This window comes from Lepisosteus platostomus, chromosome 5 (genome assembly GCF_059453375.1).
Source record: "Lepisosteus platostomus isolate fLepPlt1 chromosome 5, fLepPlt1.hap1, whole genome shotgun sequence".
NCBI lineage: Eukaryota > Metazoa > Chordata > Actinopteri > Semionotiformes > Lepisosteidae > Lepisosteus > Lepisosteus platostomus.
In genome coordinates, this window is record NC_142615.1 from 25,139,635 (window position 1) to 25,211,723 (window position 72,089).

A 72,089-nucleotide genomic window follows, 5' to 3' on the forward strand; every position below is an offset into this window, starting at 1 on the left:
TCGCCCTGATTGCTGGCGTTCTGGGGATGGTGAATTACTGATCAAGAAAGGGGTTTTTCGAGGTCTCGTTTCTTACCTGTGAACAGTGCGGTGTAAATCCTCTCTAAAGTCTCTGAGAGGTATTTAGATCCGGAGGTAACAGACGCCCTTGGCTGAATGAGTGCAGTAATGCACAGGTTTTTCCAAGTGAAAACATCCCCCTACTGAATGAGCTGTTACCTCACACACGACAAAAGTAAATCTTAAAGAGACCGAACATGCGCGCTAACTGATGGTTTGAGAAAGTGGTGGAAGGGTCCGTTTAAATATCGGAAAAGTGTAAGTTTACGGAAAAGAAGGAGAAAAATATGGAAAAAGCTGAGTTTGTCAGAGGGAATTTGGGGCGAAGACGCCTGTAAAGAAAGCATATGAGTATTGATTGGCAAAAGCACAAGCATGTAGCTCCCACCCTGGTGCACGGCCGGCACCAGTAGTGGCAGATACATGACGAAAAAGAAAGAAATTGGGATGTGACTTAAAAGTGTGTTTACGGGGAAAATAAAAACCCGGAAGAAAATATACTTTACTCGCTACGAAAGAGTATAGGAAAAAAAGCTAAAAGAGGCAGTACAGGAGAATGAGAAACGAATTAGGAATTAACTCTTGGTCACGCTGCACTGGTTAATGTGCTGCAGCCAGCGACTAAGTTATATCCTGCTCTCCCACAGGGGAACAAACAGGCAGGAAACAAAAATAATTGGGATCAATTCCCTCAGTGGCCATATGGAGAAGGGGGGGTCTGATTGGGATAACACTTGGTATGAGTGTGATAAAGATGGATCAGGGTCTCCCCTGTTAGAGGGAGGGCGCCCGCAGATCTGTACTCTCACTCGAAGTGGGAAAGGACTTGATGTAGCAGGGGCTGGCGCCGTTGATGACAGCGCCACTCTAACACTGTCTCGCACCCCGTCGAGGGGGTCTGCAATCGCACCTACCTTCCCTGATTTCCCCCATACGATCAAATCCAAAACCGTAAGATATTGACCGGTGGGCTAAAGTACCGCACCCGAAATTAGAAATGCAGCGAACCTGGAGTGCGCTTCAGGAATTAAAAGGATTCATGTAGAAGTAAAACAAGAATACAGCACATTGTATTACGAAGAGAAAAATATATTCTCGATGTGTATGTGTGTTTTATGAATTTGTGTGCCGGCATGTATGTGTGTAACTGTGAGTTGTGGTCTACTAAATGACGGTGTGAGTGTGTTTAGCCAGTCATTTAACAATGACATGGCAATACATACCTGTTCGCCAAGAAAGGAAAGATCTGCCCTGACATTGTATGTATAAAAATAGGCTACACTGACGTATGCCATATTTTATAAGGGGGGAATGAAGAAAGATGTGAAGACGGGGGTTTGAATTTAATCCTTTCTGTAGGGGGTTTAGACTTCTAAGTCACAAGCTGGGGTTTATGGCAGGAAAGGGGGTTAACTGATAAGGATTGCAGATGCAAGCTAGGAACCCCCCTGGGTGTAATGTTAAACTGACCATTTGCCCAGAACATCGTAAACTGGCCAAATACCATGAACCCCCCTCTTTACCATCAGACCGAGTGACGTCAGAAACGGAGAAGAAAACACTATATAACCCAAAAGTTTGTAACAGTACGTTGAACAATACTTCGGTTTTGTTGTTTCTTGCGGGAAACAAGACTTCGGCTTTATTGTTCCTTGCATGCAATAAACTCATCTGTTTTACTTCATCTCGGGATCAAGAACCTTATTTCTTCTGTTACAACAAATTTGGCGTAGTCGGCGGATGCTCCAGAAGGCGCAGAACTTCCCATCGGCAGGAGAGACGGTCAGCGTGCACATAACTAAGAGGTAAGGACTCCTCTTTTATTTAAAAGTCCCGACTCTCTCTGACCGATTGGGAAATCTCTGCTCCCTGCGAGAATCGCCCGAGATGACGGAGTAAACGTGAGTTTCTGAATTCCTCTGGCCCGGGGAAGGCACCGGTGTATGTAATGGGTTGGTTGCTGTAAGCCCAGAATTTGGTCTGGCAGGGGTTCCGCGGTATTGTGTACAGGCGTTCGAAGCTGGTGTATGCCTTAATTGCGCGTGGAGTTTTGAACGGGTTTTGGACCCTTACCGTGAAGTTCAGGACTGGTGTGGGTCTTAATTGCACCCGGAGTTCTGAAGGTCAGAACTGGTTTGGGTCTTAATTGCACCCGGAGTTCTGAGGCTCAGAATCGGTGTGGGCCTTAATTGCGCCCGGGGTTCTAGAGCAAGTGGTGCATTAAATGCACGTAGTTCAGGACTGGTGTGGGTCTTAATTGCACCCGGAGTTCTGTGGCTCGGGATCGGTGTGGGCCTTAATTGCGCCCGGGGTTCTGGAGCTGAGTGGTGCATTAAATGCACGTATAATCCAGGATTGGTGTGGGCTTTAATTACGCCCGGGGTCCTGAGATTAGCTACGCCTTGATCGTGCACAGATTGGAGTGGCGTGGTTTCTGGCGTGGCGTGGTTTTTGTTTTGTTTTAAAGGAAACAGGAGTAGAAGAGATATATGTATGTATGTTTTTGGTGTTTTCCTTGTTTGTGAAATACATATACACACGCACGACACTAACATAAACACACCTCATAATAAAAGAGCAAAGCATTAAGTAGCAGGATTTAAAGGACGTTGAGACCCGAGAATCGCCCTGATTGCTGGCGTTCTGGGGATGGTGAATTACTGATCAAGAAAGGGGTTTTTCGAGGTCTCGTTTCTTACCTGTGAACAGTGCGGTGTAAATCCTCTCTAAAGTCTCTGAGAGGTATTTAGATCCGGAGGTAACAGACGCCCTTGGCTGAATGAGTGCAGTAATGCACAGGTTTTTCCAAGTGAAAACATCCCCCTACTGAATGAGCTGTTACCTCACACACGACAAAAGTAAATCTTAAAGAGACCGAACATGCGCGCTAACTGATGGTTTGAGAAAGTGGTGGAAGGGTCCGTTTAAATATCGGAAAAGTGTAAGTTTACGGAAAAGAAGGAGAAAAATATGGAAAAAGCTGAGTTTGTCAGAGGGAATTTGGGGCGAAGACGCCTGTAAAGAAAGCATATGAGTATTGATTGGCAAAAGCACAAGCATGTAGCTCCCACCCTGGTGCACGGCCGGCACCAGTAGTGGCAGATACATGACGAAAAAGAAAGAAATTGGGATGTGACTTAAAAGTGTGTTTACGGGGAAAATAAAAACCCGGAAGAAAATATACTTTACTCGCTACGAAAGAGTATAGGAAAAAAAGCTAAAAGAGGCAGTACAGGAGAATGAGAAACGAATTAGGAATTAACTCTTGGTCACGCTGCACTGGTTAATGTGCTGCAGCCAGCGACTAAGTTATATCCTGCTCTCCCACAGGGGAACAAACAGGCAGGAAACAAAAATAATTGGGATCAATTCCCTCAGTGGCCATATGGAGAAGGGGGGTCTGATTGGGATAACACTTGGTATGAGTGTGATAAAGATGGATCAGGGTCTCCCCTGTTAGAGGGAGGGCGCCCGCAGATCTGTACTCTCACTCGAAGTGGGAAAGGACTTGATGTAGCAGGGGCTGGCGCCGTTGATGACAGCGCCACTCTAACACTGTCTCGCACCCCGTCGAGGGGGTCTGCAATCGCACCTACCTTCCCTGATTTCCCCCATACGATCAAATCCAAAACCGTAAGATATTGACCGGTGGGCTAAAGTACCGCACCCGAAATTAGAAATGCAGCGAACCTGGAGTGCGCTTCAGGAATTAAAAGGATTCATGTAGAAGTAAAACAAGAATACAGCACATTGTATTACGAAGAGAAAAATATATTCTCGATGTGTATGTGTGTTTTATGAATTTGTGTGCCGGCATGTATGTGTGTAACTGTGAGTTGTGGTCTACTAAATGACGGTGTGAGTGTGTTTAGCCAGTCATTTAACAATGACATGGCAATACATACCTGTTCGCCAAGAAAGGAAAGATCTGCCCTGACATTGTATGTATAAAAATAGGCTACACTGACGTATGCCATATTTTATAAGGGGGGAATGAAGAAAGATGTGAAGACGGGGGTTTGAATTTAATCCTTTCTGTAGGGGGTTTAGACTTCTAAGTCACAAGCTGGGGTTTATGGCAGGAAAGGGGGTTAACTGATAAGGATTGCAGATGCAAGCTAGGAACCCCCCTGGGTGTAATGTTAAACTGACCATTTGCCCAGAACATCGTAAACTGGCCAAATACCATGAACCCCCCTCTTTACCATCAGACCGAGTGACGTCAGAAACGGAGAAGAAAACACTATATAACCCAAAAGTTTGTAACAGTACGTTGAACAATACTTCGGTTTTGTTGTTTCTTGCGGGAAACAAGACTTCGGCTTTATTGTTCCTTGCATGCAATAAACTCATCTGTTTTACTTCATCTCGGGATCAAGAACCTTATTTCTTCTGTTACAACAAATTTGGCGTAGTCGGCGGATGCTCCAGAAGGCGCAGAACTTCCCATCGGCAGGAGAGACGGTCAGCGTGCACATAACTAAGAGGTAAGGACTCCTCTTTTATTTAAAAGTCCCGACTCTCTCTGACCGATTGGGAAATCTCTGCTCCCTGCGAGAATCGCCCGAGATGACGGAGTAAACGTGAGTTTCTGAATTCCTCTGGCCCGGGGAAGGCACCGGTGTATGTAATGGGTTGGTTGCTGTAAGCCCAGAATTTGGTCTGGCAGGGGTTCCGCGGTATTGTGTACAGGCGTTCGAAGCTGGTGTATGCCTTAATTGCGCGTGGAGTTTTGAACGGGTTTTGGACCCTTACCGTGAAGTTCAGGACTGGTGTGGGTCTTAATTGCACCCGGAGTTCTGAAGGTCAGAACTGGTTTGGGTCTTAATTGCACCCGGAGTTCTGAGGCTCAGAATCGGTGTGGGCCTTAATTGCGCCCGGGGTTCTAGAGCAAGTGGTGCATTAAATGCACGTAGTTCAGGACTGGTGTGGGTCTTAATTGCACCCGGAGTTCTGTGGCTCGGGATCGGTGTGGGCCTTAATTGCGCCCGGGGTTCTGGAGCTGAGTGGTGCATTAAATGCACGTATAATCCAGGATTGGTGTGGGCTTTAATTACGCCCGGGGTCCTGAGATTAGCTACGCCTTGATTGTGCACAGTGGAGTTATAATTCAAACCTTCCCTGGAGCATTAAGTCTTTTGAACGTTTTCCACCCATAAAACGTTCATTCGCCGTGGTAGTTTCACTGTGACTTTGCAGGTAAAATATTCTTAATGAGAATAATATTTCATATGCGATAAATAACTGAACTAGAAAATATTGGAGAGAAATGGCTAGTCACACTATTTGCAGCAGGCACTCAGACAGAGAAATGTCCTGTCATTAAAGAAAATTCATGAAGAAGAGGAGTGACATCATTGCAAAGGCGATATTTTCTGATGTCTGTCTTCGTTAATAATCATTTGCGTGGGAATTACTTCTGTCATTATTACTAATACTGATAAAAACAGAGAACTCACAGCTCTCTGGAAGTTGGCCTGGACTCTAGAAAGTGTTTTTATTTGCAAGCGGCTCTGGAACACACACTAATCTCAGCTCTATAGGTAGTCTGATGATTTAAATTAACTGTATAACTGTTACAAGACTTCATCTAATTGTACATTTATAAGACTGTCTGTGAGACACTTGTGAGAGCAGCTGAATTCCAGGACTGCTGTAGAATCACACACAGACAGGTCTTCTTCTGTGTGATCTAAGTCCCACTGCTCAGAGCTACAGACTGGTCAACTAGTCACTATTGTAGTCACGACCATCAGACCATCGGCTACTAATAATCAATATACTGATCAGAGTGTCAATACTGGTGTTTATTACATAAATACTAAGATAATTTCACACTTGTGTTATAGAACACTTAAAAAACATGTTTGGAGGGTGATATACAGTAAAGAAAGTAATACTGAAGGGCTGGAAGTCCTGGAAAGGGTTAATAGAAGCTTCTTGCTTCTGACCTGGAACAGAGCCCACAGCTGACAGATCAGTGACCCCTGAGCCCAGTTCACAGAGAGGAGAACCAGGAGCTCTTTTATGTCTCTAAGAGGGCTGGGAGAAAGGAGAAAAGGGGGGAGATGTGACTTGAGTCCAGGTTGTTCTGTCTGATATTGTTCATGTAGCAGCACTGATTGTCTGAATATGTTCTGGTTCTGGATTGTGAGGATAGAGAGCAGTACGGAGTTCAGCTTCTGTCTGAGTGTGAGTCTAAGCTGTGAATCTGACTGAAAAGAGAATTATGTTTTTTTTTTATTCTGGCTCAGAATTTTTCTTCTTTTCCAAGGGGTGTTACATCCCCTTCAGATACTCTGCACAGACTGCCAGAGAGAAGAGGAGAGAGAGATGGACAGATTAGAACAAACGCAGCGAGAGAGATATACGTCTTGATTTACTTTGAAGCAAGTGTTCATTTCTTTTCTGGAACAAGTTGTTTCTGAACTTCAAGAAATTCATACAACTTCTGAAAGATAAAATACAAATCTTGCTTCTCAGGACAGAAGAAATGCTGCTAAAAAATGCATGTGATTTGTGAAAAGCAACGGGAATGTGTCCCTGTGCAGCTGTTAAACAAAGGGCTGGTGGGTCAAACGCACTCAGGGATGTGCTTCAGATTGTGATGATGTAAACATAATCTCTGCTAAAAATTGAAGGGATTTCTTCGCAAACCCTCTTGAATGTTGTAGGAAATCTTCATGTTTTACTCGTGTGGAACTACAACAAGTAAACAATTAAGTACCTAAGTCAATGTCCAAGAAACCATTTTCACGTGTGGAATTTTTCTTTAACTGGCTGTTGGGAGAATTCATTTATACACCCGTTGTATCCTTAGCAAAAAGATTTTAAAATTAGAACACAGATTTGTTGGAGAACTTGACAATCCTTGACAATCATTATTAAATGAGCATTATACAAATGTGCGTTGATATTTTTAATATGTACCTTAATTGTAATATATATATACATAATTGCTTTGATATGGATGTTCATTTGAAGAAATTGAGGAAACTATGAAGGATCGCAGAACAACCAAAGATACATTTGGGCATCTGCTATTGGTAAAGATGAAAGAGTACCTTAAGTGTGAAGCTTTCATACACACGAGAGAAAAAAAAACAGTTTTAATGCACTTCATTAAATTGATGGTGTGCTTATCAATCGTGCATAAAGTGTAGATAGCAGAGGATGGTTTTGAGCCATCGACCGCTGGGTTATGGGCTCAGCACGCTTCCGCTGCACCACTCTGCTGACAGCTGTCATAGTGTGATACAACACAACTGCTCTATCTTTGCTTTCTAAAAGTGCGCCCGAGATGAAAAGTCGAAACAGTAAACGCAGACGTCACTTTGAGCACTTGGTCTTTTATAGTACGAATCATCACATGCTGCTCTACATGGGCGTGTCTTCAATATCGTTGAGAACCAAACCTTCTGCTTTCTGAGGCAACTGATTCTTTCGTCGTTAATTCCCAAATCTTCAATGAGAATCAGTGAAACGAAAATCAAACACATGTACACACTCGCGTCCTAACCTGAAAGAAAAATCTACACCCACTTTATAATACTGAAAATGATTCAGGAAGTACAGCAAAGTTCTAAAACCAGTGAATACATCACATAAAATGTCAATTTTTCAAAAGTAAAATCTTCAGCTTTGAAAGATTACCATCCATATATTTTCGTTTTTCTCTTATTTTACATAACACGCTTTCGAGAAACAAACTGTCTTTTAATTAAGGCTTCATTAGAAAACGTGTATCTTGGTTTGCCAAGTTAAAATCGGCACATCCCAGTGGGTAAAAGATGTAGAATATACGACTATTAAACGCATACCAGACGTGTAAATGTGCTCTGTAACTGGTCTAGAATGAAATTCTAATATACGTATATCGTTATACGTCAATTAGACATCTATGATTATATGTTTATTATACATAAATGGTTGGAGTTCTATTATACAGATAAATTTAGAAGACTATTATCCATATATAGTTAAAGGTCTATTATACATCAAAGAAAGATTTTTATAGGTGTAGGAACTAGTAAATAAAGCCAATGATTTATTTTAGAAATTTATTCTTAAAATATACAATTATTTACACCTGAAAAATATGTATTTCGAATTATACATTATATACAATATTGTAATCAACAAATGTCTAACCATCATAAAAAAACACAACTAGTAAACTTCAGTTACAAATTCTAGTAACATGGCACTATATATAGTAATGACAAACACAAACTAATTACATGAACACGCTAATATTTAACTCAAAACCACATTTCGATTCAAATATAAATTTTAAAATTTACAACTTCTTTATTTCCACGAAAATATTATTAATGTAGCACAAACACTACTTTCTAATAAAGACAGAAGGAAACTGTTTTGTGTCTCATGATGATCCTCCTCTCAATACTAATGAAATGTTTAATATGATCCCTCGAGAAAAAAAAAGGAGTCAATTTCCGCCTGGAATGATTGATGCCCCATCAAACATTTTGTAATATCCCTGGAAGTTTATACAGTAGAATTCTGGTTCGTGGCTTAAATTCAAGGTAAACAAGACTAAGGAAACGAGTTGGAAACTTGATGTCGAAGTGGGATTTAAATCACCCGGAACACTTCACTACATTGGGCAGTATGTGCCAGAAAGCCTACTGCCATCCCTTCAATAGATCAGTTGGTCGAGCGGAGGAGTGTAGTGGAATCAGCAGGGAGTCCTTAGGTCGCTGGTTCGATTCCGGTTCGAAAGAAGGTGCGTTTTGTGTACTTTAATCAAAGAGTTAAAAAACCAAATCTGTTTCATTCAGACATTGATCAAAAGCTCAATAAACGACGAAGTAGAGGTTCCTGTTCCGAATTCAGCCCACGTCTGATTGTCTTGTTTTGGCCAAGATCTGATCTTTGAATTAAGGGACTACTCTGTCTGCTTTGTAATTCAAAAATACATACAATGTCAAGTTTTTTGTAGATATAAAGGTGTTCTCTGTTTTCAAAGGATAGGTACTTAATTGGAATAATGATTTGGTATTGATTTTGTATCGTTGTATTATAAAGTTTGTGCTTTCTGTGTTTTTATCGTATTGTGAACTTATTTTACAAAGGCAAACACGGCACACATCTGTTTATACCAGTGGTGAATTGTACATTTTTATTAAGTACAGGCTACTGTGCACTTCTGGGAGTATAACAGGTTCGATATAAAGTGGCAAAAATATAAAAGGGGAAAATACCCCAGACTGCGTGTAAAACCCTCGTTGTGACTGTTTTAGATTAAAATGGCGTACTGTGCACGCAATGTTGCAGAAACACAATCTGATATTTTGATAATTATTATTTTAATAATTTGATCAAATTGAGGCCCAGGATCCAAATCTTCAGTTCTGACTTTTTTAAGTGATATCTTTCCTTCCTGTCGTGGAAGTCACACGATGTGAGCAATTGTTTTTTTTACGTTGCGATCCAAAGAGCCTCAGACGCACTGTAACCAAACCAGGATGGATTCTGCTGGGAGCCGGACTGAGCTCATTCTCACTCCCTGTGCTAAAAACAGAATTAGCTCTTCCCCGAACATCGTCTACAGCTGCTGGATGGTGCTCTGCGTCCTACTGCTCCGGCAATTACTTTGACGAAAGACAGATCACTTGTGCGCTTTTAACCTTCTCGCAGCTACGGGCGAGACTGACGCTCGCGATATGAAGGCACCCGCTGGTACACCTTCTCGAACTTTCACAATCGCGGCAGACTTCGTTTTTTTTAAAAAAAAGTAGATATAGCCCTGAAAAAAGCATTAGCTTTATCAGTTTTTATATTAATCTATTTTGAATCAAAGTTTGATATATATTTTTTTATTTTTTATTGCATTTTACATAATAATAATAATAATAATAATAATTATTATTATTATTATTATTATTGCTTACACTTATATAGCGCTGTTCTGGATACTCCTCGGTTTTACGTCTCAGCCGAAGGACGGCACCTGTTTACAGTTTAGTGTCCCCGTTATTGTACTGGGGTATCAGGTTCCGCACCGGGTTAAACTTACAAGTAGCTCGAAGTTCGAAAACGCTTTCACGAAACCTCTTAAAGTTGCGAGAATGCTTGTTTTGTGTATAAAATACATTGTGGATGCTTTCTCAGCCTTTACTTTTTCGTTTTTATGACATTTTTTTGACCAAGCACGAATATTCTTTTGTCCATATCTTCGCAATGGAAGCACAGAACGCCGTCAAACCAAATGCATTTTAAAGACCACGACTTGTGGATATTTCCACACCCTTTACATCAAACTATCAGTGAGCTAATTATCTTTTTTCATCGATGCATAATTACGCACGAACTGGAACCCGGGGGACTGCTGTGTGCACACGTTCACAACGTGAGAAATACTGTTCAATACGGCTTCATGCGAAAAACCCGTATATGACCATAGGAAGCAGAACAGCGCAGTCTCCCATTACCAAGACTGTAAGCCCGTAAGCAGGGTTTGTGTTTTGGGTTGTGCTTTTTGTGTTTTTAACATATTGTGAACTTATTTTTGAAACAAATGCTTACAAAGGCAGACATGGCACACATCTGTTTATACCAGCGGTGAATTGTATATTTTTATTAAGTAGAAGCTACTGTGCACTTCTGGGAGTATAACAGGTTCGATATAAAGTGGCAAAAATATAAAAGGGGAAAATACCCCAGACTGGGTGTAAACGCCTCGTTGTGACTGTTGTTTTATTGTTGAATACGGCATACTGTGCACGAAATGTTGCAGAAACACAATCTGATAGTTAAATAATTCTTATTTTAATAATTTGATAAGTATGAGGCCCCGTATCCAAATATTCAGTTCTGATTTTTTTTAAGTTATATCTTCCCTTCCTCTGGTGGAAGTAACACGATGTGAGCAATTGTTTTTTGTTCTTTTTTTTCACGTTGCGATCCAAAAAGCCATAGATGCACAGTCTGACAGCAACCAAACCAGAATGGATTCTGCTGGGAGCCGGACTGAGCTCATTCTTGCTCCCTGTGCTGAAAACAGAATTAGCTCTTACCCGAGCACCATCTACAGCTGCTGGATGGTACTCTACGCCCTGCTGCTCCAGCAATTATTTTGACGAAAGACAGATCACTTGTACGCTTTTAACCTTCTCGCAGCTACAGGCATATATATAAAGGCATGCGCTGGTACACCTTCTCTAACTTTCACAATCGCGATAAACATTTTTTTAAGACCTTTGAAAAACTAGATATAGATATAGATGTAGATAAAACTAGATAAAAACATGAGCTTTATCGGTTTTTACATTAATCGGTTTTGAATCAAATTTGATCTTTTTACACTGCATTTTACGTTGAAATGTAGCATGCATACCTAATCCACCAACGGACAGAGCAATATTTTACGTTGCCTTCCAGAGCTTCCAACGTGTGATGGATTTGTATGGGTGTCTGTATGATACCACTACAGCACTGGCGCAGGTGCAAAATCCACTTTCACAAGACTTTTTCAGTGTCTTCTCTCTCAAATGGATCGAAGCACAGGAGCCAATATTAGAGAAAACGACAGGTGTTTAAACAGAGAATGTCCCAATGTCTGGGACAACACATTGTGATTTTGTATAAACACAAATGGTTTCTCATTTAAAAGCCAACAATATTCTTTTTCTCCCTGGCGCTAATAAGCTACCACACACAAAATTCCAATGTCCATAGGAAGGCAGAATAAAATCCAGAACTGTGTTGGTGATATCGATAAACAGGGCTCATGTTCACAACAAAACTTTACTGTATAAAAAGTTAAAATTCGTAAATATATATTTTTTTTATTATGCAAAGTGTCTGTTAAACCATTCATGAAGGATTTTTAGACAAAAAAACACACCATTATATGAGAAAATATATTTACTATATCTGCATTTAACTCACTTTTTAACAATTTCAATTTCAAGGCCGATATAAATTGTTGCCCTGCTTTTTTGTCATAAATACACAAGCTTGTTATGTTTTGTGTCAGAAATAAAGTGCATGAAATTTGCTAAAGCAACAAAAAGTAAGCGCCACAAAGAAGACAGACATCTGCGTTTATAGTGCAATGTTATCTCGAGCCTTTAATATTACTTTAAATGCAATTTGTTTTTCTCTGTGGCTCTAAGGCCTTGTCATTTACTGTAGTTATTCAGGAGAACATTATGTTAATCATATAGATGAAACATTTAATATATTCAGGTGGGTAGCTACGTCAGCATGCGTATCTGCAAAGGAACAAGTAATATTGTAGGTTTATTCCATGCTGAAAAGAGAAGAGAGAAAACAAACCTGAAGAAGGTTTCACAGCTGAAACGTTGTGTTTTCTCTCTTCTCTTTTCAGCATGGAATAAACCTATTACTTGTTCCTTTAATATATTGTTCGGTTTGACTCAAAATGCTTTACTACTACAAGAGAGAATTATAATATGGAGGATGAGACAAATTTATGATTTCTTGGAAGAAAATGTTTTTTCTTTGCATTCGAAATGAATCGAAACTTTAGCGCGACACACAAACCCTTTGTCATTTTTAAAGATATAATATTTTTAAAAAGACAGTATAGAAAACGTTTTTTTTTACTAAGCAATTTTGGCTGGGGGCGACGCATTACTAGTAGTGGCGCTGAGGTCACTATGGTGCAGTTGAGCACCGTAAGATTAGGGCCAGTGACGTAATGTATAACGCATCTGACTGTCTGAAGATCAGCTCCTCCTCTGAGCTCAATAGCAATGCAAAACTGTGCGAAACAAAGCTGGAGAGCAGCTGATCTTGTGCTCAGTAGTCAGTACGGTGCTGAGGGTTCAGTTCTGGCGTTGTTCTAATTAGCACGAACTGCAATGGCTCTGAATCTGACCATTTCTATGGAAGCCCGTTTCAGCCAGGGAGTAAAAATAAAAACGCGCTGGGGTATCTCAGAATTCCGACTTAGTAACTGAGAATTGCGACTTAAAAACTCAGAATTCCGACTTTATATCTCGTAGTTGCGACTATCTCACATTTGGGACTTCAAAATAACCCATATTTCATTGTCTGTCCTTTTGTTATTGTAACGGATTCGGGTTCCAGGGCTTGTGCCCTCGCCGCTCCCACCCTAGTTCGTGCCTCACTGCATTGGCTCGAACCCAGGCCTTGCCAGCTGAGCTAAAGAAGAGTTTCTTTTTTAAGTAAAAAAGGACATACAATAGAAATATTTAAAAAGTATAAGTTTCAGCTTTTATAATTGTGAATTATTCTGGATGTGAAGTGTCTATTTCTGTATCTTATTTCATATTCTGTCTTTGTTTTTGTATTTCTGGTGTTTAAATAAAAAAAGAATTTAAAAGCAAAAGGAAATGGGATTCCATAAAAATTAGTGGAATTAATTTGATTTTTATCAGGGCACTGTACAAGACAAGTCTTCAGGCTTATAGATCCTATGATCTTGTAAGATTCATCAATATAGTGTAACGGAACGGCCAACATACAATTTGTAGTTCAGGTGGGTAGCTGCGTCAGCATGCGTGGGCTGCAAAGGAACAAGTAATAGGTTTATTCCATGCTGAAAAAAAAGAAGAAAGAAAATATGTTTTGGCCGAAACGTACCAGTAAACTTTACATTAACAATACCAGCCAACGATACATTATCATTTCACACCGGTTCTACAGGAATCTACAGCAGAGCCCTGAGTTGACTCCCGGAGTCCCACTGAGCCCATAGAATTCCACATCACCCATCACTCCTGCGCACAGTACGCTGAGAGCGCCTGTCCATAAACTACTGGATTGAGAATGGGATCAAATAATTCCCCATTTTCTTAATTCTAAATCAAAGGACTGTTAAAGGTCTATTTGAAGGCATCGATTTGTATTCTTAAACCAGATGAACGCCTGGAATAAGTTAATATTACTTTAAAAAATAAACAGTCGTGCTACAGTACTCCAGTTGAAGGCACGCTTCTAGCTTTGCGGTACTCTGGTGCGTCACAAATTTATGTTTGAATTTCTGTGGATGAACTACAATAGGTGTACCCTCGCTCACTTTCTTTAGCGACAGTCGTTGCTCCTCATCTGAGTGATGTATTTGCCTTGTTTACAGTTCACTTCCCTGCAAGGAATATTCACCTCAGAGCTCTCTTTCACAGACTGCAGGCGCTATGTTTGTTAACAGGTATTATAGTGATGACATCTTTCTGTATGATCAGGACAGGAGCTGCAAGTCCACTGTGTTGTGGCTGCAGTACAATTTTAGCTTATTATTATAATACTTTTTAACAGCGACAGATTCTTAAGATCACGAGGTGTTTACGATATTATTTCAGTATTAAGCTGTTACTACATTCGGAACTGTCCCATAGGATTCAGTGTTCCATTAGTTTGGCACTAAACTGCTTAGTCTATTGCAGGAATTGTACTTAGTCCTGTCCTGTAGTGTCCTCTAGAGAGCAGCAGCTGTTTCCTTGGGCTCATTGCAATTGGGAACATTGTGATTACTGAGCAGGGGACTAAAATCAGCAGACGAGCGAGTTGCAAATCGGTATTAATCTGGCATACAGAGCTGCATGCTAATCTCTGGATCATCTCCAGTTAATGCGATGCTGTTCTTACCTTGCAATTGACCCAATCTGACTACTGGCACCAACAACCCTGTTATTACAAATAAACTTCTTGTGTACCTACCGTGATACATAAGTTTGGTGGAGAGGTTTGGCAGCCTATATTCAGTCAAAGGTGTGTGTGCAGATCACTGTGATATACAGGCATCAACAAACTGACATACAATATTAAATGTTTAACTGATAAAACCCAAATGAACCAAACCTGAATAAATTAGTGGTGGAAAGGAGTCTTTTTATATAGCAAAACGTCTCTCAGCCTTTGGTAATAACGATGGGTATATAACCCATTGTCCTCAATATTAGAAATGAATCCTTGAGCACTGCTGTTGTACCAACAGTCCTCAAAAGTGCTGCCATTACCCCCGTCCCATAAAAGCCTAACATTACCCTTTCTTGCATAAACTGTAGAACGTGCCTTCACATTTCAGTGGCAGTTTAATCTATTATCACCCTACTCCCCACTTCATAACCTTCACTCTAATTCTGGTCTCCTAACTGTCCCCCAAGCCCGTCTACACTGTATGGGTGACAGGGCCTTCTCCCGTTATGCCCCCAGGCTCTGGAACTCTCTGCCCAAGGATAGCAGAGTCAGCTTCCCTAAACTCCTTCAAATTCAGACTCAACACCTTCTTCTGTAGAAGAGCCTTTACTGAACTGGTTCCATTCTTTACCCCTCTGCTTCTACTTTCCTTAGTACCACCATCCATGGTCTCCTCTGTCTATTGGAATTGTTTTATCCTGTGTATTCTTATTGTAATTCTGTCAAGTGCTTTGAGAAGCCACCTTCAGAACCATTATATAAAATAGTTTATCCTAAATCCTTGAAGCTTTAATAGGGCACTGCAGTAGGGCTAAGAATTGACAGTGTTAGTGGGCCAGCAGGATTTGTGCAAATTATAGGTAGGCACAAAGGAAGACTAGGATTCACTTGAAATTCATGACATGGGACACTGAAACAGTGGAGAGGCTTTGTGTAGTAAGCGTTCAGTCTCAATCTACACAGTCTGTGCTGCTGGTAGAGGTAGTTGTGAACACCTGTCTTCCGGATCAAGTGATGGGATCTCTAGTCTCAATCCTAGTACTTCTCACGACTGTCCACTACCACTGCTGTGAAACCAACACCCATAAGACAAGACCTCAGAGATTCTAACTGCACCATTATTCACTGATGTTTGTGCACCAGTATTGTTCCTCTGCTAAGGAAGGGAAGGCCTACTTTACACCAAGCCCCTGTTGACAATTCCTTCCTTGCGTTTCTTTTAGTCAGTTTGTGCAGCCTAGAATAGGACACCAGATCTCACTCTTACTGGGCACTACAGTAGCAACTCACACTCCATAAGCACTACCCATCTCGGAAACAGGAGGATTTCCAGTATATTGAACACCTCCGTGTCTCTCACAGTAAAAAAGTCACAATGCAGCCATCTTCCCCCACTACAACGCTTTATTACTCCAGCCATTTTCAGTCCTCATTGGCAGCAATACGGGAAGCATTCTTGAAAGGGGAACCCCCACAAATACTTCCCTTGAATTCCTCCACCCCATTCAAACCTATAAACCATAAAGAAACAAGGGCAGGCAGAAGGGTCTTTCACAGCTTTGAGATGTTGCCATTACAAGGCAAGTGGAGGCAGGAGAGTCACAAGGGCCAGGCTGGTGCCTTCATTCAGGCACCTGGGGAGAAAGAAGGAGAACAATCCAGCTGAACTGCAGGACACCACCCCTACAGGAGCTCCTCCTGCCAGACCCTACCTGTCCACTGGCCAACATCTCCAAAGTCCTCTGCTCCCTCCACATCCTCACTGGAGCTCTGAGGGTCTCCCTCCTCATCCTCAGTCCAGTCAGCTCCCACATCCAGAGGAGCTTCTACTGGTGCCACAGCCACCCGACTGCTGGTCACCAGGCTCCTAGTACCTGTGGACAAGCAACACCCAGGAGTAAGGGATCTGCTATACCCAGAGTCCCACAGTGATGCTGCAAGAGGGAAGGTCACAGCATTAAGGGATCAAGGCCAATAGAGGGACAGAGAAAGACCTTCTGCCATCAGTGAAGGCAAGATGGCAGCTCTAGGCACTACAGCTGCCACAGTCTGGTTCACATCTAGATCATGGATGGAAAAGCAGACAATGGATCAGTAGAGCAAGAAGGCTGAGCAGCCTTTGAGAGCAGTACCTTCCTGGACAGCTTCTTCTGGAAGAGGAAGGCATCAATTGTGAAGCGGAGCACATCCTTCTGCTTGGAGGGGACAAACCTGGACAGGCAGCCATCTGCCTTGCTGTCCACCATGCACCTGGGGACAAGGACAAGGATGAACCCCTGCAGGCTCTCAGGGCTCCTGCCCACCTCCCCTCCCAGAAGGGGCCGTACCCCAAGTTGTCGATCACAGGGAAACGGGGCTGGGAGTGCTGGTCCGGTTTCTCCGTTACGTAACACGAGTGGATGTACAGCCTCTGCTCTGCTGTGGCAAAGTAGGCAGTGGCCTGGAAGTACATGGGCTGACCCAGGAAGTACTCATCCTTAGGAGAGAGCCGGACCCAGCGGGCTGGAGAGAGAGAGGCAGCATTACACCTGCACACAGCACCCCCTGCAGGCAGGAGGAGCCACTCACTCAAGGAGCTTACAGTTGGTGGTGAGCAGCACAAAGCCGTGTTTGTTCTTCAGGTCCTTGAAGAAGGTCCTTCTCCTGGCCCACGTGGGGACATAGCCAACCTTGTAGGAGTAGTGGAACCTGCAGGACAGAGGGGATGAGGGGCATCTGGACACTTTCCTAGCGGCTTCTGAGCAGCAGCAGAGCCCTGCCTACCTGTTGTAGGAGCACTTAACAGGCACAGAGAAGGGAATGAAGCGATGCACAGGTGCACTGGAGGAGGGCGGGGCATAGCGGAGAGTGTTGGAGTACACCAGGCGGCCCTGGACAACCTGCAGGGTCACAGAGGAAGGGATATTCCCAGGAAAGGCAACCCCGACACTGGCCCTACAGCTCACATGGATACACTGCATGTAGATGAAAACCCGCTTACCGATCGCTCGGTGCCGCACTCGTGAAGCCCGTAGATGAAGTAGAAGGAACTGCGTGTGGTTCGGCTGACGCTGCAGTTGCCCAAGGTCACCTCCGATGGCCGACAGCTGAAGCTGAACAGGAGCCGACTGACCCTCACATACATCCTGCTGGAGTCGCACTACACGGCAACTCCTCGGGTGCCCCCGATGGCCGGGCGAGCCGGCTGCCGCCCTCGCTGGGGAGGAAACAGGACGCTCTTGATGTAGGCGGGTAAGGGGCGGCTGCCGGCTTCGGGCTTCATCTTCTCCTTGTCGAAGTAGTGCGAGTACGCGTCTCTGGACACGGGAAGGCGGCGAAAGTCGGGAGCCAAGGACTGCGAGTCGTTCTCGCTTGCAGACAGGTCTTCGGAGGGCGCATCTGCCAGGTTCAAGTCCTCCAACTGGGCTGCGTCTTCAGGAGCCGGGAGGTCGGCCTGGAGCGCCAATTCCCGAGAGTCCCAGCCAGCCGGCCCGGCGGAAACCAGTGCGGGGAGCCCGGCCCCTGTGCACAGGCACAGCATAAAGAGAAACGAGCGCATCGCCAAATTAACGTCCCGCTCAATTGCTACAGGAGTAAAATAAGTAAACCACAAAACTGTTGAAGCAAGAAAGCATAAAGTGTGAACGCGGTGACTAGGTTTTTATACTGGCAGGACCTGCTACCGCACACCTGGTCACACTACCCCTCAATCAACACAATCAATTACATACAGAGACACGGATTGTTCTCAGCGTCTAATTAGAACCTGATTTCAGTCTGAGGCGGGACTCCGTGAAGCCGCCTGAACATTTTCCCGTGTGTATCTGACCTCAGCGGAGGAGTTCAACGCAATTTCGACAGAATTAAATCACCCACACGTGTAAAATTTGCTCAGATTAATTTATTTTTCAATTAGTTTCTAATTTCCGAGGAAAGTGTGTTAAACTCGCTGTCAGACAGAGTACGGAACATGCGACACGTCCGTCCACACTTTCTTTTATCGAGGGGGCTGTTCTATCAACACGTACCGCAATGAAAATAATTTTACTATTTTTCATGTGTAATTGCATGTCATATTAAAATGTGTAATACAAGCATTTCTTTGATTCCCAGTAAAGAAATACTGATCAGCTTTTGACATGATCTGATAATAATTTGTCTGATTTTCCAGAGATTGCTTTTGCTTCGCAGCACTGAGAACCTATGGAAGCCCGTTTCCGCCAGGGAGTAAAAAAAAACGCACTATGGTATCTCTGAATTGTGACTTAGAATCATAGAATTGCGACCTAAAAACTCCGAATTTTGACTTTATCTCTCACATTTGCGACTTCGAAAAGCCCATATTTCATTGTCTGACCTTTTGTTATTGTAACGAATTCGGGTTCTAGGGCTTGTGCCCTCGCCGCTCCCACCCTACTTCGTGCCTCACTCTATTGGCTCAAACCCAGGTCTTGCTAGCTAGAACCCGAATCCGTTACAATAACAAAAGGACAGACAATGAAATATGGGCTATTTCGAAGTTGCAAATGTGAGATATAAAGTCGGAGTTGTGAGTTACTAAGTCGCAATTCTGAGTTACTTAGTCGGAATTCTGCGATACCATAGCGCGTTTTTTTGTAACTCCCTGGCGGAAACGGGCTTTCATACATTTCAATTAGTCTGATCAGTGCAGGACAAGTTAATGTAGAATCATTACTATGTCTGTCTCTTGTTTGTATATAAATGAATGTCTTTGACAACTTAATGTAAGTTTTTAATTTAGTTTTACGATGTAGGTCATGTGTTAACATATGCACGAGCATACGAAATGTCTCACTCCTGATTCAGCTCATGCTCCATAGGAGAGAAGTGATTCCTCCTGCTTCTCGTACAATCATATCAGAACAGAAGCCCGTGTCGCCCAGCTCTGATTCAAGAGCGACTCGCATCTTCAGCCCTTTTTTTATTCGTGATCCTAATTTTCTTTAGTTATGATCAATATTGAACTTTTTCTAAATAAAACGACAATAATCAAACATGCAGGCAGACTTTTAAAAAGTATTAGGAGCTAACAGGGTGCCCCTTTGGAATAGTTGTCAGAAAATGTGAGAAAGGGAAAGGTACGTAAGCTCTCACACACAGCAAAACAAATCCTGAGTTTACAGGAGTAAAAGAGGAAACAAATGCAAACACCGTTTAGAAAAAACACACACGTCTCAGGCCTTAACCATGACAAGGATGGGATTTGAACCTAGACGAGCAGAGCACAATGAATTAGCAATCCAAAAAGTGACTCCTGTTTAATTTTCTTTTCGCTTGCTCGATTTGTAGTACGCTCCTAAATCCTTACAACCGATAAACAAAACGGCTTCATGTGCCACAGCATTCTGCTGCAGGTACCGTGTATTAGGCGAACCCGAATTAAATATTTCAAATATGTGAAGGATTTCATGAAACTTGAAAAAAGATCACAGCCAACGTCAGCAATTCAGAGCCTGTAGGCAGCTTTAACAGAACAAAACGATCTGAAGCCGTAATAATTTCATAGAGTGTATTGTGACACTCTAACCACGTTGTTGCTATTACTGCTACTTCTGCTGCCGTTGCTTTAAACTCTACTCAGCGGGCAAGTAAAGTTGTCCAAAGAATAGACTACTTTGAGCCGTCCAAATTCCATTATGTGAATTTAAGCTTTTTGTTTATTAATAACAGCATTAGTAATACAATGCGTGCTCAGAAACCTTACTTATTAGCTCATGAAGCAATAGTGTTTCAACAATTTGAGGTCTTCAAAAAGTAAACGCTGAAGTTTTTATACTTCATTATACTTCATTATACATTATATAATTTTTTATACTTCACCTGAAGAAGGCTCCACGGCCGAAACGTTGTGTTCTCTTTCTTCTTTTTTTCAGCATGGAATAAACCTATAACTTGTTCCTTTGAAGTTTTTATACTTCCTTGTGAGCAGATCACCTTTGATTTAGAAAAGGAAAACTTACTCCCCTGTTGCTTTTATTGCGATATCTGAATCGAGACCCAAGCGCTAAGAAAGCTGAATAACGCAAAAGTCATAAACCCGATTTTAATGTAGATACACGTTCTAATGCAGCCTTCATTACAAGACAGTCTATTTCTCGAAAGCGTGTTATGTAAAAAAGAGAAAAACGAAAATATATGGATGACAATATTTAAAAGCTGAAGATTTTACTTTTGAGAAATTGTCATTTTATGTATCTAGACGCTTTTCAAGCGCTGCTTTTAGAACTTTGCTGTGCTTCCTGAATCATTTTCAGTGTTATAAACTGGGTGTGGAAGTAGCGATCACTTTGTAGAGCAGTTGATAGACTGGAGCTGTTCAGACTACTCTTGTTATTCCTCAAATGCTTCCATCATTTTTCTTTCAGGCTAGGACGCGAGTGTGTACATGTGTTTGGTTTTCGTTTCACTGATTCTCATTGAAGATTTGTGAATTAACAAGGAAAGAATCAGTTGCCTCGGAAAGCAGAAGGTTTGGTTCTCAACGATCTTGAAGACACGCCCATGTAGTGCAGCGTGTGATATTTGTACTATAAAAGACCAAGTGCTCAAAGTGACGTCTGCGTTTGCCGTTGAAACTTTTAATCTCGGGCGCACTTTTAGAAAGCAAAGATAGAGCAGTTGTGTTGAATCACACTATGACAGCTGTCAGCAGAGTGGCGCAGCGGACGCGTGCTGGGCCCATAACCCAGAGGTCGATAGATCGAAACCATCCTCTGCTATGTATTTTTCATGCACGATTGATAAGCACACCATCAGTTTAATGAAGTGCATTAAAACTGATTTTTTCTCTCGTGTGTATGCAAGCTTCACACTTACGGTACTCTTTCATCTTTACCAATAGCAGAGACCCAAATGTATCTTTGGTTGTTCTGCGATCCTTGATATCCTCAAATCCTTCAAATTAACATCCATATCAAACCAATTGTGTTTATATATATTACAATTAAGGTACATATTAAAAATATCAACGCACATTTGTATAATGCTCATTTAATAATAATTGTCAAAGATTATCAAGTTCTCCAACAAATGAACAAATGATCGACAAATGATGATTAATCTCTTCTTGAATATAATCTCAAAAAAGAACCATTAAGGTTTACTAAGATCAAAGCTTAATCAGTGTATTAAGTTTAGCTTGCATCATAGTAATTGAGCAATAAAGTCTGTCCTAATTAAAGAGTACCCAAAGTTTGAAAGTACAACATAGAATAAAAGTACCTTTAATTGCTCTAAAAAGATTTGTGTCTCCCAGGCACCTCTTTTGTCTTTGATCTTTCTGGTTTGTGCCAGCAAAGTTGAATTCCATCATCAGTTAATTTGTCTTAAGTCTGAAAACCAAATTATGACTGAGCTTAGACATTTCTCAAGCGAGTTTTCACTCAACGTTTATTTACTCAAATATTTAGTATCAAATGTACTACTGTAATCCTTAGATTTTAAAAGACAATTTAGCAGTTTTACACCTTGCAAATTCAGTGGTTAACAAGGTATCTTTAAGCTACATTTTGTGGATATTTTAACTTGATCAAAGTAAAAATGTAATGTAAAAACATTAAAAAAATCTATAAGCAATACCTTAACAACACTGTGAACACACTTTCTTTGAAATCACTGTTGCCTACTCTCCAAAGTTGGTTTATCTGGAAATAATGTTATATTAGAAATAATATTAGAAGCTATTTTTACTACTGGATCTTCACTAATCAACTAATCAGACATACCCATTACACATTTTCACATTTTAACTCCACTTTTCTGCAGTATTTGCTAAGTCCTAGAATACAAAGTGGCAATATTTCAAAGTTCAAAAGTTGTAGTAATTTCTTAGAACATGAAGCTTTTTATAAAACACTTTATTTTGGCATTAAAAAATTAGCAAGATTATACATTATAAACTAAAAATAAGAATGTATGCCAGAGATGGATCCTATTAATCAGATGTAAGCTGTCATATAATGACCTATCTGTAACCTATAATACTAGTAGTGAATATTTTCTACACCACAGAGAGAATATAATATCATACCAGTAGGTTTTGATTGTCCATGTTGTCAAGGACTCACTTGTGTGTACAGGACTCTTCCATTGTGCTCAGCCTCTTGATGTGGAATTGGTACACCAGTTCTGTACACTTTCCCACATGCCTCAGTTCATCTCTGATCTCTATCAGGAGACCCAATCCCCGAAACTCTGAAATCATTCCCATTTTGTATCAGCATTTGTAAGGAATTAGGTCAGGATTTTTTTTACACTATTGTTATATTAGCATTACTGTAGTGTTGCTAATGTGCTACATGCAATTTATAATCCTAAAAATGTATAATTCCCACATTTGTAGTTGATTTTGTGTGATCTTCACCTTCACACTATTTTATATGCCATTTATTGCTTATTAACGTACTATTTTTAATCAAAATAATATTAAGACCTGTATGCATTCAAATAGTATTATCATTATTTATACTTACGCATCAAAAGAAGATTGCTGAGAAAAACATGACAGTATTTAACCTAAATGGCAAACAACAAATATCAGCAATGCATTGTGGTATATAACCAGAAAAGATGCTGTGTTAGATATGTTTTTAATTTCAATTATATATGCATTTATTAATGTTGTCAATATTATTACAGTTGCAATTTAACCATGGTGAGAATCCCTGCCTGTCATACAGGAGAATGGGGTTTGATTCCTGACAGGGAGCTAAGGAGCTTTAAAGCATCAAAGTGACATAAGAAAAGTCATTGTCAGAAGTGGGATATGAAAACAAGCCACCAGGGGAGACCGATGTAATAACTTCACCAGAAATATATTGAAAACAAATGGGCTGTCACTAAGGAAATTCATAGAGAAATACAGGTCCCACCATAAAACACCATAAGGAGTGCAAAATATGTTAAGTTATTTCTGTACTTCATCAGTGTCGGTAAAAGAGGGACTCAAGGACACAAAGACTCTAGTTTGGGATTCAGGCTGAGAAAGGGAAGTGTGACTTTGGACACAGGGCATTGCATAGAGGAACAAATGGCGCAACGAAACAAAATGCCAAAACCCCAGATTGAACCAGGGACCTTTAGAGCATCAGTCTAAGGCTTTCTCAGCTGAGCTATTTCAACCTCTGTTTACGATCTAACCTCTGCTGTCTGCAGTAGCCTCCCAAAGTTCCAGCATGAGTGCACGAAGAGGAGTGGTAGAGTGTTACGTAATCCAGCTCAGCTCTCTGAAGTTTGGTAGATACATCTTCTTCCTGAGTAATGTAGGATCAACTTCTTCAGGCTGGAGGAAGGGCTTGCATTTCGGCAGTAGTAACTGACTGAGTAGTGACTTCTAGGACCTGGTCTTATCAGGTTGCTTTGCCACATTTGTCAGTTCTGCTGAAAAGACCTGTCTCTAGGAAATTTAGGAAGCAGAAGAACGACTATCTGAAAGGTGACATGATCTGCTGCCTGTTTGATGTGATCATGAATGACACAGGAAATTCGAATTATTGCAATAAGACAAAACAAGATCCATAAAACACTGGCAGAAGTGCAAAATGTGAGAAGATAAAAAGACACCTGTTTCTGCCCGCTTTCAAAAAGGGGATCTTGCCCATGTGTGATGAACGTGATAATCACAATATTACAGAAATGACAGCAGCATTGAACATGGCGAGACGTGAAAGATTGTTAATTCCCTTCAAATACTCACAGTGTGTTTATTCTGCTGTATTAATTTACTGTGCTCATCAGGCAGTTACAAACCTGTTATCTACACACTGCTCCCAGAGCTGGATAGGTGACTCCACATTCTACAGCTCTCTAGCAAAAGAGGAAGTCAGACTATAGAAATGGAGAAAATCTCCTCTTCAGAATGTGGAAATATATTCCTGAGAGAAGTCCTTTCTCGACGTTCAACACTCTCTGCAAGTCACCCATTCCCACCTTGCGCAGTGTAGTGGTTATCACATTCTCTTAACACACCAAAGGGTTTCAGTTTGAAAGCGGGCGAAAACAAGTGATCACTTTTCGCACATTTGTCACTGCTGAGGTTGCTTTATGGGTCTATTTTCTATACTGTGCTGATCAATTGGAAATCAAATGGCAAAAAAGACCCGTTCCCGCACCTAAGGTCAAATATTAGGAATCAAAACTGCTTGAGTGTATGGAAGCACACAGCTTTATCAAGATTTCCAAGTGCAAGATCTTTTTATTCATAAAAGACCCTATTTATGTTGTATGAGAAATATTAATACAGAATCCTTTTTCACCAAATAAATGGGGTTCCTGACTTCAGAAAGCCTTCTAGACAAATACTAAAAGAGCAAAAATTCAATTTGGTAAATGAAATGAAAACACATACCCTACCAAACCTTGAGTACAGGCCATTCAGGATGATAATACAAAACCATTTATAATTCAACAAATAAAACCTGTCAACTGGTAATCACCACTTATCATAAAAAAATAAGTAGCAATACACAGTAGGGGACTCTTGGGTGCAAGTTAAATCCATGCAAGAAGGGGTTTAGTGTTATATTTCCAAATCAGATATGCAAATGAGAGATCTGGCCCAGCCAATCTCAAAGCTCCCATGGTATGGAATGGAGCTGCTCCCCTCTTCTAGTTATTCACACTGGAGTTAGGTTACATATTAGCACATTTCATCTAACAGTTGCTCCAGAAACAAAAACGTAAACAAATGATCTGGAATGTGACCACACCTATGAGAATGTAGTTCAACAGATAACTTGTAAACCTTGTCATAAGATGTTTTTTGTTCTACAAAATATACTTTATTCTGCAAAAAAAACATCTCAAAAGGAACATCTCACACATATTAACACTCCATGTTATAAAAAACAACGGCGGAACGGAGATTGATTGTCCGTTATCAATCTTTGCGAGTGGGGGCGGATTTGCGCAATTAAGAGAGTCCCTCCAAATCTACCACTTGCTATTGTCCTTTAATCTCTGTATAGGTCCCAAAGTCCATTCCAGCGCTCCCTCGCCGTGGGGAGACCCCATTTGGCGACGTGGTGCTTCGTCCTCCTCCTGAGGTCCGCCAGGATCCTCTCCTCCAGCTCCCTCACCCCCCACTTTATGTTGTGCCGGATGAGAGTGTTCCTCGCCTTCCACAGTCCTTGTTTTGTGAGGGACAGTAGCAGCCCCCACAGGTCCTGTGTCCCCTTGTCCAGTCTGGTGGGTGCCAGCCCCCAGCAGAATGTACTGGTAACTGAGCACTGCATCCTTTCCCAGGAGTTGCATAATGTTGTCCATTCTGCCCCACACCACCTTGGCGAAGAGGCAGCTCCAGAACACATGCTCCTGAGTCTCCTCGACAAAACACGTGTCCCGGGGGCAATGCGGATTCCTGGTTAGCGAGTGTCTGTAGAGGACCTCTCTGGTAGCCAGTCTCTGGTGCACAGCCATCCAGTTGAGGTCCTTCAGTTGGTTGTCAAGTTCTTTGGGCTGTGTCCTTTCCCAGACTTGTCTGGGAACCTGCAGCCTTTCGTCAGCGACCAAATGCCCCCTCACCTCTTTGTACAGGGCTCTGTGGTTGGTGCAGAGCTCTGGCTGTCTCGTGGCCTCGTACCTCCTGCTCCACTTGACAGCGTGGGTGTAGAACTTCGGTCGCCTCTCTGCCTTGGGCCCAGTGTTTGACCACTGGACCAAGTGCCTCATCGGGACGGAGAGCCACAGCCTGACAAAGTACTGGTACTTGTGGCCAATGGGCTCCTGCAGCGCCCGACAGAGGTTGCAGTAGAAGATGCAGTCGAGTTTCAGGGGGAAATGTGGGACATCTCGAACCCCTTCCTCGACCGGCTGACACATCCGGTTTTCGAGTGATGTACTCGTACTTGCCACCCCAGACGAGGCCGAAGATAATCCCTTGCAGCGCTCGTCTGAGTCTGGCCGGCAGCGGGTACACCACCGCCAGGTAAACCAAAGCCGCCAGGATGTCTGCTTTCAACACCATCACTTTCCCTGTGTAGGACAGCGACCGCGTTTTCCACAGACCCAGCTTCGCGTTCACCTTGGCGATCCTCTCGGTCCAGTTGTTGGTCTCGTTGTCCTGGCTCTGGAAGGAAACCCCCAGTATTTTGAGGGGCTCCGTGCAGAGCTCGAGACCCTCTGGCGCCGTCGTCCTGTGCTTCCAGGGCCCGAAGAACTTCAGTTTGCTCTTTCGGCGGTTGAGCTTCGACCCCGAGGCTCTGGAGTATTGCTCCATGACCTGCAGGGCCCTCCTCAACCCCCTGTCCGACCTCAGGAACAGCGTCATGTCGTCAGCGAACTGGGAGATCTTCAGGGTTTCCCCCGCGCCTCCCGGTATCTCCAGGCCGTCGATGACAGGGTCCCGTCTCACCGTCTCTGCTAAGGGCTCTTGCCGAGCTGTACTCCTCCTCTAGTTGTCTCTGGAGTCGTGCAGCTTCCTTCCTCTCCCTGGCAGCCTTCCGTCTGCAGAACATCTGCGCCAGGGTTCAGGTCCTGTCCTTCACCGACTCCCACCATTCCACCATGGAGCTGTAGCCGTCTCTCAGATCGACCCAGCTTGCGTAGTCTTTACGGAACAGTGCCCTGAAGTCGTCTTCCTCCAGTATCTCCCGGTTCAGCTTCCAGTACCCAAGACCGAATGCCGGCAGGTTGGTGTTAGCCATCATCGACAAGCGCTCGTGGCTGGAATACCACTCCGGGGACACCGTCGCCGACTCCAGGGAGCAGGTCGTGTGCAGAAAGATGTAGTCCAGGCGGCTGCACACTCACCGGGAGTTTTTCCATGTCGTTCTGGCGTCATTAGGGCGGCACCGTCTGAAACCGTCTACCAGGGAGAACTGCTTGAGTAGCGACTCCAGCTCTGCCGAGCTAGCGTCGCTCCCCTTCTCCCGGTCGACGTTGAAGTCCCCACCAAGCACCACCTGTCTGTTGGTGGTGCAGCAGCTGGCCAGGTCAGCAAACACTTCCTTCCGGATAGAGGGTTCCGCCGGAGCATAGACGTTAATTGCTCTCAACTTCTGCCCCCTCCAGTCGATCTCTGCGACCACGATCCTGCCCTGCACCACCGAGAAGGAGGAAACCAGCGTCAACTCTTGGTTTCCAAGGAGGATTCCCACTCCGGAAGAGTGGACCCCTCCTACGCTCCAGCATGATTCTCCCTTCGTCCATTCCATGGTGAATGTCAGCTTGTCACTTTCATCCTTCAGGTGGACCTTCTGTAAGAAACAAACTGAGAAAGACTTTGAGGCCAGATCATGAAAGACTCTTAGCCCTCTCACGTTAGTTGTTAGAAAGGTAAGTTTCACAATCATGATTAAACAAGTGAAAGTTGAACCTCCTCTCTTTGTGCTTACAGTGGAAAACTTGGGAGTCTACATCTGGGCACTGTTTAGCCTAGATGTAACTCCTCTCCTTGGGTGCTGGGGGGAATATGCTGGGCTCCCTCCAGGTCTCACTGGGGACTGAAAGGTAAACATGCTGGACAGGTCCAGCCCTACCATCAGTCCCGGCTCCAGGGCGGCTTCAAAGTAATCCTCATCTTCCTCGAGGAAATTCTCCGCCACCGCTTCGGGAAGGCTTTTTTCTTTCCTTTCTCCAGGAGTTTCGGGGACCTCCAGTTGCTACTGGGCCTTGGGTGAGGGGGGCTCCACTTCCTGGGCTGCCTCTTCCTGTTGTTCCTGAGCCTCGGGGGAGGGGGGCTCCACTTCCTGGGCTGCCTCTTTCTGTTGTTCCTGGGCATCGGGGGAGGGGGTTCCGACTTCCTGGGCTGCCTCCTCCTGTTGTCCATGGGACTCGGGGGAGGGGGGTTCTGTTTCCTGGGCTGTCACTTCCTGTCATCTTTGGGCCTCAGAGGGGAGGGTTTCCTTTTCCTGGGCTGCCTCCTCCGGTTGTTCCTGGGCCTCGGGGGAAGAAAGTTCCGTTTCCTCTAGGACGAGGAAACGGTTCTCCCTTACCACTCTTTTCTTTTGTCCTTCCGAAGGTGGATCTGCCCTGCATCTCTTCTCCCGCTTTCTCTTTCCCTTCTTGCTGGGAGTTATGAGGGCCCTTCCTCCGGTCAGCCATTTTGTCCGTCGTCCTGGCGGCCATCTTGTGGCACTGGTGAGGCTGGGGGTGTGGCCTCGGCAGTTTCAGTTCTCTGCGGGGGAGGTGTTACCAGTTCCATTGGTACGTAAGGGTTGTATGTGAGGACTGTGATGGTCCTCTGGTTTGTCTTCCTCATAGGCTCAGGCCTGAAATCAGAGAAACCGGGGTGCTTACCTTTTTCTCTGATCATTTTCGTTGCCTTTTCATATGAGGCGTCCGTGGCCATGTAGGCCTCCATGCATCTCTCTGCCTTGTTGTCTTGCAGGCAGTAGAGATCTCCGGCCACCAACTGCAGGATCCTTCTCAGGAAGGTAATGAAAAAGGATTTCACAGTTGGCATCGTCTCTGTTTTCTTAGTCCAGTGGAACCGGATCAATGTCTTCTTGTCTGCCATCTGGAAAGGAGAAAAAAGAAAAAAGGAGAGAAAGAGAGAGAGCAAGGTCCTGTGGAGAGGAGGGTTTAGCTGCCCTCCTAAAGGAGCAGCAAGGGAGCCCTGGCCTTTGCCCTTGTGGGCAAAGCCCAGCTAGGTGCAGGCGCAGGAGGAGAGAGAGAGGGAGCGGATAGTGCTTCCGAGTCTCGAGGAAGAAAGTAAGCACCACGGGCAGGCCACGAGTATCTATTCCCAGCCAAGAGGCCAAGGAGGCAGAGAGAGAGAGAGGGAGAGGGAGCGGATAGCGCTTCCGAGTCTCGAGGAAGAAAGCAAGCACCGGGGGCAGGCCACGAGTATCTACTCCCAGCCAAGAGGCCAAGGAGGCGGAGCAAGAGAAAGGGGGAGGGGAGAGGAGAGAGCAGAGAGAGAGAACGTTGCTGCCGGATCCCACCCAGCTCAGCTGCTGCTTGGCCTTAACCCCCTAGTCTCAACCTAGGGCGATACCAGCTCAAGCACTCTTCAGGATCTTCGATCACCTTCTAGAACTTTGGAAAGACAGGAACTACGGGCATGCCACTTGAACTTGATCTTAGCCAAAAGCCCGATAAAATTGGATTCCAGCTCACTGGCCCTGCAAAACTTAGTTCAAGACTTTAAACTCTCAGACACATATAGATGTATATATCCCACAACAGCAGGATATACATGGTCAGGGAGGAATAGCAGCTCCAGAATTGACTATTGCTTTGTCTCAGAGAGAGTGAAAGTTGTTGGGGTCACTCTTCAGCCTGTCTTCTTCTCAGATCACCAGGCTTTAGGGTGTAGAGTGGAACTCAAGGGTGGGACTGTCTTTGGCCCAGGCCTCTGGAAACTCAACACAAAGCTGCTAGAGAACGAGGGGGTAGTATCCCGCTACAAGGAGAAACTATCACAGTGGCTGTCCTTGCAGTGTCTGTATGGGTCAGTAGGAGAATGGTGGGAGGAGGTGAAGGTGAGGACAAGGGCCTTTTTCATGGCTGAGGGAAGGAAGGCTGCTGCCAGACGGAGAGGAGTGCTAGCCAGAAAACAGAGGCAGCTGCAGCGTCTCTACACGATGCTGCACAGTGGCTTCAATGTGCTTGAGGATATCGCCCTTTTAAAAAAGGACATCCGAAGCATAGCGGAAGAAAGTAGTCGAGGAGTGCTGTTAAGAAGCTGAGTGCAGTTCTTGGAAGAAAATGAGAAGTGTACTCGCTTCTTTTTCAGGAAAGTGGTAGGCTCCAAGTCTGTCATGGAAAGTGTAGTTGATGAGGAGGGAAGAGAGAGAACAGAGCCGAGTGCTATCCTCTCCTGCATCGAGGCCTTCTACTCAAGACTGTACAGAGGTAAAGGATGAAGAAATTCATTTTTTTACCTCAAAGCTAGAAAACGTTTTGAGTGAAGAAGATAGGGAAGTACTTGAGAGGGATTTGACAGTAGAAGAGCTGAGACAGGCTATGGAGAGCATACAGAAGGGGAAAACTCTGGGTGCTGACGGGCTCCCTAAGGAATTTTATTGCACCTTTTGGGATCTGCTTCAGGATCCACTAATGCTCCTTTTCGAGGAAAGCTATAAGACAGAATTGCTGCCTGACTCCTTAAGAGAAGGCACTATCTCTCTCTTGTTTAAGAAAGGAGCAAAGAATGACATAAAGAACTGGAGACCCCTCAGCCTGTTAGGTGTGGACACTAAGATCCCATCCAAAGCCCTTTTCCTGCGCCTAAAAAATGTAGTGGCCTCACTGGTAGGGAAAGAACAGACTTGTGGGATAGCAGGACGCCTGATGAGCCACAACCTGGCCTTGTTGAGGGATGTCTGTCTGTACTCGGAGGATCGCTCCCTCTCTCTGTGCATTTTAGGTGTAGACCTAGAAAAGGCCTTTGACCGCCTAAACCGGCAGTACTTAACATCGGTACTTGAGCGCATGAAGTTTGGCCCCATCATGAGAAAGTGGATTAACCTGCTATACACAGGTAGCAACAGCAGAGTAATGGTTAATGGCAATAAATCACGCCCCTTCGAAGTCTATTCAGGGGTGAGGCAGGGCTGCCCATTATCCCCCTTGTTATTCATTTTGGCTATGGAGCCCTTAGCCTGTGCCTTGCGCCAGGATCAGGGGAGGAGAGGTAAAGACATCTCTCTACATGGATGACGTCACCCTGCTCCTGTCTGACAAAGCCTCAATTAGCAGAGCTCTGCAGTGCTGTGATCGTTTTTCTTTGGCTTCCTCCGCAAAAACTAACAAATCTAAGAGTGAGATTTTTTATCAGAACTGGAGGGAGCCAAAAGAAGGACATGATCTCAGGCTGCAAGAGAAGAGAATTAAGGTCCTGGGGGTGTATTTTGGAGAAGAGATGGGAACAGTAAATTGGCAGAACAAATTGCCAATCTTAAACAAAAAACTGGTGCAATGGAAGGACCGAGACCTCACCATGACAGGGAAGGTGCTGGTCATCAAAGCCGAGCTCTTGCCTGTCTTGAATTTTCTGGCTTCTACCTTCCCAATCCCACACCATGTTACGGCAGTGCTGAGGAGATTGATGTTTCAATTTCTATGGGGTGGGAAGCAGGAAAGACTCAGAAGGGAAATAATGTACAGGCCGCTACCCTCAGGGGGGAAGTCTGTCCCAGATATTGCTACGAAGCTGCTGTGCATTTTCCTGGCCTCTGTGCTGAGAGGCTTTGCAGCAGCACCTGCAGCACCTGGACTTATTTTGCCAGGCTCTGGGTAGGTAGGGAGGTGTTCAGAGTGTGGGGTGTCAGACCCAAGCTGGATGTCCCACTCTCTGACACATGCCCTGCAATTTATGGGACAGTTAAAAGTTTTCTAAGATCTCACCCAATTGGCCATATTCCCCTCCGAGATGTCAGCGTCCAAAAACTGGAAGATTTCGTTGCACCCCAGAACAATAGGCAGACCCCTGTGGGCATTTTAACATCAGCCCAAACAAGGAAGGTGTGGAAACACACATCCTCTAAGTTTCTGTGCAACATTCACAGAGATTTAGCCTGGAGTGTCGTCCACCAGTGCTTACCGGTACGAACTTTCTTGTACCGTAGGGGCCTCACCCCCAGCCCTCGCTGCGTTAGGGTGGGCTGCGGCGAGGAGGAGACTGTGACCCATCTCCTGTGGTCCTGCTTTTTTGCTAAGGCCTTCTGGGCACAGTTTGAAGATTGGTTGCAAGCTCTCTCGCCCCAATTTACCCTGACCGCTGCTTTCGTCATATACGGCATCTCTCCTGACAAACTTCCTCCTGACATGTTTGACAGGATCTGGGCCGTGGTGAACAGTGGGAAAGACGCTCTGTGGAGAGTGAGGAACATGGGGGTGTTCAAAGGCATCGGGGTCCCAGTCAAGGCAGCAGGTAGCCTGGCCCTGTTCATCACCCGAGAGAACTATTACCTCAGAGATCTGTGGAAAGAAGGGAGGGAGGAAGCAGAAAATCTGTGGGAAATAGAGGGCATAGGACAGTATCTCAAGATGCTTGTGGTAGTGGGGGACTGCGTTCGAGCTCTCCCCCGATGTGCTTGGTCCAATATCAGATACAGAAGATTTCCGACACCACGAATCATGTGCTTGCTATAGGGTCCCAGTTTGAAAGGAATCGATGACACTACTAGTTCTATATAGTTCTATTCTATTATTTACTTATAGGTCCAGAGAACCAATTCAAGCTGGTTACACTACTCCTTCCGGACATTCATTCCCTTTTCAAAGTGAGTCTTTTTGTTGTAGTTTGCATTACTTAGGATGATTATAGAGGTTAGCCTTTATTTGGTCATGGGGGGCCTCGGTACTGTATGCTAATTCTAAAGACAGTTTCACCCATTTTCTGATTGCTAGGATCTGTACCAGTGCAGACATGTCAAACAGTGAATGGCTGTACCTCTATTGTATCCGTGCATCCGTGCTCAATGAATGAAATCAGTAATAAGTGAATATATGTATAGTTATATGAAAAACAAGTGGTTTATTGACTGATATTCATTTACAGATTTAGAGGCAGCTTCGATATTCGTTTTACAAACGGGTTTTTTTATATGTATGAGTCACACACATGCCATAGCAACAAAACATCTCTAGAAATTAGGCTATAGATCACTTTTCTTGGAAATGTTAAATGTCCATACTTCAGGCTTTCCTCCTAAAGCCTACGGCACCAATGGCGACCTCTGCTGGCTGAGAGAGCAAGAGCTTACAGCACCTGGCATTCCCAGGCGGTTTCCCATCGAAATACTAACCAGACCTGACCCTGCTTAGCTTCCAAGATCAGATATGTTCAGGGTGGTATGGCCATAAGCTAAAGCAATGGCACCTGACACGCTACTTGAAGCTGTTTGGCGGGGGTTCTGTGTCCCCTGAGGAGGACTAAAGGATCTTTCATTTGCAATTCTTTGGAAAGGAGCTTCTTTCGAAATCAATGCGTGGCTGGATGTTCGCAAATGTGCACCCTTGTGTTGGCTTGTCCTGCACTGGATAAGGACAAACAGGTATCAGCTTGTTCCCTTCTCCCACCCCTCTCTGTGTACAGTAGAGCCTCCTGTCCTGACTGGAGGACCTCATCCAGCTGTGTCTGAAGAGATACCAAAGTACCAGCTTGATCCACACCCAGGCACGTCTCTGTGTACAGTAGAGCCTCCTGTCCTGAATGGAGGAGCCTATCCAGCTGCGTCTGGAAAGAAGCCAGGGTATCAGCTTGTTCCCTCCTCCCACCCCCCTCTGTGTACAGTAGAGCCTCCTGTCCTGACTTGAGGAGCTCACCCAGCTTTGCCTGGAGAGAAGCCAAGGTATTGGCTTGTTCACCTCTCCCATCCCTCTCTGTGTACAGTAGAGCTTCCTGTCCTGCTTGGAGGATCTCATCCAGCTGTGTTTGGAGAGATGCCAGGTTATCAGCTTGTTACCCCCTCCGGCCCCTCTGCGTACAGTAGAGCCTCCTTTCCTGACTGGAGGAGCTCACCCAGCTGTGTCCAGAGAGAAGCCAGGGTATCGGCTTCAACAACAGGGCTGGGCAGCTTGTTCCCTTCTCCCACCCCAATCTGTGTACAGTTGAGCCTCCTGTCCTGACTGGAGGTGCCCACCCAGCTGTGCCTGGAAAGACACCAGGGTATCAGCTTGTTCCCCTCTCCCACCCCCCTCTGTGTACAGTAGCGCCTCCTGTCCTGACTGGAGGAGCTGATCTAGCTGTGTCTGGAGAGGAGCCAGAGTATCAGCTTGTTCCACACCCCCACAGCTCTCTTTGTACAGTAGAGCCTCCTGTCCTGACTGGAGGAGCTCATCCAGCTCTGTCTGTAGAGAAGCCAGGGAATCGGCTTGTTCCACACCCCCACCTCTCTCTGTGTACAGTAGTGCCTCCTGTCCTGACTGGAGGAGCTCATCCAGCTGTGTTTGGAGAGAAGCCAGGGTATCAACTTGTTCCCCCCTCCCATCCCTCTTTGTGTACAGAAGAGGTTCCTGTCCTTACTGGAGGAGCTCACCCAGCTGTGTCTGGAGAGAAGCCAGGGTATCGGCTTAATCCACACCCCCACCCCTCTCTGTGTACAGTAGAGCCTACTGTCCTGAGTGGAGGAGCTTGAAGGCATCCTCTCACGAGGCACAAATAAATGTAGGTGTCTTGTGCATTTAACAGGACAATTATTAATTGTAGCAGTAAGTCACAAAATGATTCTTTGATGGTTATTATAAGACCGACCCAGCAGGATAACTCAGCAACGCACACACACATGGATACTAATACACGAGAATACATTTATTATTACATAAGATGTGCATATCAACATAACAGATCTTATAGTGAGGGTTAGCAGAATACAAAAGGTATATATTCAATCACAAAGAGTTACAAACCAAGAGGGACATACATTCCGTATATCATTCATTTAGACCGTTTTGTAAATGAACTTTGTTAAAACTTGTACATTAGATACTCAAAAGCAAGTATGTGACTCATAGGAATTAAATTGATATCAACTCAGGTTGAGGTAACAATTGAATTCTCGAGCTGTAATGCAGAATGTTGAATACTCATGGGCTCTGTGGGGATTCAGATCTCCCGCGGACGCAAAGAAGCAGTGGCAGGCTGTTGCTGCATGCAATCGGTGCTCTCTGGCCCTCTCTGGCTCTGCTGGTGCCAGGCAGTGCTGGTTCAACGTGAGAGAAGAAGAATAAGAGAGATTTCTGCTGCGGTGCGCTGCTGATGCTCTCTGAAGACTGGCTAGTCAGTGTTGGCTTAAACTAATGAGAGATTGCACACAGAAAAATGACTACAGATCTGAGCAAGTCACACTCTTTAGACAGGAAGAAGACCGGTTCGTTCCCGATGTAGCGCGAGTCCTGAATACTGATATTCAGCTGTCCACAGCTCCGACCGTAGTTCACTCGTTGATCAGGTGAGCGTTTGCGATGGGTTCACGAGGCTTGCTGCTGGGCTAACCTTGGGTGGATCCTTTGGTTACGCTGGCAACCTCCGTTCTCGACTCTTAGAACAAGGAAAAGTCCTGGCACTCGGACACATTGGCCATTACGTGACTGTCTGAGCTGAGTCTGAGGATGTCCAGGAGGAGCTGGAGTTTTACCTGGAGGAACTACGGTCGCTCATTGGTTGAAAGTTCCATGGGCATTCGAGAATCATTTTGTGACTTACTGCTACAATTAACAATTGGCCCAGTAAATGCACAAGTCCCTACAGTTATTGGTGCCTCGTGAGAGGATGCCTACATTTATTGGTGCCCCGTGTGAGGATGATTAACCATGAACTCTGACCTTGGGGTTGTAAACCACTTGGGATGAGACTCTCCCTTGGAATCTCCCAGACAGTGAGGCACCAGAGATGACCATTAATTAGGGTGGCTGATGTGTCTCAGCTTTGGGAGTTGTTCCTTATCAGAACACTCTATCAGCTAGAAAAACACCTAAAATGTGAACCAAATGGAATGGCCTCTCTGTATCAAGCACCACTTGAGATGAGGGAGAGAGAGACTGGCAAGGGAGCAGCAAACTTAATTCCTGTATTTTAATAAACCCTGCCGCTACAATGGTCTCTCTCCTGTGTGAATGCGCTGGTGGGTTTTTAAGTCACTTGACCGACTAAAACTCTTCCCACACTGACTGCAGCTGAATGGTCTCTCTCCTGTGTGACTGTGCTGGTGTGATTGTAAGGAGTTTTTCCGACTAAAACTCTTCCCACACTGACTGCAGCTGAACGGTCTCTCTCCTGTGTGAATGCGCTGGTGAGTTACTAAGTTACTTGACCGACTAAAACTCTTCCCACACTGACTGCAGCTGAATGGTCTCTCTCCTGTGTGACTGTGCTGGTGTGTTTGTAAGGAGTTTTTCTGACTAAAACTCTTCCCACACTGACTGCAGCTGAATGGTCTCTCTCCTGTGTGAATGTGCTGGTGCCTTTTTAAGTGACTTGACTTACTAAAACTCTTCCCACACTGACTGCAACTGAAAGGTCTCTCTCCTGTGTGAATGTGGTGGTGGGTTTTTAAGTCCCCTGACCGACTAAAACTCTTCCCACACTGACTGCAGATGAATGGCCTCTTTCCTGTGTGAATGTGCTGGTGGGCTATTAAGCTATTTGACTGATTAAAACTCTTCCCACACTGACTGCAGCTGAACGGTCTGTCTCCTGTGTGAATGCGCTGGTGGACTATTAAGCTACTAGACTGTCTAAAACTCTTCCCACACTGACTGCAGCTGAATGGTCTCTCTCCTGTGTGAATGCGCTGGTGGACTATTAAGCTACTTGACTGACTAAAACTCTTCCCACACTGACTGCAGCTGAATGGTCTCTTTCCCGTGTGAATGTGCTGGTGGGCTATTAAGCTACTCGACCGACTAAAACTCTTCCCACACTGACTACAGCTGAATGGTCTCTCTCCTGTGTGAATGTGCTGGTGGGTTATTAAGCTACCTGACTGTCTAAAACTCTTCCCACACTGACTGCAGCTGAATGGTCTCTCTCCTGTGTGAATGCGCTGGTGGACTATTAAGCTACTTGACTGACTAAAACTCTTCCCACACTGACTACAGCTGAACAGTCTCTTTCCTGTGTGAAAGTGCTGGTAGGGTTTTGAAGTGCTAGAATGACAGAAACGCTGCTTCTCCCTTTGCCATAATGGCAGTTTGTCCACTCCATCTGAGCAAGGCCTTGAGTGATTCTTCCTCATCCTCTGATCGTTTTGGGGTCTCTTATTCTGCAAATGCTCCATGGAATGGTCTTGCTCTGTGTGCTGAAACTGAGATTTGTTTTCTCCATTGTGTCCTTCAGTGTGCTGCTCAGAAGTGTGAATCATCTGGGACTCCATCCCCAGCTCTCTGAGACTAAAACCGCCCAGTTCATTCAGTTGTTCCTCTCTTTGCCCAAGAACAGACATACTCTCCAGTTCATTAAAACTTTCAAAAATTTTCTCAGTAACCAGATTATTAAACCTGTGTGTAAAGTCATCAGATACTAAGGGATCATATGATTGTTTTAGACTCTGCAGTGACAGTCTCTCCACTTGAACAGAACAAGGCCTAATTATTATCAAGCCCTGTAGGAGCTGCTGTTGCTCCTCCCTGTACTGACTCTCCTCTCGGTGCTGTAACTCAGTACTGTTCTCTTCACCAGGGACATCAGTCTGCTGCTCTGCAGGTTCAATCAACTTGGGATCCATATCCTGCTCTGTAAGATTTAAAACATCCAGTTCTTCACTGTGCTCTTGTACAGAGACACAGCCCAGTTCATTACAACTTTGTGTAATATTGATTGTGTCCAGATTATTCATCTTCTCTGTAAAATCATCACATACTAAGAGCCCCGGTGTCTCACTCTCAGGCTCCGTCTTCATCATGGGCACAGAGTCCAGATCCTTGACACTCTGTTTGCTGTCTGTGTGCTGCTCACTAAGTGCCTCTTTCCCTGCTGCAGCAGTGAGCTCTGTCTCCTGCATCAGACTGGAGCCCCACTCCTCCTGCTGTTCAAGGAGAGCCCTTTCCCCAGTGTCGGAGAGAACACTGGCCTCTGAGCCTGTAAACACAGGACAAGAAGACACGACCTTTATAAGAATAAACTATTTTATAGTTTTATACCTTTAGAGGTGGCTTCTCAAAGCATTTTACAGAATGCCAATTACAAAAAATACACAAAATGAGCACGATGAGAACACACAGTTAGAAGAGACAGTAGACAGTGGTCCTAAGCACAGTAGGAACAGAGGGGTACAGAACAGTTAAATAAAGTCTCTTCTGAAGAAAAAGTTTTTGAGTCTGGATTTGGAGTTTAGGGAAGGTGACTCTCTGATATCCTTGGGGAGAGAGTTCCAGAGCTTGGGGCAAAACAGGAGAAGGCCATGTCACCCATAGAGTGTAGACAGACTGGGGAACAAATAGATGAACACAATTAGAAGAGCGAAGATTGCAAGGTAGGGAGTAGGGTGATAATATCAGACCAGTATGGAGGTGCCAAACCAAGACATAGAGAGTCTTATAGGTGAGCAGGAGGATTTTTAAGTCGATATGAAACTTGACAGGAAGCCAGTGCTAGGACTCCAGGATAGGAGTAATGTGATCATTTGTACTAGACGTGGTCAGGGTTCTGGCTGCTGAATTTTGGACATACTAAAGTTTGTTCAATGTGGATTTAGAAACCCCAGAGAGTAGAGCATTACAGTAGTCCATTCAAGATTAGACAACACTTTTCAGCCACAGTTAGTGATAACATAGGGCGAAGTTGAGCAATATTTATGAGGTGAATGAAAGATGTTCTGACAACATGCTGCACATGTGGGTCGAACGTCAAATATCATCCCCAAGTTTTTCAATTTAGACTGAAGCTCAAGTACAAGACCATCTGCAGATAGAGTTACACATTGGTTGTACAAAGGTGATGGGTGGTGCCAATAAGCATGACTTCAGTCTTGTCACAGTTAAATGAAGGAAATTTTGAGTCACCCAAGTTTTTATATCGGGGATGCAAATAAATAGAATAGAGACAGCCACATCAGCGTCAGGTTTGGTATAGATGTATATCTGAGTATCATCAGCATAGTAGTGATAGCTGAGGCCATGTGATCTTAAAAGCTTTAAACTACACACACGCTTACAAGTACACTCACAATCAATTTGGGTTGTTTAAACATAGCGGAATATGTGGGTATAAGGGCATGTTCTGATTTAGCTTCGTCAGAAACCTAACTGCCATGTAAAAAGTAAGACTACTGTAATAATATCACTATTACATTACATTTACATTGACACTGCACTGAGAGAGAGAGAGGTTAATACAGACACATTGACTGGACACTAAAGCACATTAACACTGCACTGAGAGAGGGGTTAATACAGACACACTGACTGGACACTACAGCACATTAACACTGCACCGAAACAGAGGTTAATACAGACATGCTGACTGGACCGTACAGTAGATTAACACTGCATTGAGAAAGAGAGGGGTTAATGCAGACACACTGACTGACTGGACATTCCAGTACATTAACACTGCAATCAGAGAAAGGGTTTAATACACACACACACTGACTGGACACTCCAGTGCATTAACACTGCACTGAAAGAGGGATTAATACAGACACACTGACTGGACATAACAGTAAATTAACAGTGCACAGATACATACGGACTAGACACTACAGCACATTAACACTGCACTGAGAGAGAGGTGTTAACACATACATACTGCCTGGACACTACAGTACTTTAACACTGCACTGAGAGAGAGGGGTTAATACTGACACTGACTGGACACTACAGGACATTAACACTGTACTTAGAGAGAGAGAGAGATGAATACAGACACATTGATTGACTGGACACTACAGTACATGAACACTGCACTGAAAGAGAGAGGGGTTAATACAGACATGGACAAACTGGAACTAAGAGCATATTACCACTGCACTGAGAGAGGGGTTAATACAGACACATTGACTGCACAACACAGTACATTAACACTGCATTGAGAGAAAGGGGTTAATAGACACACACTGACTGCACATTACATTACTTTAAAACTGCACAGAGAGAGGCAGGTTAATACAGACACTGACTGGACACTGCAGGACATAAAGACTGCACTGAGAGAGAGGAGTGAATACAGACACAGTGACTGGACACTACAGTACATTAACACTGCAATCAGAGAAAGGGGTTAATACAGACACGGTGACTGGGCACTACAGTGCATTAACACTGTACTGAGAGAGGGGTTAATACAGACACACTGACTGGAAATAACAGTACATTAACACTGCACTGAGAGAGAGGGGTTAATAGATACATACAGACTGGACACTACAGTTCATTAACATTGCACTGAGAGAGGGGTTAACACAGACTTACTGGACACTATAGGACATTAACACTGCAATCAAAGAAAGGTGTTAATACAGACACACTGCACACTACAGGTCATTAACACTGCACTGAGTGAGGGGTTAATACAGACACTTTCTGGACACTACACTAACACTGCATTGAGAAAGAGAGGGGTTAATATAGACACACTGGATTAATATTCAAGGACTCAATACAGACACAGACCCTGGACGACAGTAATACTTAAACCAATTAAATAATGTTTATATACACAATCATTAGTATACTTAGTAAAAATTTAGACCAATACAACGTAAATACAATATTAACAAATGTTCATGTGGATAGCTGCGTCAGCATGCGTAGGCTGCAAAGGGACAAGTAATAGGTTTATTCCATGCTGAAAAAAGAAGAGAGAAAAAACAAAACGTTTCGGCCGTGGAGCCGTGTTTTTTCTCTTCTTTTTTTCAGCATGGAATAAACCTATTACTTGTTCATTTATAAATGTTGTTTCCTAATGACGTTGGAGTACAAATGAATTAAGTGAAACAATTGTTGAATGTGAACTAGGTGTTTTCAGCACCGTAACCGGACAAAACAGTTCAGTTTCCAATAAAGAATCCCGCTGCTACATCACACAAGCCTTTCCCACGTCACTCTGCATCTCTCCACTATATTCTCACCACTGAGGAAAGTTTTTATGACACTTTGATAGTTTGTTAGATAACGAGAATGTTTACTCTTGCGAGATGTTTTCTTTAAAATAAAGTTTATTTAAAAAAAATCTCACCAGTGAGAAAGTTATAGACACTGGTTTTAAACACACATACTGACTTCATACAAGTCACCACACTGACCTGAGAGCTGCAGTTCTGTGTCCATTTCTTCTTTTATTTCTGCAGTGACTTCACAGGGAAGCGTGTGTCCAACACGATCTGTCTTCCTTATCTCCTCCTGCTCCCGACTCCTTCTCGCACTGCTGCAATCTCCGCTTCAGGCTCTCGTTCTCCTTCTTCAGCTGCGCCATTTCACTCCCGACACTTTCTTCCACACACTGTGTGATTTTAAACACGGCCCGTCTCACCAGAGTTTGGGAGACGCTGCAGAGTTTGTCTTGAAACTCGTCCTCAGAGTCAGACATCATGTTTCGGAAAACTTCTGACACTTCATACACGATCGATTTGAGCAAAACCTGCATGAACGAGTCAAGCTGGGTTTGCAGATTTAACAAGCACTCCGCCATCCTTCTTCAGAGTCGGTCAGAAACAAAGGCTGACTTCCGAAGTTTAAACAGAACAACTTATTTTTTATTCTTCACAGATCCTGTTGTCAGGGCTGTGCTCTGTTCAAGCATAAACACAGTCGACAAGACGTTACGTATTCAGAACCTGAAGTTATTTTAAAGAAAAACAACAACTTTCTTTATCTAAAGAAAATTATTCAGTCACCCACACGTGGTTGAAGTACATGCAGGGTCGCGCAGTATAATGACGTCATTCGTTAGCGCGACCGCAGCTTCAAAACAATAGAGAAGCGGAGCTGAGAAAGAGGAGTTTCTTCAGCCGGATATAAACTTCTCTGCACCTCCTAGCGCCACCTAGTCAAGAGGAGTGAATCACCTGCGACGTTCGCCGTTCGTAACGGAACAGATGGATTTTTTTGCCCTTCCACAACCATCCCCCCCAACGAAAACTTCTCAAGTGGATTTTTTCAATTGGATTTTTATCTCCCTATGCAGGTTTTTGGTTAAAGAATAGAAGATTTCTCTTTCATATTTCACCAATTGTTAGAAATTCTCGAAAAACAAGTGGTTCCAAGAAAGGAAATAAATACTTGAATTTAACAAAATCAAGCCATATGTGGTCGTCCTTAATGATACATTCTGTATGACAAGACAGGAAGAAAGACACCTCAGGACTTCGGACACAGGATCTCCTGTTTATTGAGAAAAGGTTTAACCATCTGTCAATTTTCATGTCCAAGGAGCTCAATTTGCATTCCGTGTACAACAGCGTGTCTTCTACACCCGCCACTGAAGCACAGCACGGGCTCAGCATCTTGACATCTCCCAAACAGAGACACACAGAGACCTTTTGGTGGGATTGTGGCTCACAAGGGGAGAAGAGACAATTTCCAGAGCAGGATTTGTTACATTTGAGTATCATGAGCACAAATCAGTGCCCGCTTGTATTTCTGTGTTTTTTTTTTTAATTTTACAGAAAGTTTAAATGTGACTTTGAAGGCATTATAATTTTCACAACCTTGGCAAAAAATGGTTGTCCATAATTGTTGTTTAGGTTTGATTAACAGACAAAATATGACAACCCCTCTACTGAGCATATACTTTATTTTCCTGATGTACAGTACGTTGATTAAACGCATACCTTAGATGTATAAATGTGGTCCGTAATTGGTCTAGAATGAAATTTTAATATACGTATATCATTATATGTCAATTACACATCTCTGATTATTCAGTATGTCCATTATACATAAATGGTTGGAGTTTTATTATACGGATACATTTAGAGGACTATTATACCTATATAGTTAAAGGTCTATTATACTGTACATCAAAGATAGGTCTCATAGGTGTAGAAACTAGTAAATCAAGCCAATGATTTGGTTTAGAAATTTATTCTGAGAATATACAATTATTCACCCCTGAAAAATATATAGTTCAAATTATGCATTTTATACAATATTGTAATAAACAAATGGCTAATCATCATAAAAAACCCAAGTATTAAACTTCAGCTACAAATTCTGGTAACATGGCAATATATATATAGTAATGACAAACACAAACTAATTCCATGAACACGCTAATATTTAACTCAAAACCACATTTTGATTCAAATATAAGTTTTAAAAATTACAACTTCTATATTTCCATGAAAATATTATTAATGTAGCACAAATGCTACTTTCTAATAAAGACAAAAAGAAACTGTTTTGTGTCTCATGGCGATCTTCCTCTCGATTCTAATGAAATGTTTAATATGATCCCTCGAGAAAAAAAGGTGTCAATATCCGCCTGGAATGATTGATGCCCCATCAAACATTTTGTAATATCTCTGGAAGCTCATACTGTAGAAACCTGATTCGTGGCTTAAATTCAAGGTAAACAAGACTAAGGAAACGAGTTGAAAACTTGATGTCGAACTGTGATTTAAATCACCCAAAACATTGGACAACATTGGGCAGTATGTGCCAGAAACAGATAGCTCAGTTGGTAGAGCAGAGGACTGTAGTGGAAATAGCGAAGCATCCTTAGGTTGCTGGTTTGACTCTGGCTTGGAGGAATGTGCTTCTTGTGTACTTCAATCAAAGAGTTGAAATAACAAATGTTTTTCACTCAGACGTTGATCAAAAGCTCAATAAACCACAAAGCAGAGGCTCTTGTTCCGAATTCAACTCCTGTCTGATTGTCTTGTTTTGGCCACAATCTGATCTTTGAATTCAGGGACTACTCTGTCTGCTTTGTAATTCAAAAGTATATACAAATGTCACGTTTTTTTTTTTGTAGATATAAAGGTGTTCTCTGTTTTCAAAGGATAGGTACTTAATTGGCATAATGATTTGGTATTGATTTTGTATCGTTATATTATTAAATTTGTGTTTTTTGTGTTTTTAACGTATTGTGAACTTATTTTTTAAACAAATGCTTACAAAGGCAAACAAGGCCCACATCTGTTTATACCAGCGGTGAATTGTACATTTTTATTTACAAGCTACTCTGCACTTTTGGGAGTGTAACAGGTTCGATATAAAGTGGCAAAAATATAAAAGGGGAAAATACCCCGGACTGCGTGTAAAGCCCTCGTTGTGACTGTTTTTTTATTGTTAAATACGGCGTCCGGTGCACGAAATGTTGCAGAAACACAATCTGATATTTTAATAACTATTATTTTAATAATTTGATAAGTATGAGGCCCCGGATCCAAATATTCAGTTCTTATTTTTTGTAAGTGATATCTTCCCTTCCTCTCATGGATTTTGAATCAGATTTGATCCTTGTACATTACATTTTACATTGAAAAAAACGAGCATACCTAATCCACCAACGGACAGAGCAATCTTTTATGTTGCCTTCCAGAGCTTCCAGCTTGTGATGGATTTGTATGGGCGTCTTTATGATACCACTACAGCACTGGCGCAGGTGTAAAATCCACTTTCTCACGACTTTTTCAGTGTCTTCTCCTCTCACAAATGGTCCGAAGCACAGGAGCCAATATTAAAGAAAACAACAGGTGTTTAAACAGAGTATGTCCAAATGTCTGCGACAACGCATTGTCATTTTGTATAAACGCAAATGGTTCATCATTTAAAAGCCAACAACGTTCTTTTTCTCTCTGGCGCTAATAAGTTACAGAACCACACATGCGAGCTGTTGAGTGAAAGAAAATTCATATGTGCGTAGGAAGGCAGAATAAAATCCAGAACTATACTGGTGATATCGATAAACAGGGCCCATGTTCACAATAAAACGTTATTGTATAAAACGTTAAGATTCATACATATATTTTTTTAATCATGCAAATTGTCTGTTAAACCATTCATGAACGATTTTTAGATAAAAAAAACACACCATTATATGAGAAAATATATTTACTATATGTGCATTTAACTTACTTTTTAACAATTTCAATTTCAAGGTCGATGAAAATTTTTGCCCTGCTTTTTTTTTCATAAATACACAAGCTTGTTATGTCTTATGTCAGAAATAAACTGCATGAAATTCGATAAAGCAACAAAAAGTAAGCGCCACAAAGACTACAAACATTTGCGTTTATATTGCACTGTTATCTCGAGCCTTTAAACTTACTTTAAACGCAATTTGTTTTTCTCTGTAGTTCTAAGGCTTTGTCATTTAGGTGTGCTGTTTTTTTGTAAAAAAAGTCACTAAATCATACGAAACATAAAAGCTCCAATTGTAAACAATTGACCATTCATATTCCTGAATTTTAAACCTATGGAGTATTTTAAACCTTGTCTTCGTATTTGTGAATATTAGAGCTTCTTTTCAAAAGCTGTCACTATGGATTATTGCTTAGGTTTCCTGTTTTTTTACCCAGGCGGTCCAGGTTTGGCTCTTGGTATAGGAGCGCGTCTGTGTTGCCTTCTGGATTTCAAATGACCAGCTCAGTGAAGAAAGGAGCCCGTAGATCAGCATGTACATTTGTCTGGATAGTAGAATTTTCAGAAAGTGTAGTTGGATTATAGCACGTGCCCCTGACGATGTTATTGATACGTCATATGTGCTCTTTTTTGTATAATATTTATTTTTGTTGTTCAAATAAAAAACGGTTTCTCCGTTTTCCTCTTCCTGTCGTTGTCAGCGAGTACAACAAGACAGGAAAAATGCAAGGGGGGGAAAAGGAAGCGGCTGTCAAGAGCCTTCTACCTCCTTTTGCTTTCACTTCTCTGTGTTTCTTTCCACAGCGCCGTGCACCTTTTCATTGCTCTCGCTTTCAGAGCCTCCACACACCACACGACTCGACCTCAGGACGCGCATTGAAGTGAAAGCAGGGAGCGCTGCGACATGCACTGTGCAGATCCCGCCACTCTAAGAGGTGAGTGGGTCTGTTCGATGCACAAAGAACGCTTTGAGAAGCGTCAAAGGCAAGTCATTCCGAGTTGGTCGTTTGTGTTTTCCGTTCAGACGCGAAATGCTGAAATGATCTCTCGGCTCCTCGGTTGTCATTTCTGCTCCGTAAAGGAATCACAGCACGCGTCGGCTTCCAGCACGGTGGGTCGGGACAGGATGCCGGGGGTCGGAGAGAGCGATGTCTTCCTCGTTAGTATAGTGGTGATTATCCCCACCTGTCACGCGGGAGACTGGGGTACATCAGGACGCGCATTGAAGTGAAAGCAGGATGCGCTGCGACATGCACTGTGCAGATCCCGCCACACTAAGAGGTGAGTGGGTCTGTTCGATCACAGCGCTAGGCGAATCCCCAAACAGTGTGCGTGGCGACAAAAGAAGCCGGTCTGTTTCTGCCTGGTTTCAAACCAAGGACTTTTCGCATGGGAGGCGAACGTGATAACCACTACACTACAGAAACGGTGGTAAGAGGTGCCCAGCGGCCCAGTGCTGAGCTTCGCCAATGCGATTTAGCTGCTTCCAGTGCCTTTATTGGAGTGCGCTGATGGACCGTGCTCTCTCTCCAGAGACCAGCACGCCTGTCATGGACGGAGCAGGAAAGGCGGCGCCACATTCTACAGCCCTCTCCACGCAATCGACGAAATCGGGCTACTGAAGTGGAGAAAATCGCTTCTCCAGAAAGTGCAAATATCATCTTGGAGAGTATAAATCCTATTGCCGAAGGTCAGCCCTGTCTACCAGAGTAACACTCCCACCTCCTGCAGCGATGATCAGCTCGTCTCACACGCGAGAAGTTTCGGCTGGAAACAAGCGCCCCCTCTTCTTGCACGTTTTGCACGTTCGAGTAGTTTTAATGCGGCTCCTTCGTACACGGCGCTGATCTTTTAGAAAGCAGGAGGCAAAACTGACACGTTCCCATACCGGGAGTCGAACTCGGGCCGCCTGGGTGAAAACCAGGAATCCTAACCGCTAGACCATATGGGAGCGCACATCCCCGCTGTTCCGGGCATCATGCAAGCAAACTACATAAATATGAGAAAACACGCAACAGAGTTGTCACTCAGAGTGTCAAAGGGTCGATGTATACTGGGGCTCAGTTGAAATGCAACGTCAGGACTTTCCCGAATTATGTCACACGAAGAGAGCACAGCCTTTTTCGCCTTGATCGTATAGTGGTCAGTACTTTGCGTTGTGGCCGCAACAACCCCGGTTAGAATCCGGGTCACGGCAGAATAGGGGCTTCTGCTTTTACTACTTGCACGAATGAAGGCAAAAAAAAGTAAATCGATGTGAACGAACGGCGCTTTACAGAGGAGTACTGCCTGACTGGATCGTTGATGAACAACAGGGGCCTCTCCGACCTCTTCTCGGTTTTCTTCAATGACTTACTAAGGATCTTCTTCACATTCGCCCATGCAGGGGAAGCCAGTTACACCAAAGCAAACGCAGGAAAGTGCAATTCAAGCAGAGACCAGGAGGGACTTGTTTACACCGAGAGTGGGCGGAGAATGGAACAATGCGCCCAGCCCTGTTGCTGGAGCCGATTCTTGATGAGATCTTGGGCTCACTAAGAAGCCCCCGCTGGATGCTAATCTTTCTGTTGTTCTTGCGGGTCCTGCGCTGCATTTGAGCCGACAGAGCTTGTCCTGGTCTGTCGCCACAGCCCAATTGCAAATGATCGGCTCCGCGTACAGAAGGAACGTGCGTTTGGTACAAGAGTGCATGAAGGCACCGGAAACACATTGGCAACAAATGACCGGTCGCTCAAGACCTCTGTGAATTACAGGAGCGTGCAAAATGAGGCTGTTTCCGCCCAGTCTCGAACTGGGGACTTTTCAGGTGTTAGGCTGACGTGACAGCCACTACACTATGGAAACCTGCAGGGACTGCTGCTGGTGTCTCGCTTGCGTTTCGGGCTGAGAAAGGGACGCGTCACTTTAGGCAGGGGGCACTGGAGAGAGGAACAAAGGGCGCGATGAAACAAAATGCCGAAACCGGGATCGAACCAGGGACCTTTAGAGCTTCAGTCTAACGCTCTCCACACCCACCTGCTCCAGCCTTCCTGTGTTGCGGCATGAGCGCACCAAGAGGAGCGGGAGAGTGTTGCAGGAACGTCACTCAGAAGGAAAGCCACCCAGCTGTGCCCTCTGAGCTCTGTCCAGCACATCTTCCTCGCATGGACTCCTGCCTGCGACGGGCAGGAAACAATTAGCAAGAACAGAACAACACCCCATGGGTGTCTCATGACCACACCTTAGGTTGTGACACGTGCAGGTGTGAGGGGTTGCCGGGCTACTTTGGAGCAGAGCTTGGGCGGAGGGGGGGCGGGAAAGCAGACAAAGAGGTGACACCTCAAGGTCTGCACGATCACAGCTCTCCGCCGCCCCAGGTTTCCGCTCGATAAGCTACTGGAAACACCCGCCCCTCCTCACACAGACCGTGGAAAAGCCCCCGAGTGGGAGGGCTCTCTCTTCCTCCCAGGAGCTCTTGGACACGACGCACAGACAGAGCGCGGGGAGCCGCCGCCTGCAAACACGGCTCCAGGCAGGACTCCGCTCCACAGGAGCCGCAGAGCAGAGCAGAGGAGATGGGGGCAGCTTAGCTCCTGTGCAGAGACCTGAGCTGTTGTTGCTGTGGATGCTGTCTTTTCTGTTCTCGGGGTAGGACATCAGGAAGCACATTGAAGCGCTGCGACATGCACTGTACAGATCCCGCCACTACTGGGCCCGATTTCCCCAGATCGAAACCGGGCGAAAACAGGCCCGTTTCGTTTGTTGCCACACACAATGTTTGGGGATTCGCCTAGCGCTGTGATCGAACAGACCCACTCACCTCTTAATGTGGTGGGATCTGCACAGTGGATGTCGCAGCGCATCTTGCTTTCACTTCAATGCATGTCCTGATGTACCCTGGTCTCCCGCGTGACAGGTGGGGATACTTGCCACTATACTAACGAGGAAGACATCGCTCTCTGCTTAGTGTGTAAAACACTTACTTGCAGCATTGTGGGTGCTGTTGTTTAAATGCTATTGGTTTGTGAACAGAATACCCCTATCCCAGTACATTGTGCCACATTAAATAAACACACGAGAAAAAGAGATTCAGAACGCAAAGCTGTGTCAGTGTTCTGTGTAAAAAATCGGTTTGAACATCATGGAAGCTGTTTTTAATAAGCTGCTGAGTAAAGAATATTTTAATCTTCCTGCTGTCAGTACTATTGTGCATATAGTTGACTCTTACCTGAATGAAAACAGGACGTAAAGGAAGGGTTTCAGAATTCAGACAAAGCTTTATTCCCGTGCTTACAGTCTGGGTAATTGGAGACTGCGCTGTTATGCTTCCTATGGTCATATACGGGTTTTTCGCATGAAGCCGTATTGAACAGTATTTCTCGGAGGTTTAAAAAAAAGAGAATTAGCCCACTGATACTTTGATGTAGAGGCTGTGGAAATATCCACGTCGTGGTCTTTAAAATGCATTTGGTTTGAAAGCGTTCTGTGCTTCCGTTGCGAAGATATGGACAAAAGTATATTCGTGCTTGGTCCTAAAAATGTAATATAAACGAAAAAGTAAAGGCTGAGAAAGCATTCACAATGTATTTTATGCACAAAGCAAGTATTCTCGCGATTCTAAGAGGTTTCGTGAAAACGCTACAGGCGTGGCAAAATCGTTTTCGAACTTCAAGCTAACTTTACACCGGTGTTTTACCCTGCTCTTTTCTACACTGAACTGATCATTTGGACACCGTAAGACAAGAGAGACACATTTCTATGTAATCAGGAAACCAGGAATCCTAACCGTTAGCCCGTTAGTGCCACAGAAAAAAAAAAACGTTTCACCAAGATACAATTGCAGGATAAACACATTTTTTCTTTTTCGTAGCGCTTGTGTTTTGTTTGATTTAGCGAATTTTATACACTTTATTTCTGACACATGACTTAAAAGGCTGGTAGAGTATATTTAATACAAGAGCGCTGAACAACAATTTTTATCTACCGTATTGTCATGTTTTTTAAAAAAGCAAGTTAAATGCATATATAGTAAATGTTTTTTTTTCATATAATAGTGTTTATGGTCTGATAAACGTAATTCATTATTTAACGGACATTTGGTATAATTAAAAAAATACTAATTCACGAATGTAAACATTTTTTACAATAACGTGTTCTATTGTGATCTTGCGCCCCATGCAGCAATATCACCAGACAGTTTAATGGTCTGTCGTCCTTTTACAGTTCTGGGTTTTATTCTGTCTTCAGATGCACCAGATGTATTTTTAAAATACGTAAATAACAATTCTGGTGCTGCGAGGCATTCTGATTAATTCAGATTCACTCTTCACGTGTGTTATAGATATCATTTAATGTTTTTGTATCCACGCAAAACCTCGCATGAAATTGATAAACTTTGCTTGTAACATATTTAACAAGGTACAGTGCCAAACAATTAAAATACATCAGAAAAGTACCCAAACTCATCTAATTTATGTATTTGAAACGAACGGATGGGAGACTTTAATATGGCTTTCTGGAAATTCACTTTTAGGAGTTTTCGGAAGTCTGGACCCAGATATACAGTGAGGGAGGAGTGCTTTGACTTCCTGCTTTTAGCTCGTGCATTGTTTCTACTTGTGACCACCAACAGAGAGAGCTTTAGCGGTTCACAGAAACGTCCCAGGAGGTTTCTGGGTTAAGATGGAAGAATAAATTTAATAAATGGAGATGTTATTGCCGCTGGGGAGTATGAAGGCGGTTTAGCGAGGCGGTGGCGTGTGGAGGGAGGAGACGCGCATTCCGCATGGGCAGCGCAGAGCAATGAGTCACACCTGCTGCGCGCTGAGTCCTGTCCTATATAACCGCTGAGCCCGGACACACAGCCTCTCCAGCCAGTGCTGGAGTTTTTTTTTTTAAAATAATACTTCAGAAGGTGCAGAAACGGACACTTTTGCTCAGTTGAGGCTATAGGAATCTGTATTTCTTTTCAGGCTGTCGGGAATAGCGCTTGTTATATTTTTTTTTTCTCAGACTAAACAGTATCATTGGGCTGAATTTCTATTAAACGCCTAGTTTAGGAAGATCAAGAATGAGTTAGGGAAGACAGAGGTGGAGACTAATGGAAGTTATGAAAGCCATTAATGGGTTGTCTCTGCTTGAGCTTGATCTAGGGGTTAATTGCAACAAACTTAAAGTGAAGTACTAACAGGCGTTCAACCCGTGTTTAGTACGCAGCTGTGGTCTGAAGTTGTGCTCCACCTTAAGTCCAATTGCAACGAACGTTGCTGCTGTGCTTAGTCCACAGCACTGTACTAAACCTGTTCTCAGTTACAACGAACACCAATTAATAGTTGTTGCCCCCTAGAAGTGACTAAACTAGTGAATTATTTTAAACCACCTCTTAATATGGCTTGAGCAACTTAGTACCATACTTGGTGTAACGATTAATTGCATTAGAAGGCTCCAGAATATAGTGGAAATAATAGTTACCACGTACTGAATTTATGCATCTGCTTGAAAACATTGTAATACTTAATTAAAATTGCTTAACACTCATACCACATTTATTCATAATGAAGCTGATTAATATGTGTATTTACAAAAGTGACATTTACTAATTATGTTGAATGTTAATCATTACTAGTAGCTGTGAAGTTTAAGGTGCTAGGGAGTGAAGAGAACAGAACTTAAACTATTATTTATATAAATGTAGCGTGAGGCTTTAATGTGTTCTATAAAATCGAGGAGTCAACTGGATAGATTTGTTAAATATTTTAGTGATGGGTCTCATATTTGTGGTTATCAGAGGAAAGCAGGGATGAGGAGGAAATAGGTGGCACCCAAGCATGTTAAAGGAAAAAACCCGGCATCTTAAAAGTGATTTATGATGGTTTACTGTCCCTTTTCTGTCCTGTGGCTGTGATCCAATGACTGTGTTGAAACAGCCAGGGTTGTGCTAGCTCTTGATGGACTGGTATGCAAACCAAATGACAGACAAGCAAAGCGTTGTTTTACAATTCTGAAAGCTCGTTCAATGTGGCTTCTTGTGTTTTTATGACTCCTGTTATAGCGCTGGTCTTGTAATGTTGTTGGATTGTGCACAGGTGTCAGAAGATACCGTCATAAAGGATAGGCACGACTTGGCAAAACAACACGCCAGCAAGCACTTCCCCACTTTGAAAGGAAGATGCTGGAACTGATTCTGAGAAGGTCAGACGAACAATAATTGTTGTATTTATTTGCTCAGGTAGTTTTATAAGTTTAATTTTCAGTAAAGTTCGGTTAAAAATAAATTAATGTCAAATTAATACAGTAGTGTCCTGTCTCAAGCCCACAGCTGCAGTTCTCATTTGTTTTGTGACTTATTGCAATTGAGTATCCCTCATTTGGTGAATTGTAGCCTCAATGCAATTCTTACATTTTAAAACTATATTTAAACTAAATTTCCTGACTAATTTTAAACAAGAGACAAAGTAATTAGCGTGGTCTATGAATTAACCTAGTTATCAGATTAAATGTTCTGATGCACAGTCCCCTGCAATTCGGGCTAAATAGTACAACAACAATGCTGAGCCCTGTGAACTGGATTAAGCACAAGATGAGCTGAGCTCCAACTTGGTTCCAAATGTTTATTAAGCACAAGTTGAGCTGAACTGAAAGGAAGACATTGGAACTGACTAAAAAATAACTTAATTTGAAATGTACGCTCCTACTGATACAGGAGAGGGAGAAAATCAAAGTTCTGAAAAGTAAGCACAAGGCACACCCTGCTAAAGAAATGTATTGCCTTAAAAAAATGCTTAGGTCAGAGGAACAATTGTTTTTTTTTTGCACAAGTTTAATTTCCAGTTCTGTTAAAAATTAAACTTAACTTTACTGGTTATTAGTCGGTGTGTTTTGTAATGATTTAGCTATAACGATGTGTCCACTTATTCATCTGGAGTGTTAAACAAAATTAATGCTGCAATAATACAGTAGTGTTTAATTTCAAATGCACAGCTGCGGTTCTCATTTGTTTCATGACTAATTACAATTGGGTATCTCATTTAATAATGACGTAGCCTCATCAGGTGAATTGTAGCCTAAATGCAATTCTTAAAATTAAAAACTAACTGATTTGTCAGGAAATTTAGTTTGAATATAAAGAAGAAACAGAAAAGTAATTGTATATTAATGTGGCCTATGTATTATTCTACTAATCAGAAGTGTTCTGATGTACAGTCCTCTCCAGTTCGGGCTAATTAGTTTAACAAGGCCAAGCCCTTGGAACCGGATTAAGCACAAGTTGAGCTGAGCTCCATCTTTGTTCCACATGTTTTTGCTGCAATTGAACTCGGAGCGGGAGATGATCTCCAGAATGTACCATACTAACTTAGCACGCGGCTGTGTTTTAACTTGGGATGTCCATTGCAATTGACCCTGTGGGTTTATATACATGGGTTTCTCTGCATACACTACCATAAGGGAGGAATGGTGAGTTGGAGGGAGGGCACCAGTTTGGTTTATCAAGAATACACCAAACTGAGTAGAACTACAGATCCAACCATTCAAAATGTGCAGTAAATAGCAGTGCTTGTTCTGCAAAGAACTGTAGGATATCGCATGATGTATCAAAGTAGGGTGAAATATCTTGTAAAACTGCCAGGCGGAGCTATGAAAGCTTAATGTCTCATGTGCAGCATTTGCGCTGTTGCTAGAAAATGTTTGGTTTTGAATCCCTGTCAATACTGAGGGACAATCTTTTGTCAATTACAGACTTTAACAGTCTAAACGGTATATACAATTTAATAATTTTAAGCTTTGTAAAACATTGATAAAAATTAAACTGATTAAAAAGTACACTGAAGTGTTATAGAGGACACGCGTTGTGTATTCTCTTACATTTAAAAAAAAACATTCATTTTAATGTGATATGAAAGATTAATAAAGAATAATATTGGATAGGCTGTAAGCTCAAAATATTACCATAGTCCACTTTCTTTCTAAACATCTGCATCAATTTGTCTCATTCACCCATGATTACTTAAACATTCTGCCTGCCCTTTTCAGCTATAGCTTTGTTTGAACCCAGCTCCTGGCATGAGTTTTCCTTTAACAAAAACATTTCTTTGAAAAACTAAAATATATTGATTTGTTGCTATTTCTAAATATCACAAGATGTTCAAAGTTAAGTGATTTATTAATAACAACTAATAATTTCAAACTGCTTGTATTTTAAAATTGTATTTTGTTTGCGGGTGATTTGTCACTGTTTTCACAAACTTCAATTTATTAAACATCTTAGATATGGTGTTCCAGACCTCTGTTTACCTTCTGAAACTCCATCGATATTTCCTGTTTTCACACAGATAAGAATAAACTGCACGTGCAAATCTTTTCACAAGTGTAAAGATGTTCTGTGCTCAATAGCTCTTTAACACAGTACGCATTATGTCATATCTTTAAGCATCAGTTGAAGCATTCTGAAGTCTGACAATTGTAAAAAGTTACCAAATAATATTGGTGAAACTGTTACCTGTCCTGGATAAAGCAATTAGAAAATAGTTGGATTTACACTTGTAAGAAAATTTCTGATTTTAATGGGACATGTTGAGTCTTTTCTTTTCAGCTTGAAATTAACTCTTGCCTACTATGTATATTCCATTGCAGCCATTTTAATGCAACGCAGCTCCATACTTCTCACAAAGTCTAGGCTAGGTGTTACACCCCACTGTGTTTATGTAGATTAGACAGTTCTACTTGGGGAGGGGAAGGAACTTTCAGTTTTCTGGTGTCATTGTTGGCCTTTAACATAAGGCAATCAGCAATCAAATGTCCTGTTTTTTCTTAAGTTGAACAAAGATGTGCCACATGCATACAGTGTCATGTTGTATATTTTTAATGCTACTACAGTACAGCTTGTGGGAAATACATTTGTCCTGTATCAAAGTTTAACTTACCCTACATTACAAACTGAGTGAATTCAACAGAATCGACGGCTAAAAGCAACATGTCAAAATGTTCCCAAAATAACAAAAAGTGAACGAGTTGAGGATTCGATAATAGAGTAATCATAACAATAACTCCCGAGTTGTTTAATGCAATCCAAATGAAAGAAGGACACTTAAATAAACATGAAAAGACTATTTTTTCATTGACGAAAAGTAATGTCGCACTCTCTCTTGTTTAATCTGATTGTTTTATTGCTGCACAGACTAAAACCAGAGAGAAATAGCACCTCTTTCTTTGAAGCATTTTGTTTATCCTATCATGTATCGGTTTCCAATCATACAAAGTAAGTTCTGAGAATCTCCAATTCAACATACCTATGTTTTCCTGGAGAATGCAAAGCCCTTTTGCCTCTGGACCAGTCAAAATTTATGGATGTGGTTCACCCCCAGTCCCAAAATTGCGAAACATAAGAGTGGCGTAGCGGTCGGCTCTGGCTGTCCCCTCTGTGCCGACACACTGCACATTCAATCCCTCCTTCTCTTGACTGATGGGCAAAAGGTGGACATCTGGGAGAACTGTACGTAGCATCTGTGAGTTCTGCTGTGTAGATGGTGCTTCCTGAGGGGAGAGAGACAGTGGGGACGGCACCAGCCAATTCATTAGTGGTGGTGAGCAGAGAGGACAGGATGGAGTGTCCTGAGGGGGTGTGCTCTGCTGGGGGTGGAGGGTTGTATGGAGATACGCATTGCACCAGGTACAGCAACCTGTGTGGCAGGGAGGGGCACTTTTCAGGAGATGAAGGTCTGTTTGGAGACGGCTGACACCCTAGTGTTTGACTGCTGGAACATACAGATGCAGCCATTCAAAATGCGTGGGCGATACCGCATTATTTTCCGGTACGCTGTACGCAGTCTACCGCGAGTTACCGTAAATTCTCCTATAATACGGCAAGCAAAATTATAGTATCCGGAATTTCCGCAAGGTGGAGCTAATAAAGCTCAACCTCTCATGTTTGAGCTGTCGCCATCAAAGTCTTTAACGAAGATATTACTAATAGTAGTAATAATGAATGACCTTGGACGAGCTGTAAGTGTAAACTCAAAGTATTGGCCTGGTCAACATTCTTTTTTTCATTGACCGTCTTTGTAAAAGTAACACCACAGCATTTCGCAATCATGCATTTGTTTCCAATCATGCAAAGTACAGTAATTTTTGAGAATCAATTCACCATGCCTTTCACATGCTCATAAAAGAGATTGATTTAGGAACCTAAACATATTACCGTATGCAAACTGTACTGTATACAGTATGTATATGTATATTTAATGTCTTAACTGTGCCCTTTAAGTATTGAATATTTATATGGAATTTTACCACTGAAGGGAAATCTTAGTGCCTGAGCATAAAAAGAATAGGAGCATACTGCAACGCGTGTGAAGGCCATAAACGATATTAATTTTTGAACTTAAACATACAGTATATGGCTGGTCTCGGTACTTTAAAGAAAACATACACACCAGTATTCCATTTCTCCCTAAACATTTTAAGCATCGAAGTCTTTAACTAACGTGATACCGGAGTCAACAAGCATACCTTTAGAATTTGATTAAAAGGGAATATAATATGGAATCGCGTATCTCAAGAAATTAATAACGATATGATTATAGTCGTGTACTGCGACAGGGCTGTGTAGGGCTGTTTCGCCTCTCTCTTCATGCGACTTCCCTTGTAGCCCACTGGTCTACGTGCCCGATGACCAACTCACGGGTTGTGTGTTCAAATCCAGCTGGTGCTGGACTTTTCTTTTAACAAACATTTCTTTAAAAAAATAGAATAGCAATATTATGGACAATCAATTGACTTTTATATTTCAAAATATCACAACATGATCGATTCTAAGTCATTTTTGATAACAATGAATAGTCACCTTCTTCCCTTCTGACAACGGTCCCTGCTTCTGCTTCCTGCTTCTATTGTGTGTGTGTGTAATAGAGTAAATTTTTATAGAGAAATGGAGGCTGGAGAGTATGCGTTACAATATAAACATTTATATTTATTTATTTATATTTAAATCGCAAACGCATGTTTAATTATATGTGTTTTTTTAATCATAATCAGACTAATGCAACATAAATTGATACAGTATCTTTGTCTTCTAAGTATCTTAATAAACTTTCAGCATAGCTTTCTACCCATTTAGATTTATTTTTCTTGGGATTTTGGAATCAAACGTGGAAGGATTAGATTGTAATCGTTTTTATTTTTCAAATACGTTTTAGAAAAGTGTAATCTATACCTGCCCAGACTGTACGCCTTCCTAAACCCCGCCCTGACCACTTTCACTCCTGTCCTGCTCTTCCCCGCGCACCCCAGCCGGGCACTCTTCGGCCTCTGCCCGGGACGAATGTATATTTTGATCTTTACACCTGGCATGGCACCGAGGGAGCGTCTGCATTTATAACTTAGTTTTTAAAATTAGTCAAGCAATATGAAGCATCTCCTTTTACTTTTAAGTCCCTTAAATACATTGAGCACAGCTTTCTCACCACTTAAGATTACTTTTGATACCATCCTTACACAAAGCAGAAACTTTCCGATGACATACAGTACAAGTGGAAAGATTACAGATTTTAATCGTCTTTTTTGTTACGTTATACATTTTAGGAACATTTCATCTAAACAAACACCACAAAACTATTCTCGATTGTATTTCTGAATGTTATGTTACATCTACAGTAGTTCACTGCTTTAAATACATCGAATTAAGAAAGTTAGATGTAGCACTTTAGATCTTTTTTTCTGAACCAGGGAAAATCTGATCATGTTTCTCTATAACAATAATAAAATACATTATTTTACATATCACCTTTAAAAGTGGCATCTCAAAGCAAAAAAGTAGATGGGAAAAACAGTTAAAAGGGACCAAAGTAAATACCAGACAAACGCAAACGCGTTTTTAATAAAAATGCTTTTATTCATTCAGCAGAGAGTGAGAGGGACATCCAGCAGAGAGAGACACACACACACACAGGTTTCCATTGACAAAAGTAATTGTTTTTTTTACATTCCTCTTGTCTAACAGGAATGTTTTGTTTGTGGACAGACTGTTAGACGAGAGGAAAAGAGCACCTCCTTCTACGAAGCATTTCGTTGATCCGATCACGAATTATTTTCCAGTCGCACAAAGTAAGGGTTGAGAATCTCCGATTCACCATGCTACTAATGGTTTCCCGGAGATTGCAAGGCAAGGCACTTTTGCCTCTGGACCCATCGAAATTTACAGACGTGGTCCACCCCCAGTAAATTTCAAAAGTCACAAGATTTCGAAACATGAGGGCGGCGTAGCGGTCGGCTCTTGCTTTCCCGTCTATGCTGATGCACTGCAAGTACAACCCCCCCTCCATCTCCTGAGTGATGGGTAGCAGTTGGACATCTGGGAGAATTATTCGTCCCACTGGCGTCTGTGAATTCCGCTGTGCTTCCTGGGGGGAGATAGACGGCGGGGACAGCATCAACCAATTCCCATGCGGTGGTGAACGGAGAGGCCGGGATGGAGTGTCCTGAGGCGGTGTGTGCTCTGCGGGGGGCAGAGCTTCCGCCAGGCATTGCAACCTGCGCGGCGGGGAGAGGCACTTTTCGGGAGACAGCTGCTCAACTGTTTGACTGCTGGAACATACTGTCTCCTTCCTCTGCATTTTCAGGAGTGTCTCTAGCCTCCCAGTCCTCCCCAGTAATGCATCGTACTGCTCCCGCTGCTGCCGAAATGTCTCCACACAGGTGCTGCTTCTACAGGTTGGCACCCTGGCCAGTGGCCGAGAGCAGAGACCCACGGCCTGTGGCAAAATAACATAATTCATGTAAGAAATAAAGTCACACAGTAGTATTCATCAGTCGCGGAACAGAAGTCAAAATAAAATTTTCTTTTTTTCCGTCTTACCGCTTTCTTTTTTACTGTCCTGGTGGTAGATCGTTTCGCCCGTGCGGTGTTTTCTTGAAGAACAGGCTACGAAGAAATAATTATAATTGAATTTAAAATTCAAAACGGCAATAATACCTTGTAATATACGCTGTAATCACGTATTTCAGATGGAGTCTGCTGTATTTGCTGACCCTTCGCTCTTTGGAAGCTGGGGCGGCAGAAGCACCCCGTCTCTTCCCGTAAAAGGTCTTGGTCTCCATACTGTACTGTGGTCGCTGTAGTGCAGGTTCACAGTTTTTTTTGTGATGGGAGCTCACCCAATCCCTTTGTGTATTTATGCTATATTCACATGTACGGCTAGAATGTTCATTGTCTTCCAATGAAAGGCGGGTGCCTTTTGCCAAAGTCGGGAGACATTAGAGGCTTGCCACAGACTGTTAAACCAACGACTGTTAAACCAACGCATTAGCACGTCAAAGCCCATTGAGGAGCCGGGCGCAATAATTGTTTTGTCCCTTGATTTACTGATCTGCATTAATTATGGAAATCGAGTTCCTGCTCTTTGCAAACGACCTGGTCCCGCTGTCGCCCACAGAACAGAGGCTGCGCCAGAACCTGGCACTGCTGGAGCAGCACTGTCAGACCTGGGCGCCAACAGTCAATCTGGACAAGACCAGAGTTATGGTTTTCCAGAAAAAAAGCCAGACCTCAGGAAAACAGGTACAAATTCATACTTAACAACACATTAACACCTAACAACGGGAGCAGGGACGATTAAGGCCAGTACCCACTATTGTTAAACATACAGAAAAGAATATTAAAGTATTGAATATTAGTATTGGCTTTAGTATTCAGCGGGTGCCTGAGCTGCTGTGTCCTATCTTCTGACAGTCGCCGTTGTGAATGTCTGTAGAGTGTATCTTATTTTTAGTACTAAAATAAATACTTAGTACTTTAGTACTAAGTACTAAAATACTAGTACCGAGGGAGTGTCTGCATTTATAACTTAGTTTTTAAAATTAGTCAAGCAATATGAAGCATCTCCTTTTTACTTTTAAGTCCCTTAAATACATTGAGCACAGCTACTCACCACTTAAGATTGCTTTTTGATACCATCCTTACACAAAGCAGAAACTTTCCGATGACATACAGTACAAGTGGAAAGATTACAGATTTTAATCGTCTTTAATTTTGTTACGTTATACGTTTTAGGAACGTTTCATCTAAACAAACACCACAAAACTATTCTCGATTGTATTTCTGAATGTTATGTTACACCTACAGTAGTTCACTGCTTTAAATACATCGAATTAAGAAAGTTATGTGTAGCACTTTAGATCTTTTTTTCTGAAGCAGGGAAATCTGATCATGTTTCTCTATAACAATAATAAAAAACTTTATTTTACATATCACCTTTAAAAGTGGCATCTCAAAGCAATACAGTAGATCAAAAAAACAGTTAAAAGGGACCAAAGTAAATACCAGACAAACACAAACGCGTTTTTAATAAAATGCTTTTATTCATTCAGCAGAGAGTGAGAGGGACATCCAGCAGAGAGAGACACACACACCGGTTTCCATTGACAAAATTGTTTTTTTTCAATTCCTCTTGTCTAACAGGAATGTTTTGTTTGTGGACAGACTGTTAGACTAGAAGAAAAGAGCGCCTCCTTCTACGAAGCATTTCGTTGATCCGATCACGAATTCTTTTCCAGTCGCACGAAGTAAGGGTTGTAAAGCGCTGATTCTTATGGAATGTGTTCCGCCGGGGATTCAAAAAAATTTGACAAAATTTGTTTTTTTCAATTCCTCTTGTCTAACAGGAATGTTTTGTTTGTGGACAGACTGTCCACAAACGTGAGACTGTCTTTCTCAGACTTACATTCCCGAATGTCCCCCGCCCCGGTCAACAATCCTAGGAAGAACACGAAAATTTTTACAATTTTGGTCAGTTCTTCCTCCCAGAATTTATAGATCGCATCGATCAGTTCCTGCTTTGTGACGGGCTTAGCAGTTTTCCGAACGTAGTCTTTCAACAAATGCCAAACCATCTCTATCGGATTTAGATCTGGGGATTCGGCTGGAGTTTTCACCCAGTTCACTCCTTCTGCTATAAGCCTCGCCCTTGCTGCTGTGTGTTTCGGATCGTTGTCTTGAAAGAGACGGTGCCTTGATCCAAACTGCTCCCTGATATATGGGGCAGCATGCTGTATGACCACGACTTCCTCGAAGAATACACGGTCCATAATTCCTTCGAAAATAAGAAGTGGTCCCGGGCCTCTTCTAGATATACCCCCCCAGATGTGAACCTTCAGTGGATGTTTGGGCTTTGGTTTGTCCACATATCTCCCCTTTTTGCAAAATGCCAAATGAAAACTGTTCCAGAGCCACTGTTGTTTCGTCGGTGAAAAGTACATCCTGAAATGCCTCCCCCTGTTCAATCCATTGGAGCGCTTGCTTGAGTCTTTCCTCTTTGTTTTTTTGCCTTATCATGGGGCATGTGTTGGTTTTTCTGTATCTCCATCCAAGCCTCCTGCATACTCTTCTTATCGATGTCGGGCTTATATTCGCACCGAGGTCAGCCCATAGCCGTCTTTGGACTTGCATCGCCGGTAGCTCATCATTTTCACCAGTCAGTTTGTTGATAGCTCGCACAATAAGACTTGAAAAAAAAAGAGATCAGCAGTTAGTTTTAAAAATAATGTGCGTAGTTGTATTTACATGCAAGAAAGGTCTTTTTAGAAATTTATTTACCTTTGAATCGTCCTCGGTTTAGATTCTCTTTGCCTCCTCTCCCCTTTATAATGCCGTCTCACTGTGCTTTCAGAAACGAAGATGTCCATCGAAGCCAACTGCTGTACAATGTCCCGTGTTGACTTCCCGTTTCTTTTCATCTTCATTATTTGGTGTGAGAGAGTCTTCGTGATTTTGGTCATTGTCCGTCCCCTTACCAAAGCGATACAGTGGTGCAGCTTGAATTCTGTACCTATATACTGTATGGTACGGTACAGATAAAACTTACACCATACCGATGAGCTAATGCCAGGGAAAGACACTCCTATTTTATTTAAAACACAATACGCCAGGAAATGTGTCTGATGCATTAGCAAGTTAAAACAATTGGGTCGAAAACCTGGGCGTAACACCATTTCCTTTTTCTGATCACTCGCTTTCTGGATACACATCTCACCTGTCCTGTTCTTTGTTTTCCTGGTTTGCTGATTATGCCTGCTGCGGTCCACTCCTACCTACACCTAAAGAATACTATTTTAAATTTCTTGGCGCAGTTCATTAACCATTGTATGTGCTGTCCGCGCCCAAAATGCAATTTAAAAAAAGTCAAAAACCGCACTCAAAATGCAATTTAGAGCTTTCTGGCAAGAGGAGACACCCAAATCAATGTAACATGCCACAGTTTGTGCATGAACAGGGTTATACTGCCTATTCCCTTTGACACCCGATTAAAAAAAATAAAAAATAAAAATAAATATAAAAAAAAATAAAAAATGTTTTAAATCCCCGGCGGAACCGGGCATCCATATGAATCAAGTAACAGGTTTATTCCATGCTGAAAAAAAAAAGAAAAAGTTATAAATGCAGACGCTCCCTCGGTGCCGCGCCGGGTGTAAATATCAAAATATACATTCGTCCCGGGCAGAGGCTGAAGAGCGCCTGGCTGGGGTGCGCGGGGAAGAGCAGGACAGGAGTGAAAGGCGAGGTTTAGGAAGGCGTACAGTCTGGGCAGGCATAGATTACACTTTTCTAAAACGTATTTGAAAAATAAAAACGATCACAACCTAATCCTTCCACGTTTGATCCCAAAATCCCAAGAAATATAAATCTAAATGGGTAGAAAGCTATGCTGAAAGTTTATTAAGATACTTAGAAGACAAAGATACTGTATCAATTTATGTTGCATTAGCCTGATTATGATAAAAAAAACACATAATTAAACACACGTTTGCGATTTAAATCAAAACACGATTTAAATCAATATAAATGTTTATATTGTAACGCATACTGTCCAGCCTCCATTTCTCTATAAAAATTTACTCTATTACACACACACATTAGAAGCAGGAAGCAGAAGCAGGGACCGTTGTCAGAAGGGAAGAAGGTGACTATTCATTGTTATCAAAAATGACTTAGAATCGATCATGTTGTGATATTTTGAAATAAAAAAGTCAATTGATTGTCCATACTATCGCTATTCTATTTTTTCCAAGAAATGTTTGTTAAAAGAAAAGTCCAGTACCAGCAGGATTTGAACACACAACCCATGAGTTGGTAATCAGGCATGAAGACCAGTAGGCTACAAGGGAAGTCACATGAAAAGGGAGGCGAAACAGCCCTACACAGCCCTGTCCTAGTACACGAATATAATCATATCGTTATTCAATTTTTTAGATACGCGATTCCATATATTAGCAGAAAAGCTTAAAACTACCACTTTTTCACACGCTATTTCACATGCTAGTTAAATACTTCGATGCTTAAAATCGTTAGAGAGAAATGGAATACCGGTGTGTATTTTTCCTTTAAAGTACCGATTCCTGGAATCGGACTGGCTGACACCCTTCTGAAGTGGTTACATAAAATCTGGTATACAGAAAAGAAAGCGTTGATACATACAAGTATCTTTTAATACAATCTTTGCTGTGCTCTTGAGGATCCTTGTGATATTTTGAGCTCTAGTTGAATGATAAGTGTCGCATTTTAAATCATTTTCGTAGTTAGAAATTATGAAAAGCCCTGTTAAAAGCAAGGGAGTTTTTATGCCCGTTGAAGTAAAACAAAATGCCTGACAAAGTATGGCTTGGACAGATTCCAAGTGCTTGTACAAATGTGCTAAAGAAATTATACTTTGAGTATACAGCTTGCCCAAAGTCATTCATTATTAATACGATTAGTAATATCTTCGTTAAAGGCTTTGATGCATAAATATTTCTGATAAAGGTAGGTTGTGTACTTTTGTCCAACTGAACAATCTTGCTTTCATAGAATATACCAACATTTTAATGACTGTTGATTAACATGCTGTAAGACACAGTTCAAAATTAAAAGCTCAAATGCTGTACATGAAAGGTTAAGCTCCCCCCGCTGGTTTTACAAGGTGACGCCGCATAGTTTCCGGCGTGACGTCGAATGACGCGATTAACCGCGTGATACTGCGTGACACCGCGACACGCCCACCATGGTATGCCGCGGAATACCCCACCCATTTTGAATGGCTGCATCTGTACTCTTCTCTTTACCGCACGTATGGAATTTGCGTGAGTGACGAGTAACGAGCTCGATCAGACCCAATCTACTGCTTTCATCCAAAACAGCCCTTTATTTGGCTTTAACTCCACCTGTTACCCCTCACACTCAATGTTTCAGAAAAAGGGTTTTAATTTAAGCTTTGCCCAGCAGTGTTTGAGCAGAGAGAAGAAATAGAAGCGCCATTTGCGCCAGTTTAGCATAGTAACCACTAACTCCAATAATTATTATTATAAAAGCGAAAGAATCCCAGCTTCTGCATAAAAAAAATTTAAAGTTTTTATTGATACACAAGCAATAACAACTTACACTATTAAGTTCTACATAAAATTAAATAAGATACAAAAGCAAAGAATAAAGAATAAAAACACTAGACAGTTTTTGTGCAAGGCAAGAGGCATCAAAAAAAAAAAAGTTTCCAACATGACCTGCTGAAACACGACTTGTGATCCATCACCATTTGATTGCAACATGCTTGGGCCATAATGTCCACTTCCAGACCCTCTCAGTCTCTTTCTCCCCAAATCTTCTCCGGTGGATCAAAATGTAGTCTCTCAAATAAGACACAGCCTTCTGTATCACTGACAGAGGCCGAATTTTTTCCATTCTATATACCAATGTAGTTCTAGTCTTCCATAAAGCTTCCCTTAGGCAACAGATGACCTGCCAGGCTTTGCTTTCTTCCGATTTCGATAGCTTCTCAAGTCCATATCCATAGAGCACTACCTGGGGGTCACTTATACTGCAAGCCAGAAAGCACCTTATCCAGCTGTTAGCCAATGTCCACACCTCTTTTGCGATGCCACAGTCCCACAGAACGTGCTGGATGGATTTTTCTTGTCCGCATCCTTCCACTGGACACCTTGATGTCTTCCCCATGCCTCTCGAATGCATCACAGCCCTTGTTGGTAAAACTTCATGTACAATCAACCAGCACATGTCTCTGTGTCTGTTCAACAAAACCGTGTGGCAAACCCTTTTCCAAACATGGCTGGGATCCCCAGCCACGAATATGACATACTGCACCTCTACCCTGCACAACAAGTTCCAGCCTTCTTGCACTTGTCAACACATCCAGGGCCTCATTTTCCAAATTCCATTCCCTTAAAAATTTCTTTATGATAAAATATGAATATGGGAGGTTAAAAGCAACAGGTGCTATTAAAGGGACCTCTAAAACTTTCAATGTCCTTAAATAAAAACCACACAAAAAGTGAGACGTAAAGGATACTTTCCCCCTGTTCCCTACCGCTAAAGACAAATGTAATGATACATATTTGTACATTAGGAAAGTGAACAGTTCAGGCATGCCTTTTCCACCCATTTCCACCTTTTTTTCCTACAACCACCCTCTTTACTCTCTCCCATTTTGACCTCAAGAAAAAATAAAAAATAGCCCTCTTTAAAACCAATAAAACAGACCTTGATGGCATAAAAACAGCACTGACAAACAACAGTAATGGTAAAATTACAGTCTTGAAAACTAAAACCTTGCCTTCCATTGTTAATTCCCGTAAACTCCACAGACCGATCTTGCTTTTGACTTTCCCTACCACCCTCTCCCAATTCCTACTCCCCATCCCATTTCTGTCAAAGTTTATTCCCAAGATCTTTATTTCATCTCTACGAATTGTGATTCCCACATTTTCCTCTTCACTCCAGTTTCCATATTGCATCAGCACACATTTGTTTTTATTCAGCTTGGCCCCTGATGCTCCGCAAAACTGGGTTGTCACCTCCAAGCTATTTCTGACTCCCTTATAATCTGTACAAAAAACATTTACATCATCCATGTATAGTACAGTTCTCACCTCTTGGGCTCCACTCCCAGGGATTTTAATGCCTTCAATCCCATTCTCCATTCTTAAGGCTTGTGCCAGTGGTTCTATGCAGCAAACAAAAAGGAGTGGGGATAACGGACAGCCTTGGCGAACACGGCAATTCACATTAACCACATTTGACATGCTTCCATTAATCATTATTCTACTTCCTGTGCCTTATATAATAACCTTACCCAAGTGAGGAACCTGGTTGAAAGCCCCATCTTTTGTAGTACTCTAAACATATCCTCATGAGAGATACGATCGTAAGCTTTCTCAAAATCCAAATTTAAGACCACTAATCTAATATTCCTCTCTCTCGCATAACCTATGGTATCTTTAATCAGTATTAGGCTGTCCGTGATCCTCCTCCCTGCCACACCACAAGCTTGATCTGGATGAATGACTTCACTCAGGACAGATTTTAATCGAAGCGTTAAACACTTGGAAAGCAGCTTAAGATCACAATTCAATAAAGTTATCGGTCGCCAATTTGCCAGGTCTGTGCGATCATTCTTTTTGAATAGTAAGATCACAACTCCCGTCTTAAAGCTGTCCGGCAGTTCTTCTAAAAACTGGTTAAAAGATCCAATGCTAAAATATCCCAAAAGGCCCTATAAAACTCAATGGGTAGACCATCCAACCCTGGAGTTTAACCCGTTTTGAAGGTCTTCAAACTTTCCATTTACTCTTCTACAGAAAGGCCTTCTGATAACATGGTATCGTCATTTACACTCTTTGGAATGACTTGCACAAATGTTTCTAACAAATCCTTAAGACACTTGTTTCTTTCCAAACAACTCCCCATAGAAATCCTCAGCTACAGTCAACATGTCTTCCATACAAGTTTGCAAAACCCCCTCTCGTCCCTTCAATGCTGACATTAGTCCCCTCCCTGCAACCCTTTTCTTGAAAAAGAATCTTCTACATTTTTCACCTTCTTCAAGCTCTTTCACTTTGCTTTGAAACATGATTTTTTTAATCTTTTCTTTAGAGAGATTTAAAAGCTCATTCTTTAATTCTTTGATTTCCTCACTGAAGTCCCACCCCTCTTCTAATAACTTAACATACCTCTGCAATCTCTTTTGTAATCCCTTTTCAACCCTTCGTATCCTAGCCTGTTTTCTCCTCCCCATCTCTATGAAGAATGCTTTTGTACGCTCCTTCACCTCCTCCCACCACTGTGCTCTTGTGCCAAACAGGTCATACAAAGACTGCCATTCCTTATATCTTTCCCTGAACCTGCTCCTCACTTCCTCATCCTCCAGAAGTGAAATATTCAGCTTCCACACACCCTTCTCCACAGTAACAACCGTTGGAATAGCAAGTGCACATGACAGTAAACAATGGTCAGAGAAAAAAAAAAACAGGGGTTAAGCCTGCAGTTGTGCAAGTAAAATCACGTATCAAAACAAAATCTATACGTGAGGCTTGGGTCCCATTAGACTTGTGCCATGTGAAACCTGCCCTCCCCTGACAATGAAGTTTGAAGCCATCTTTCAGTTTAAAATCTTTACATAATGTTCGCAATAATATTGATGATTTATCAAATTGGACCCGCCTCTCGCCCCTCATTCTGCCTTCTCTTTCTAAAAGAGAATTAAAATCCCCAGCTAAAACCACTGGTTCCCATCCCAATAAATATACTCAGTTCCTGAATTAGGACATATCTGCCATGTGAGCAACTCAGACAATACACATTTAAAAGTTTAAATTAGACATTCATGAAACCCAGATACAACACAAGTGCTCTTCCTGGTTTCACTACGAGGTACTGACGTACCTCTACCATCTTATTTTTAATTAAAACAGCTATACCATCAGATTTATTCTAATTGACCCACTCCAAATTGATGGGCCCAATGTCCACAGTTCCTCCATATCCTTATAGCCGTTTTTAAAAGGTAATCCACATGCCTGTAACAACATAATATCAGCATTTACCTTACTCACAAATGATAATATAGTCCTTGCCCTTAACTTGGAGCGAATGCTTCTCACATTTATGGACACAATGTTCAGAGCCATACTTAAAGTTAGACCAGGGAAGACTAAAAGCTCTGGCTAGAATCATTCAGTCTGTGACACCTATTATACAGGCCTTTTTCTTTTTCCATTTGCTCTCCTTGCCTCCTCCTCCACCATCAATAGGATGGTTCTCCACCTGCCCTCCTTGAGTCTCTAGTTCTAAAGCTGGATCAGTAGGATTGGAGAGAACTAATCCCATGGGAGAACCTGCCATCTGAGGACTCTGAAAATGATCTTCCCTCGCTTTTCCACTCGGAGTTAGATCACTTTCTAAATCAGATGTCTCAGCAGACCTTTTAGACTGCACCCTCTGTTCTGTACATTCCATTTGAGCGCTTTCAGTCTCCACAGGTGGCAGACGATCAGGAGAGATGCTACCAATCAATTCAGAGTCCACCTCACTTTCCACATCATTATCATTCTCTTCTACCTCAGCTTCATCTCCTTCACTCCATTCTGAACCCTCACTCTCTTTTCCACTACTTTCTTAAACGTCAACCACATCCAGTTCCTGATCCAGAACCACTGCTCCAGCCCTAATACCTCTTCAAACTCTTCCTGTTTTTGCATTGGTCTTCCCAGTTTTGTTCTATTTGCAAAGGAATTTGGACAGTCTTTAAACACATGACCTTCACACTCACAGAGATTACATTTCCTCACGCTTGTACATTCAGTATATGCATGTCCAATTTCCTTGCACTTACCACACACCACCTTTGTACAGGCATCCACAAAGTGACCCAGCTCCCCACACCTCCTGCACAGTTTTGGCTGCCCTTGGTAGAACACAAGGCCTCTATTTTCACCTAATCCAATCAAAGAAGGAATGTGTTTAAATCCACCATAACCATTTTTGTCTTCATGCAACGAAACAGGTAATCTCCATGCACAGTTCCAGATCCCATCATCATCCAAGACTTTCTGAGGCTCACCTTTCACTAAACAATACTTAGACAACCATGTCACAATATCTTCCATCATCACCATCTCATTAAACATACAAACAATCACAGTCCTATTAGAAAGATCCGTCAGCTTCTGCCATTCAAACATTCTAATCAGACCCACATCTTTTTTCTCTTCTATTTTTCTCCAAATTCTTCCAATAACTTTGCCGATCTGAAACTAATGTCAAAACCAATTCCCTTCGGCAAAGTAATTAAACAATTGACATCTAATGCCTTAACCTTTAACTCTTTCTGTAACGCCTTCCTTGAAAAGTCCAACCGTGAAATATCACCCGAATGAGCCGAGGCCTCACCTCTCTTATACACCAAACGCGCGCAAAAGTAACGGCTCATGCCGACCCTACAGGCCGCCATGGCCGTTACAAATGTGTCAAAAGCAAACAAAAACCAAACCAAAACCCTATTCCCTTAATCTTATACTCGTACACAAACTCTACTCTAAACTTCTAGGCTTTAACCCTGTAAGTCTCCAACACTGCCTGGAGACTCAGTGTGTCCGGGCTCAGTGGTTATATAGAACAGGACTCAGCGAGCTGCAGGTGAAACTCATTGCTCTGCGCTCCCCGTGCGGAATGTGCGTCTCCTACCTCCAGACTCGTCACACCGCCTTCTACAGCGGGAAAAAAAACAAGCTCCCCTCTACTGTCTTCATACATCCCTCTTGAATCCCAGAAACACAGAAACTCAGGGGAGTTTCTGTGAGTCAGTACTGAGTTTCTCTGTTCGAGATTACAAGCAGAAACAATAAAAGCGCTGAAAGCAGGAAGTTATTTCTGCTCGTAGGCATAAACGTGTAAAAATACATTTTCTGATTCATAAAACCTAATAAAATCCACGTACAGTAAGTCTCCCTTTTGTACCCAACGCACATAACTGAATATAAACCAGTCAAGTTCAGGTACTTTTCTGCTGAATATGAATACACTAGTTCTGGTGCAGCTGTTACAACAAAGTTACTTACGAACTATTTTTTTCATACGAGCTATTGCCGTTTTTAAATTTAATATTTTTTCAATTCGCTAAATCACACGAAACACCAACAACACTCATCGTAAGCATCTGACCAATCACATTCCTGAATTTTAAAAGTATTTAGTATTTATTTTTAACTTGTTTTATTTAAAAAGAAAATTATACACCTGTTTTACATATTCTTGCCATTTTTGGCATATTGTAAGTGGATTGTAACTTCAAATTGATAATTCCTGATCTTTATAACTGTGTATCATTTCTTTTTACCTTGTTTTAATATGTTTTAATTATTTTTGCATTTTATAGAACTTTTTTAATATATTGTGAGCATTTTAGCAAAATGTTTAAATAGGACTATCAATGCTCCTGACTTTTAAACCTGTATTTATCCTGACATTATTCTCTCCAACTGCAGATGAGGAGGGATGCGTTTGATTTTTAAATTGGTTAATCTTGGTGGAAAATGTACATTAATTTCTTTGTACGTATCAACAGTGGGAAACTTGGCATTTTGGGATGAATTGCAATCTTTACTGCAAGGCCTTCAGACTGATATAGAAATGACGGGAGATTTAAATGACACGTTTGATAAATCAGACAGGCACAGTACAACATCTAAAATGGCAGAACCCTCTAAAGTACTGAAATATTTTAGGCACATCCATAATCTACAAGATGTTTGGTGGTTACTGTGTCCTGCTACCCTTTCGCATTTTTTAGTGTGCATGAATGTGTCCCACTACTTTTACTAGTTTTTAAGGAAGATTCTGAAATATCTAATTACGAGATCAAGCCAGAAAAATAATGATGACAATTAGTAGGAAGAAAGATACAATGTATTGACAATGTAATATGCTTTAAAGGATTAAAAGGAAAATAAATACTTTATCTATGCAAACTAATTCAACTGAGCTCCTCTAAACACTATAGCCTGAAGAATTGCCAAAGCACAATGTATCACTTTGGGTGACACTAAGGGAAGAGGAACACAACACTCAAAACCACAAACCACTTATTTTCAACAGCAAAAATATGCTTGAAAATATTTGACAAAAAAAAGAAACCTTACACACATGGAAACCAATATTTATCTGCTAGAGTAGAATGCAGCAGAGAACAGTAGGGCAGAAGGTTAGTGTAACTCTATAGTGCATCACAGAGGCCAGTCTCTTCCCCTCATTATGCAGACTGACTTGTTCACAGTGAACTGTCCTCCAGTGATCCTCTTTGTCAGCTGCAATCACTGACATCAGACATGATGTTAATACTCTGACAGCACTTTGGCTTATTCGGTTAGTGCGTTTTCCTATTAAACAGGAGATCTTGAGTTCAAATCCCAGTGTTGCCTTTCTTCCCGTCTTGTCTTATAGAATGTATCACTATGGATGATCACGTGTGGCTTGATTTTGTTAAATGCAAGTTTTCATTTTCTTTTTAGAACAACTTGCTTTTCATGAAATTCATACAGCTTGCGAAAGATGAAACACAGATCTTGCTTATCAGTGCAAAACAAATATCACAGGCTGGCAAGAATAAAGTCTTTTTTTTTACCAAAAGCTTGCAAATAGAGAAAAGGGATGCACGTGAGTCTCTGGGAGCTGTTAATTGAAAGGTAAGTGGTTCGAGCCCATTTCTCATTATTGGAGATAATTGGATTTCTTAGTAAAACCTTAACCCACTTGATATTTGCAGGAAATGCAGTTGCTTTGTGTGGCGAACTACAACAAGTAAACAATTGAGTACATTAGTCATTATCACTGGGAATGACCAGTCATGGCCAACATTCAAGGGAATCGTATTCAGCCATGGACTTTGACCTTCAAATGGCTGACGGGAGAATTCATTTATACTCTCGTTGCACCCTTAGTTAAAATATTTAAAATTACAACACAGATTTGTTGGAGAACTTGAAAAGCAAAAAAGACAGTTGGACAGCATGATTATGTTAGGACTGTACATTTGTATTTCAATACTTTTGTATATTTATCTTAATTTTAATATAGATGTAACCATAAATGCTGTTCTATATATATATAAAGATTGTTGTATTTTATAATATTTTAGCAGAGGGCACAAGGGGGTCTATTATACCTTGCGAAACATCCA

At 42.5% G+C, this 72,089-nt stretch overlaps 2 protein-coding genes and 3 non-coding genes across 5 annotated transcripts; all 5 read right to left on the reverse strand.

The window, feature by feature from the left end:
- Positions 1-16,579: 16,579 nt before the first annotated feature.
- Positions 16,580-17,846, reverse strand: LOC148665373 (zona pellucida sperm-binding protein 3-like). The gene is made up of 5 exons (XM_088630938.1): positions 17,693-17,846; positions 17,476-17,591; positions 17,294-17,400; positions 17,016-17,214; positions 16,580-16,586 (listed from the first exon to the last, which is right to left on the reverse strand). Exons 1-5 carry the CDS (start codon positions 17,834-17,836, stop codon positions 16,580-16,582), a joined length of 573 nt encoding a protein of 190 aa, XP_088487064.1. The 5' UTR covers positions 17,837-17,846.
- A 7,126-nt stretch (positions 17,847-24,972) lies between these two features.
- Positions 24,973-25,028, reverse strand: LOC148665374 (U7 small nuclear RNA). The gene has a single exon (XR_015939043.1). It is a non-coding gene; the product is annotated as a U7 small nuclear RNA (small nuclear RNA).
- A 10,146-nt stretch (positions 25,029-35,174) lies between these two features.
- Positions 35,175-41,416, reverse strand: LOC148665375 (uncharacterized). The gene is made up of 2 exons (XM_088631601.1): positions 41,340-41,416; positions 35,175-38,176 (listed from the first exon to the last, which is right to left on the reverse strand). The coding sequence occupies exons 1-2, from the start codon at positions 41,362-41,364 to the stop codon at positions 36,189-36,191; spliced, it is 2,013 nt and encodes a 670-aa protein (XP_088487727.1). The 5' UTR covers positions 41,365-41,416; the 3' UTR covers positions 35,175-36,188.
- Positions 41,417-46,477: 5,061 nt separating this feature from the next.
- Positions 46,478-46,550, reverse strand: trnag-ccc (transfer RNA glycine (anticodon CCC)). The gene has a single exon. It is a non-coding gene; the product is annotated as a tRNA-Gly (tRNA).
- Positions 46,551-47,002: 452 nt separating this feature from the next.
- On the reverse strand, positions 47,003-47,074 carry trnae-uuc (transfer RNA glutamic acid (anticodon UUC)). Its single transcript has one exon. It is a non-coding gene; the product is annotated as a tRNA-Glu (tRNA).
- Positions 47,075-72,089: the final 25,015 nt, after the last annotated feature.

What these genes read in the sequence shown, in the direction of transcription:
- LOC148665373 (XM_088630938.1), bottom strand. Translation starts at nt 17,836, where the DNA reads ATGTATGTGAGGGTCAGTCGGCTCCTGTTCAGCTTCAGCTGTCGGCCA. An exon ending in AGTGCGGCACCGAGCGATCG is followed by an intron (nt 17,592 to 17,692) that starts GTAAGCGGGTTT and finishes GTGACCCTGCAG; the next exon opens with GTTGTCCAGGGCCGCCTGGT. An exon ending in TGTGCTGCTCACCACCAACT is followed by an intron (nt 17,215 to 17,293) that starts GTAAGCTCCTTG and finishes CTCTCTCTCCAG; the next exon opens with CCCGCTGGGTCCGGCTCTCT.
- LOC148665375 (XM_088631601.1), bottom strand. Translation starts at nt 41,364, where the DNA reads ATGGACACAGAACTGCAGCTCTCAG. An exon ending in CACAGAACTGCAGCTCTCAG is followed by an intron (nt 38,177 to 41,339) that starts GTCAGTGTGGTG and finishes CTGTGTTTACAG; the next exon opens with GCTCAGAGGCCAGTGTTCTC.